The 71,578-nt window shown below is 36.4% G+C and overlaps 6 protein-coding genes, 1 long non-coding RNA gene and 1 pseudogene across 7 annotated transcripts in view; 2 read left to right on the plus strand and 6 right to left on the minus strand.

Annotated features, from left to right (window-relative positions):
* The window catches only part of LOC133746336 (squamosa promoter-binding-like protein 13A), a 3,600-nt gene extending 2,261 nt beyond the window's left edge, over positions 1 to 1,339 (minus strand). The window contains exons 1-3 of the mRNA XM_062174521.1: positions 913 to 1,339; positions 740 to 779; positions 1 to 170 (exon numbers count right to left, since the gene is read on the minus strand). The exon at positions 1 to 170 is cut by the window's left edge and continues 344 nt beyond it. Of these exons, the coding sequence (XP_062030505.1) occupies positions 1 to 84 (84 nt within the window). The 5' untranslated portion in view covers positions 85 to 170; positions 740 to 779; positions 913 to 1,339. The remainder of the gene's footprint in view (positions 171 to 739; positions 780 to 912) is intronic.
* Positions 1,340 to 4,616: 3,277 nt separating this feature from the next.
* On the minus strand, positions 4,617 to 11,524 carry LOC133744972 (uncharacterized). The gene is made up of 4 exons (XM_062172987.1): positions 7,604 to 11,524; positions 7,368 to 7,513; positions 6,595 to 7,259; positions 4,617 to 5,137 (listed from the first exon to the last, which is right to left on the minus strand). The coding sequence occupies exons 1-4, from the start codon at positions 11,522 to 11,524 to the stop codon at positions 4,617 to 4,619; spliced, it is 5,253 nt and encodes a 1,750-aa protein (XP_062028971.1).
* Positions 11,525 to 24,422: 12,898 nt separating this feature from the next.
* On the minus strand, positions 24,423 to 26,751 carry LOC133706533 (uncharacterized). Its single transcript, XR_009844589.1, has 2 exons — positions 26,589 to 26,751; positions 24,423 to 24,588 (listed from the first exon to the last, which is right to left on the minus strand). It is a non-coding gene; the product is annotated as an uncharacterized LOC133706533 (long non-coding RNA).
* A 4,817-nt stretch (positions 26,752 to 31,568) lies between these two features.
* Positions 31,569 to 35,179, plus strand: LOC133745305 (SUMO-activating enzyme subunit 1A-like). Its single transcript, XM_062173367.1, has 11 exons — positions 31,569 to 31,725; positions 31,841 to 31,938; positions 32,013 to 32,064; positions 32,173 to 32,368; positions 32,573 to 32,652; positions 32,761 to 32,877; positions 33,148 to 33,198; positions 33,506 to 33,572; positions 34,242 to 34,345; positions 34,516 to 34,620; positions 34,732 to 35,179. The coding sequence occupies exons 2-11, from the start codon at positions 31,856 to 31,858 to the stop codon at positions 34,843 to 34,845; spliced, it is 969 nt and encodes a 322-aa protein (XP_062029351.1). The 5' UTR covers positions 31,569 to 31,725; positions 31,841 to 31,855; the 3' UTR covers positions 34,846 to 35,179.
* A 366-nt stretch (positions 35,180 to 35,545) lies between these two features.
* LOC133745306 (uncharacterized) lies at positions 35,546 to 36,891 on the plus strand. The gene is made up of 2 exons (XM_062173368.1): positions 35,546 to 36,044; positions 36,157 to 36,891. The coding sequence occupies exon 2, from the start codon at positions 36,166 to 36,168 to the stop codon at positions 36,889 to 36,891; it is 726 nt and encodes a 241-aa protein (XP_062029352.1). The 5' UTR covers positions 35,546 to 36,044; positions 36,157 to 36,165.
* A 297-nt stretch (positions 36,892 to 37,188) lies between these two features.
* Positions 37,189 to 39,199, minus strand: LOC133745307 (probable WRKY transcription factor 43). Its single transcript, XM_062173369.1, has 2 exons — positions 38,838 to 39,199; positions 37,189 to 37,398 (listed from the first exon to the last, which is right to left on the minus strand). The coding sequence occupies exons 1-2, from the start codon at positions 39,149 to 39,151 to the stop codon at positions 37,212 to 37,214; spliced, it is 501 nt and encodes a 166-aa protein (XP_062029353.1). The 5' UTR covers positions 39,152 to 39,199; the 3' UTR covers positions 37,189 to 37,211.
* Positions 39,200 to 39,899: 700 nt separating this feature from the next.
* Positions 39,900 to 41,751, minus strand: LOC133745304 (UDP-arabinopyranose mutase 1-like). Its single transcript, XM_062173364.1, has 4 exons — positions 41,418 to 41,751; positions 41,026 to 41,276; positions 40,637 to 40,805; positions 39,900 to 40,313 (listed from the first exon to the last, which is right to left on the minus strand). The coding sequence occupies exons 1-4, from the start codon at positions 41,724 to 41,726 to the stop codon at positions 39,966 to 39,968; spliced, it is 1,077 nt and encodes a 358-aa protein (XP_062029348.1). The 5' UTR covers positions 41,727 to 41,751; the 3' UTR covers positions 39,900 to 39,965.
* A 17,506-nt stretch (positions 41,752 to 59,257) lies between these two features.
* Positions 59,258 to 66,083, minus strand: LOC133744973 (signal recognition particle 43 kDa protein, chloroplastic-like; annotated as a pseudogene).
* Between the last annotated feature and the right edge of the window lie 5,495 nt (positions 66,084 to 71,578).

Consider the following 71,578-nt stretch of genomic DNA (forward strand, 5'->3'; position numbering starts at 1 on the left):
ATTAACTGTGTCTAAGTTGGAAAAGGTTTCTTGCTCAAGTTCACTTAAATCCCACGAAGATGGTGCTTTCAAGTTCCAGTCCATAAAAACCTCTTTTACTTCTAATTAAAGCTTGTGTTCCCCCCAAACCCCCAACTAAGCTTCTCTCTTGCTGTTTGTAATTGTATCACCTTCAAAGAAGAATGTAGTTCACAAGTTCACCAAAATAAACAGAAGTACATAAGAAAATTTGCAAATTCAGAAATCCAAGCAACTAAGTAATTAATGAGAAACTCAACTCACACAGATTCAAAAGAGTAAAATCCTCTGTCATACAAAACATCAATAAAAAGCCAACAACAGCAATATGCAAATGTAACTACTGTATTAGAAACCCAGAAATCCAATCCAGAACAATTTATGAGGGAGATCATACAGTGAAAAATGAACTAAAAAAATTTCAGTGGCAAAGCAATAAATGAAACTATGGGCTGATTAAAGCACATTGCAATTTTCTAAATCTTCAAAAATGAAAGACAGAACCAGACACACCTAAATTAGAAAGTCAGACTTTTCTAGTAGTTCGGAAACAGGAATATATTAATGATATCTTAAGAAGGTGTTGTTCCAAGAAATTGGGAAGCTTAAGATTGAAACCATTACTATTTTGGACCATAAAACAAAAAAATAAACACAACAAACAATAGGGGAAAAGGAGAGAGGTGAGAGAGAAAGAAAGAAAGAGAGAGTGAGTACTTACAGATAAGTGGTGCTGGCGCAGAAGAACAATGGTTTTCCATCTATTTATTCACTGACATGGATTCCATTAATAACCAATAAAGTGGGTAGTCAAGAAAATAAAATAGAAATCCAAAGCAGAAGACTTTATGAGTTGAGTGTATAGGTTAATTAGTGAAGAATCACTTATTCTACCTGTCAACAAAATGCCATTGGAGGTTTCTGCTGCACATAGAAAGATGGACTTAAAGAAAGAGTGAATAATGTAATGAAAGACTACAACTCTATTAAGAAAATATCAGTGAGAGAGAGAGTGAGGTGAGCTGAAGAGAAACTAGAAGGAAATGAAGGGACCAAGATCACTTCCTTCTCTAACTTTAATAAAAAATTTCTTTTTGTCCATTTAGGGTTTGTTTGAAATTGGTGCAACTGTGAAAGTAGTAGTAGTATAGAAGAGAGAGAGAGAGAGAGAGGGAGATGGGAAGAGAGTGACAGCTTAGCTTGTTTGTAGCTTTCAGACTTTTCTAATGCTAACCAAGAAAATGAAGTACAAAGAGGAAAGGGCAGAGATGGAGGAGGAGAAGAAGATGATGATGATGCTTAGGACAAACCATGTGGCATTGTGTTTCACATTTCATGGCATGTCTTTCTTTTGGGCTTCTTTTAATTGAGACCTCTTGTGTACCCCACGCTCCTCTCCTAGCGAGTGGGAAACAAACAACTACCCTTTTCGAAAAAATAAAAAAAATCTGGGAGCAAATTCCATAACATAGTTTGAATTGAATGGAAGTTTCAGAATTATTAGTCCAAGAATTAATGTAGGGTGTGTGTTTGTGTGTCCCTACCCCTATAATAAGGGACCCCTTAAATATTGTGGATTGATAATTCACAATTGTAGGCCTTGTGAAATAGTTAGATTGGCTGTTGTTGGGTTGTTTGATGCAGCTATGCCTATCCTAATGGGAGCTCACAGAGAGGGAGTCCCATGATACAGGAGTTGCTCAACACACATGGAATTTGATTTGCAAGGTGTTGCTTGTTGCACATGGATTTCGATAACTACATTAGTACTTTCTCTCATATGTCCATTAGTCAAGATCCAGTGTTCAAATTAATTCTTTTGTAATTTCGCATATGCCATATAAATGATATCCGGCTACCGCCACAGTACAAATAATTGAAGTTGGTGAATTGAAAGGTCAAAATGAAACCTTTACTTCTAGGGTTTATCATTAAAAATACTTTATAAATTATTCGACTCGGTTAAGCATCTTTCCAAATTTTTGTGGGAGTTCATAAATGAACAATTAATATTAAAAGATTAAAACCGACAAGTACTTTGTTATTGTCACAAATTTTAAATTTTCATTCAAGTTTTTCTCTATCTTCTCCCATATGACATGCAAATTGGTCATTATAAATGGGTTCCACCAAAAAATCCCCAACAGCAAACGCTCAACCCACGTATTTCATATTCTTGTTAATTTCACTTCATAACATCATATTAGAACTATAATGGTGTTCGCCTTGTTAATATATGATCAATAAAATTATGCTCAATTACCTTTAGATGTAAATCCATCAGTGGAAAATAAAACAATTTAACTAGAAAAAAATATATTCTATTCTACCATTAATTAAGCATAATTTTCTTAGTCAATTACTGATTTGGTGAACATTATTGCAGATTAGTATACACTAAATGTCTTCACATACCTGATGGGTGTGTGAGTAGTGGTTGGTTATTTGAACTAGATAGGTATTAGGATGTGTTTTCTTCATTTTTCCTGTTATTTAATGTAGATAGGCAGCTGTGTTTGGGATGAAATCAGATGTCCCAAATTTCTGTGTCCCAATTCTGTCCCCTCAACATGATTGGTTCACAGAGATTAAAAAATGGAACAAAAGATTAAGAAAATATTTTTTTTAATCTCTGTGGACCAATCATGTTGAGGGGACAGAATTGAGATAGAATAATGGGGATAGCTAATTTCATCCCGCTGTGTTTATGTGAGGATAATACTCTCGAAATTTGGTGTTATAATTGACAAACCGTCTTCTCTTGAACTTTTAATAATGTCATCCAAGTCCAATGAAACGTCACACTAGTTATTCGAGCTAACTAGGATCGAGGTTTTCTGCATGAATGTTAAGTTCCACAGATATCTCTGCCGCCCCTCGTTTCTTCACAAGTATGAGTAACACGACACCTTCAAGGATTCAACTTTAAAAAAAAGTCTGCATTATTCCAAATAGTGCTTTACACGAGTTTCGTATGGATCTTATGCTAAACCATATAAACGTAAACATGCATGATCGTGATTAATGGTGGGTGATCAATACAATTCCAAGTTAGAGGAATTACTAGCTAGCTAATTTAAGGGAATCGATGCACGATTTGAGTTGAACGTGCATGATGCGTATGAAACTAGAGCCCCACGAACTCATTGTTAGAATCATCCTTGCAGATTACATTCTAGTTCTTACTGTGCTCCATTGACCAACAAAACAACTTTAGCAGCCGCATGTTAAAGTTACATCAGACAATGAATGAATGAGAATAAATTCTTAGAAAATTAGGTTTCGATTACCCATCTCTAGCTTACCACGTACCGAATTCTGAGTAAAATTTAGGTAAAGACATAAAGCTAACTCTACGTAAGTATTTGAATCTAAATTTGGCAAGGCCCACGTGGTAGATAAGTGGGTCGGGCCCACAAAGTATTTTTGCTTATATGGTGAAAATACTCGATGGAACAAGTGTTGATGAATCACTTTACTTCTATGAATTTATTTAGAGAAAGTACAATTCACAACACGAGATTTGCTAACGCAGTGTAAACCTCTTCACTGAGGAAACTTCACTGCGTGGCTTTTAACGTAGCCAACACGAATAAACAATCCAATATGAATCAAAGGAGTTTACAATATACAAGTAGTGTTGTTCATAACAAACACTTTCACTTAGCAACAAATGCCAACTTGATTTATAATTGTTCTAACTCCTAACTAACACAATAGACCTTTCTAGACAATCTATCTTCAATCCTTCCCTGCTCTTGATCAAATCACTAATCTTGAGAATGATTTATGAGCATGATTGATTATGCAAATGAACATATGAAACACATAAATGAGAGTTTTCAGAAAACGATTGAAACACGAATACTAATGATTCAATAACCACAATTTTTTCAAATGGAAAATCTCTACATCGAAAATAGTTTTCAAAACCCTTTATAGGGAAGCAAGACTCCCCCTCAATCAAATCTTATCTTAATTACAAAATAAGATAAATATAGAAAGGTTTTTAAAACTGTTTTGAACAAGTAATCGGATATGCATACAAAAAGAGATTTTGAGCATAAGTACAATTAATGCATATCAATTTAGAATCATGCAAATATGATATGAATTAAATACACCTCTATCTCAAGATCAGTGAATCAACCTTTTTGAATCTCTCTTCATGATATGATTCTGCGATCTTCTTTTCTTTGCTTTAGGTCACCGAGCAATTAGGAGAGATAACCTCCTTATTCTTTGCATGTCTGTTTTCCTTGAGATCTTGGGAAAGTCATGTGTTGAGGGGAGTAGTCCAAGTACTTACAATCTCCCCCTTTGGGCAATCCCATTCAACACATGACGATTTTTCATCTTGGTATTCCTGCATGTTATGTTTTAAACAGACATATACATATTGTGAACGAAAGGTGCTAACTTGGAAAAAGGAATCAGTTTCCATCCTTTTCCTATCCAAGTTGACAAGATAAAACTACTTAATACTAATAATAAGAAGCATCCCAAGATTTGTGCTTATGCACTTACAACTTCAAAAGAAAATAACTTTGTCCATAAAAAATTAAAAGTGCAAAAACAGAAACATCAATAAAAAATCTTTACTTCTCCCCCTTTGAATGGGAGGGCACGTCGAACTCCTCAATAAGTTTGGTGACTTGGTCCAGAAACTCTTCTTCATCAATGGAATCCGAGCTCTCCTCTGGGGCGATAGGCTCCTGATATTCCTGCATGGCGTTGGAAGGACGGGGAGCGTCAAACCCGGGAGGGTGGCGTTGCATGTTCCGGATCTCCTGTGTGAGGGTGGTCAGAGCATGACGAGTACGAACCAGAAGAGAATGCATGTCGTCCATGTCCGTAGTAAGGCAGGCAATTCGCCAGTCGGCCACCAAGATCTGGTCACGGAGACTATCCAGAGAGACAGGAGGAAGAGCAGCAGAGGATGCATCAGAGGAGCGAAGATGAGGGCTCCGACTGCGTGCACGATGCATGCCAGGATGGAGAATACCGGCTCTGGCAGCGTCCTGACGGCCTTCCTCTGGAGGAGGCAGGCGGCGATGTCCACCAAGTCGAGTGGTTTGCTTTGTGCGAACCATGGGGAGAAGGCAGTTGGTGAAAGAACCTGCACACAGAGACAACCAAGAGTAAAATCCGAGGGAGACAAGAGAGGCTATATATATTGAACCAGTAGGGTTAGAAAACCAAAAGTTACACCGGTTGGGATAGCGTCTCAATTGGGGAAAGGAATTATGACAATTAGTGTTCCGAGATACACGCATGCAACTTACTTCTCCCCCTCAACTTAGGCTTAATCAATAAGGAATTTAAGTGCAACCAGATGGCAAGCAAAGAAAGGAAAACGAAGAGACAGAAATATTCCCATAATCTGCAATTATATCACATGATCGTTTCCTTGGCTAAGTATCAAGGCAATGAATGCATTGGTCATATTGAAGAGAGAAAATATAGCATAGTTTAATCACAGAAAGCACAAAGCACGTAGTGAAAGGAACATAGTTCAGAGTACGAAGCATGATGTATTCTATCAACAAAAAGAATTGGTACTCATAGTCAGACCTTAGATAATAATGTTGTGAGGAAAGTGAATATAACCAGGATGTGGGGCTTAGAGATAGGTTTAGTGACATGGAGAAGGAGTGAAGTAGGTGAACCAACCATGTAACCAAGCTCATGATATCTAATGAGAAGAAGTAGGGAATATTGTTCCCAAGCACGAATTTTAAGTTGAGTCAGTGACCTCTTTTATTTTGTGACAATTTGAACTCATGTAGCAAGAATCTTCTCAGCAACTCCCAGAACAGATGTTCTTAGGGTACTAAACATATCAAGGATGCTCCATGGAGAGATTCTCGAGTCGTGGTCAGCAATATTGTATTTTACGTGCAAAGATCACTCACCAACTCGTTTCTTGCAAACCTTAGAAAGTTCACCACAACTAAGGCCTGATTACTCGGAGAGATGAGAGATAGTTATCCATTCTCGTTTCTTGCAAACCCTAGAAAGTTCACCACAACTAGGACCTGATTACTTTGAGAAGAGGGAATGAATCATCTGAGCATTTTAAGCAGTTCTTCTACTTCACTGAATCTCTTGTGACAGGAAACACATAATATGCCACCACATAGGCTATGAGTGCATAGTAGGGTTACGTGATCTAGTGACTAAACATGAGTACACAATTGTATTTGTCCAGAATAAGGCATGGCAATAACAGATACATAGTTGAAAATATGTACATTTCACTAGTGACTGTGGTCAAGGGATACTAAGATCACAATTTCCTCAATCAATAGTGGACATTCATTCTTGTGCCTTAATGCTTAGAACATATCCCTAGGGCATTTCTCAACATCTCAAACCTAGCAGTGTCAAGAGGCTTAGTGAACAAATCAGCAAGTTGATTTTCAATGGGCACAAAGCTTAACTCAAGTATGTTTTGTTCAACCAAATCCCTAATAAAATGATATCGAAGATCAATATGCTTTGTGCGAGAGTGTTGAACAGGATTCTTGGTGATGTTGATAGCACTAGTGTTGTCACAGAAGATAGACAACTTACCTTGAGGAATGCCATAATCATGAAGCATTTGTTTCATCCATAGCATTTGTGTGCAACAACTCCCAACTGCAACATACTCAGCCTCTGCAGTAGATAGAGAGATGCAATTTTGTTTCTTGCTATGCCAGGCAACCAGATTGTTGCCAATGAAGAAACATCCCCCTGAAGTACTTTTTCTATCCTTTAAGTTTCCTCCCCAGTCAGCGTCAGAGTATCCTGCAATTTCCACGTTAGTATCGAAGGTATAGAAAATTCCACAGTTAACTGTACCAGATATATAGCGAATGATTCTCTTGACAGCTTCCAAGTGTGATTCTTTAGGATTAGCTTGAAAGCGAGCGCACACTCCTACACTGTAAGATATGTCGGGTCTGCTGGCAGTGAGATAGAGCAGACTGCCTACCATACTACGATACATTGTGAAATCAACTGATTTCCCATCTTGGTCTTCTCTCAGCTTAGTAGTGGTACTCATGGGATTGCTCACTGTCTTATTAGATTCAAGACCAAATTTCTTGATCAGATTTTCAGCGTATTTTGTTTGAGAGAGAAATAAGCCTGTGTCCATCTGAGTTACTTGCAGTCCAAGAAAGAAGGTTAGTTCACCACACATGCTCATTTCAAACTCACTTTCCATGACAGATTGGAACTCTTTGACAAGATATCTAGAAGTGGAACCAAAAACGATGTCATCAACATACACTTGGGCAATGATAATGTCATTTTTAGTTCGTTTTACAAACAATGTTTTATCTATAGACCCTCTGGCATACCCTTTTTCTACAAGATGAGTGGAGAGCCTCTCATACCAGGCTCGGGGAGCCTGCTTTAGCCCATAGAGAGCTTTCTTGAGACGGTAGACATGATCTAAGTTATGTGGATCTTGGAAACCTGGTGGCTGTTCCACATAAACTTCTTCCTAAAGGTTCCCATTTAGAAAAGCAGTTTTGACATCCATTTGAAACAATTTGAACCTAAGATGACATGCTATGGAAAGGAGTAATCTAACTGATTCTAATCTAGCCACAGGAGCAAATGTCTCGTCAAAGTCGAGACCTTCAATTTGAGAGTATCCTTGAGCTACTAGTCTAGCTTTGTTTCTAGTCACATTCCCTCTTTCATCACTTTTGTTTCTGAAAATCCACATGGTTCCTATAACATTGCATTTACTAGGTCGAGGTACCAAGTACCACACATCATTCCTAGTAAACTGATTTAGCTCATCTTGCATGGCACTAATCCAGTTATCATCCAATAAAGCTTCCTTAATATTTTTTGGTTCAACGATAGACACAAAACCAAAATGAGATATAATGTTCATGCTTAGCTGATTTTCAGTAATAAAGCAAAGTAATACATTTCCTTCACTTACCTCAGAAGCACTTACCTGAGTTGTAGCTTTTCTCCTTGTTGTCAGTCCATCTTTCAGATTTCCAATGATATCTTGAAAGGAGTGGTCCTTTTGAACTTGCTTGAATCCTTTCCTTTGGATGGGAGCTGGTTCAAAAATGTTGTCGGGGATCTCCTCTTCCTCTTCATCAGTTGAGGCTTCTGCAATTGGTGGTGGTGTGATAGAGAAGGGTGATGGATCTGCATATGATTCTTCCTGTTTTACACATTGATCATCAATAGAAACATTAATGGATTCCATAACAACTCGGGTTCTTTTATTGTAAACCCTATATGCTCTACTGTTTAGAGAGTATCCCAAGAACACACCATCGTCACTTCTAGCATCAAATTTTCCAAGGTGCTCTCTATCTCGTAAAATGTAGCAAGGGCTACCAAAAATATGAAAGTATCCAACATTTGGCTTTTTACCTTTCCACAGCTCATAAGCTGTTTGATCAGTACCTGGTCTGAAAAATACTCGGTTTATTGTGTAACAAGCAGTGCTGATAGCCTCAGCCCAAAAGTTTGTGCTTAAACCTGCAGCATGTAACATTACTCTAGCCATGTCTAGCAAAACCCTATTTTTCCTTTCCACAATGCCATTTTGCTGTGGAGTGATTGGAGCTGAGAACTCATGAGACACACCAAGCTCATGAAAATAGTTAGAGAAAGAGGCATTTTTAAATTCAGTACCATTATCTGATCTTACTCTCACTATGCTAGTATTTGATGACTTCTTTTCAATGATCAATTTTTGACTCAAGTTTTTAAAAGATTCAAACGTTTCAGTCTTGTCTTTTAAAAAATTTACCCAGGTGTATCTTGAGAAATCATCGACAACTACTAGCATGTAGCTCTTACCTCCAATGCTTTCAGATTGAGCTGGTCCCATGAGATCCATGTGTAAAAGTTCCAAGACTTTTGTGGTTGTTGCAGAATTCACCACCCTGTGAGGAGCCTTGGTTTGCTTTCCAATTTTGCAGTCTCCACATATCTTGTCAGTTTTGCCCTTTAAATTTGGTAATCCTCGGACACATTGCTTGGAAGATAATTTCAGCAAGTCCTGATAGTTTACATGTCCCATATTTTTGTGCCAGAGTTCAAAGGTTTCCTCTGTAGTTTTTACAGACAGACAGGGCTGCGAGCTGGAAGATTCATTAGCTTGAATGTGATAACAGTTATCAAAAGATCTCTTACCTCCCATGACACCTTCTCCTTTCTGATTTAAGACTAAACATCTCTGTTTGTTAAACCATACATCTTCGTAGTCGTCAGCCAAATGGCTTACGCTAATCAGATTTGCAGTTAAGCCTTCAACGAATAGTACATTTTTGAGATTAGGTATACCTGGGGTGTTCACTATACCTCGAGCTAGAATGTTTGCTTTCCTTCCATCTCTAAATGTGACTGATCCTGTTGTGTTCTCATCTTCAAAAGAAGCGAACCAGGATTTGTCTCCAGTCATGTGTCTACAGCATCCACTGTCGACATACCAGAAATCTCGTCTCTTGTCAGCTAATGCAGTTAGGGCTACTAAACAAGATGCCTCAATGTGAGAGCTTTGTTGAGTTTTGCTTGCACAAGCAAAGAGACAAGTATGATCAGTTTTATCAATATGAGACTGAAGATATCTACTTTCATTTTTCTTAGTCCAAACAACTTTTCCTTTTTCAGTTGGAGGGTTTCTCTTTGAAACAATTTCTGTTAATTTGTTTATGAGTTCTTTTTGTTCTTTAAGTTCAAAACTTAGAGATTCAACAGTGCATTTTTCTAGAGAGTGCTGTGGTTTTGAAAATCTTTCATTACATCTAGGTCTGATATGGCATATCTTACCACAGTGATGACATGTAGGAATAAAAGGTCTAGGGTTTGCGTACCTGTTCTGACCGGTGTGAGACTCTTGGTCAAGTTTTACCTGGAAGTTTTGATTTGGTTGACCTTCCTTCACATTTTTGACAGAATCATCAGTGGAGACTTCTTCCTTTTCAGCAGGTGGTCGTGATGCTCTTACGAACTTGGTACATTTGGAATTCTCTCCAGTGTATCCTAACCCACAAGTGTCATGAGGAGCTTTTCCGGATCCGAGTAATTTGGACATGTCAATAGAGCTGACATCGAACTTGGTGAACCTTTCTTGAGTCGATTTTAACTCTTCTTGCAATGTTTCGTTTTTAACCAACAGTTCCAAGTTCAATGCTCGTTGTCCTTTAACATCCAGTTCCAGTAATTTTATCTTGTTGAGATACTCATTCCTTTCAGTCTTCCAAGTCACTATTCCTTGGTCACCTTGTAAATCGGCAGCTTCACCTTGTAAATTTGCTGATTCCAATAATTGCTCCATTTTTTCTTTCTCGGTTCTCAGAAAATCAACTTCTTTTTCCAAACTCAAGTTTTTTAGCAGGGTTGCTTTTGAAGCTTTGTAGAGTCGTCTGCAGCGGATATTTGTTTCATCATCAGAGAAAAACTCGTCACTATCTGAATCAGGTTGATATGATGATACCAGTGCTACGTTTTCAATTTCTTGAGACTCATCATCACTCCAAGTTGACAGTAGAGACTTGTTGTTGCCATTTTCATGCTTCCTATTTCCACATTCGGTAGAGATGTGACCGTAGCCACCACATTCATAGCACTTTGGCTTTCCTGAGTGATTTCCTTTGAAGTATCCTTTTCCACTCTTGTTGGTGTAGTCACTGTGATTGCCACTGCCGGTATAATTATTCTTTCTAGTAGCATTCGAATTTCTAGAGGAGTTCTTGCTTTTGAGAAATCTTTTGAATTCCTTTGTCAGTAGAGCAAGATCTTGTGTTTCCTCTTCCTCTTCTGTTCCTTTCACTGCCTTGAAGGCTACACCCTTGTTTTTCTTCTCAGGTTTTAACCTCATCTCATAGGTTTTAAGATTTCCAATGAGCTCATCAAGTGGGTACTCGTCAATGTCAAACGAGTCCTCTATGCTAGTGACTTTTGAAGGAAATTTTTCTGGCAGGGCCCTGAGTATCTTTTTAACTATCTTATCTTCATCAAAAGGTGCTCCCAGACTACGACACTGACCGGAGATTTTAAGAATTCTACCATGAAAATCATCCACGGCTTCATCATCTCCCATAGTCATGGTTTCAAATTCAAATATCAGTGCTTGCAGTTTCTGTGCACGTACCTTCTTATTTCCTTCATACGTAGTCTGTAGAAGATCACATGCTTGCTTGGCAGTGTCACAGTGACTGATTCTCAATTTTTCTCGTTCAGATAGGGCTGTGAAAATACTGTTCTTAGCCTTGAAATCTGCTTGCAAATCACGAATTTCTTCCTCAGTCCAATCCTTCCTTGGTTTGGGAGTGGCAGTGGAGGAGCTTTCTCCTTTTGCTTTTACCATAGGCAAAGTCCAACCATTTTCTACAATATTCCACACATGTTCATCTTGAGCATAGAGATATGATTTCATGTAGATTTTCCACTGAGTATATTTTTCACATCCACCCTCGAACCATGGAGGACTATTTATAGATCCGCCAGCAGCCCTATCATGTGAATGTTCCATCTTTCCTGGGATCACTAGAAGATTCTAGAACCTGCTCTGATGCCAATTGAAAATACTCGATGGAACAAGTGTTGATGAATCACTTTACTTCTATGAATTTATTTAGAGAAAGTACAATTCACAACACGAGATTTGCTAACGCAGTGTAAACCTCTCCACTGAGGAAACTTCACTGCGTGGCTTTTAACGTAGCCAACACGAATAAACAATCCAATATGAATCAAAGGAGTTTACAATATACAAGTAGTGTTGTTCATAACAAACACTTTCACTTAGCAACAAATGCCAACTTGATTTATAATTGTTCTAACTCCTAACTAACACAATAGACCTTTCTAGACAATCTATCTTCAATCCTTCCCTGCTCTTGATCAAATCACTGATCTTGAGAATGATTTATGAGCATGATTGATTATGCAAATGAACATATGAAACACATAAATGAGAGTTTTCAGAAAACGATTGAAACACGAATACTAATGATTCAATAACCACAATTTTTTCAAATGGAAAATCTCTACATCGAAAATAGTTTTCAAAACCTTTTATAGGGAAGCAAGACTCCCCCTCAATCAAATCTTATCTTAATTATAAAATAAGATAAATATAGAAAGGTTTTTAAAACTGTTTTGAACAAGTAATCGGATATGCATACAAAAAGAGATTTTGAGCATAAGTACAATTAATGCATATCAATTTAGAATCATGCAAATATGATATGAATTAAATACACCTCTATCTCAAGATCAGTGAATCAACCTTTTTGAATCTCTCTTCATGATATGATTCTGCGATCTTCTTTTCTTTGCTTTAGGTCACCGAGCAATTAGGAGAGATAACCTCCTTATTCTTTGCATGTCTGTTTTCCTTGAGATCTTGGGAAAGTCATGTGTTGAGGGGAGTAGTCCAAGTACTTACACATGGCCTAAATTATAGCTATTTATGTGAATTCAATTAATAAAGTGTGTTGGGTCCGCGGTTGAATGGCCGCAGTTGAATAGCCACGACATAATGGATGGCCGCTAGTGAATGCCCGCGGCGTAATGAATGGTGTTAGTCAAGTTCATAAAGGCCATTAGATGCAGGTGTTAAAATGATTCAAGATATTTAAAAGTCGCGGAGATTAAATGCACGGTTATGAGTTTTAATTCCCAAGTTAGCAGTTACTTACTGTATTCAAATGCATGTAACCGCGCATTGATTCTCAACTTTGAATTCATACAATCAATACGGTCTCGACAGTTACAACCAAGATTGTATCTTTTCCTTTATTCAATAATGTATCATCACTATGCCAAAAAATGCTTCAGACGACGGATCATATTTGTCGTCTGATGAAGTAAAAATCTGTTGTCTAAGTGGCTGCCGTCTCTAAGCCACTCAGACGACAGATTTTCCCCGTCGTTGATAATGCACTCAGACAACAGATTCAGTTTAAGGTTCTGTCGTCTGAAGTACCTAATATTGAACAATTGGGGTCTATCTGTCGTCTGAAGCATCTTACTACTACATATTAGTTGATGTTTCTGTTGTCTGATTCAAGGAACAATGACAGTTATATGTTGACTGATTTTGTATGCAACAACATATATACTGTGAGTTATGTCGTTTGAGATTGTTTGGACTACAGATAATTGTGATTGTTGTGGTTAGATTTGATTTCCAACTACAGTTTTAGTTTTTTTTATGTTGTTTGAATCTCACTTGGAGTATAGTCCAGACTCCAATTTCTGTTGTCTGAAGTAGTATTAAGTCTCACTTTTTTGTCGTCTGTTTGGACTTTCAACCATTGTTTTAGTCAAATTCTATTGTGTGAGTGTTAATAGAAATACAGTAACCATCTATTTAAACAATCATCATTCATTTAACAATCATCAAAGCCATAAAATTGGACTTATATCAGCCATCAAAATGAAGCCAAATATTTCATTGCATCAATATCATCCAAAATACAATCCATCAATTCCATAAACCTAACGTTGACATTATGATTGAGAGAACCAAAAAGCACCATCTTATCTTGAGCATATACCTAACTCGCTAAGACAAAAACCTGCAAGGTAGCGGTAGTCATTTCACCATAACCACATGCGCTAATGATCTTGACACTTGCTTTGCCCATTGATGTCCAACCCATCAATGGATTTTCCCACCTATCAAAATGCCAACAAGAAACAGTAATAATTAGCATGCTATTTAACAGTAAATAGAATTACATATTAGCAAATGGAGCTTATGAAATTTCAAGCAAATTTATACTCCTGTTACAAAAGGTACTTGAACACTAACAGAGCATAACTAATTCTATTGTAGCAAATGACTAAATGAGGATAGAACAATTTGAGGCTAATGTCCATGACCTAAATACACAATTCAAGTAAAATCTATAGAAGAACCTTATCCATAAGCTCCTGAAATACCCAAGTGGGGTCAGCTCAGTCTTAGCCATAGATTCATCAAGCTCCTCATATACTACTAAAACCAGAGAGATGAAGCAAGCCCAAGATGTTTACTACTGTAAGGAATAAAACACTTGCAAAGAATATATATCTTGAATGAGGTATTTTATAGTTTTTAATTTTAGTTAACTAGAGTCTTACTATATACAGTACAGGCATGGACCGGCCTTTTTTTCCTGCACTATGCCCCACAACTTTCTCTCAATTTTTTCTAGAAGCGCTAGGTGAGAATTAATAGCTCTGTGTATCAAAATGTGCCAAGGCTTAGTGAATTCTAATAGAGACCATTACCACATGAATATAGCCTCCTAGATATTCGTGTGGTAATGGTCTCTATTAGGAGGCTATATTCATGTTATGCAAGATTGTAACCAATCGGTTGAAAAATGAAACTGGGAAAAGATAAACAAGGTAGCAGCCAAGTGCATATCTAATTACAAAAACTTTCTAAGCATGCATGTTTAGTGAATTTATAATCTTTATAAAATGAAAGAACACCATCAAACTATGCAGCCACCAACATCAAACGATTAACAGACTGAAACAACCATAATCAAAATGAGGGACAGATCAGCATAAGCATAAAACGTTGTACCGGATCAGGTCAACTAGTTTTGACCGTGAAATCTTAAATCCTGCACTAGCTGTAGCATCGATCCTCGCTGATGCTTCTATGGATTTAAATGACTTAGCACTGCAAAGAGAACCATATGTAAGTTACTAACTGATGCTAGATCATCAATACTACACAGATTGAAGAAAGGATAAGAACAAAATAATAATTTGAAACCTTGGTGGTTCGTAATCAATGGAGATCAATGGAATTTTAGTAACAGATACTGGAACATTACCAACCTGCAAGAGAAAAACTTCTTTACGAATATGAAATGTATATGTTAAGTAACTTGCAAACTTCTGCTCCCTCCTCCACGCCTATCACCTCCGTTTTTGTTCCTCCTCTCTTTCCCACCCCAAACTCCACTACCATTGCTTCGGCCTCTTACCAACCGGATGAACTCGAACCAGTTCATATCACCGAAATACACCATTCTATTGCCCTGCTTCAGGAAGAATTCCACCAATTGGTACACTCTATCAATTGAGACCGAAACCAAAATCCAAGTAAACCAACTGAGACCGAAACCAAAATCCAAGTCTAGTTACATCACCTTAGTTTGAAGCATATATAGACAGACACTGCATCACAAACTCAAAAACATTAATCAAGATTTTCACCAACTATACATATATAAGTAGATACATGTACAGATATACGGTATACAAATATATAAGAATAATGAGTATACGAATTTGAAAGGAGAAGAGTGGGTACTGACTCTCTTGGTCCAATTCAATGGCCTTGTACTGGACTCCCAATTTTAGAACGAAGAGCTGCTTCACGCAAACACAGTAAGGACAAAGCTTGTTGCTGCGAAACAAAATCTCATTGTCAAATTTCCAAATTGGTTCAAAACGATCGACAATTCTATATATATAGACACACAGAAGAAGATGAAGAGGTAGAGAGAACCTGAAGATGACTACCGGATTGGACGAGACGAGCTCCTTCACCTTGCCCAACGCCATTTCAAAAACGACGACGCTTTCGATTTCAAAACTCTAAATCCCCAAATCGCTCCCGATTCTGTGATCTCTGTTGGGTGTAGATCCGGACTCGCAGTCGGAAACATGTGGTGCTGACTTTCGATATCGTTGGATGACGCAGCTTGGGTCAACTAATTGGAGGTCGAAGAGTCCATTGGTAGTGGCGATGTCGCCGGATGATGCTCGGAGGTAGAAGATGGAGAATTGAGAAACCAGATCTACTTTCTCTCTCTTCGTACTGTTCTTCTCTCATCTCTACGCTTCAATTTCTATTTCCTTGAAGAACTTGACTTGACCCGGCTTTGGTTGTTGGTTTGTAGACTGATATGAGAGACCAACGAGGGTGGAAGAGCATCGAAGAAGAGGTGCTGCTAGGTTTGGGAGATGGAAAATGAGTTTTTTGATTTTTTTTCACCAAGTGTGGGAAAGCACGGGGCCGGGTCTAGGTCTATTAAAAGATAGATAAGTTTTAGTTCAGCCAAAAAAGGTTTTTGTCCACACAAGAAGAAATAATTTCTTCATTTACTCAGACAACAGAATTCTGTTGTCTGAGTTTTCTAAATTACAACAAACTTGAATTCTGTTGTCTGAGTTTTCTAAATTACAACAAACTTGAAAAAATTGATCTAGTATTGATTTTGATACTATTTAGACAACAGAAATAGTTAAAATTGTCGTCTGAAGACGCTAAAAAAAAATCAGACAACAGAAAAAACCTCTTCTGTCGTCTGAGGGGTATGGTCTAAAGCATTTTTTGGCATAGTGGCATTCACTATAAAAAGGACCCTATGCATCTTTATTAGAGGTCCTCGACCAAACGCTCTATGCGATTACACAAATTTTATCTCAATACATTTCAACAACAGTTATCAATCTTTACGTGTTTATCTTATCGCTTTCTTTACCCGTATTTATTTTTTCTGCACCTTAAATTACTGTCTTTACATTCCAGCAATTTATCTTTTTGCTTGTTATTTTGCTGCACTTTATTTCCCACGGTTTACATTCTTGTTCTTTATCTTCCTGCATTTTATTTGATGCACTTTTACATTCCTGCACTTTCTTTTATGCTATTTATTTACTGTTGTTTACTTTACATCATTTACTTTATACAAATATTAAGAAAATCACAAAAAGAATCATCGTCACTTCACTTTCATATTCACTCACCGAGTTGCATAGCACGAACATTTCGGCTAGGTAAGGGCGATCTGTGCTAAAGTACGTCCTTGCATTCAAGGCAGAGAGAACCCCCGCGGCCAAGATTGATCATTCCTCGACCCACAATCAAGTGATCAGAAGTCAAATTGGCGCAAAATCTACAAACGGAACAAAACCTCGCTTGGCCTCCCGGCCGCGAGTTGGCACGCTCTCCAGAATGACATGTGTAAAGCTAAAGAAACCCTCGCCCCAGTGACATGCAGCCGAGACGATTTTTAAGCGAACAGTAGGGCAAACTAATGTAGTCCCCTCATTTTATATGATTAACAAGGAATAGAGAAATGTACTGTCCTTTTCATACATAATCATTTTCATTATTTGGTGTGTAAGTACAAATATATAAGTGATATTATTCATAAACCAGTTAGCTATATCGATCATCATGATAATTTGACTATTTGTGAGAAATATAGGTTCTTTTATTAGTTTGGTTACAATTTACAAGCTAGTGAATTTATTCTAAAACAAAAAAAAACTAGTGAATCATTAATACATAATGAACAGTTCGAATGCTACACAACTCTACAACAAAAGTCTTCCGCGCATAATTGCTTGAATTAAGAACTTTAAAGATTCCCCCAATAATACGCTAATTCATACATTTAGTGAGTGTCGATCCTCAAAAAAATAGTTGACACAAACTATAATTAGAAGTAAATTTGGATTAGTCCTTGAAATGTACTTCTACATACTACATTGTCCAATACGAAATTACAGAGAGATGTACCAAAAGCATATAGAAAAATAGATAATAGATCCGCTGTCCTATTATGCTCCATATTTATGATGACGACGAGTAGATAGTCGGAAGATTGGAAATTTTTGGTGTTTAAAAGCGCATGAGCTGTGTGTGTAATCATTGTTTATAGTTTTGCTCGTGTATAATTTTATTTTCTTACTAGCGTGCATATCAAATATAAACAAGGTACAAAAACAAATTCACTCTCAACTCTCATATCCGTACTTACATACCATGTTTAAGAATAGATTAATACATGAATCTATCACATACATGTAATTATCACACTTATGAGATTCGTTTATTCAACAAAGATCATATTTGCTTTAACAAAACTTTTTCTTGTATATTACTTTGACTATTCCTGAATTATTGTGCGTGAAAATAAGGGTCACATAAAAACAACATATAATACAAAATGAGAGTCGCTAATTTTTTCTTTCTTTCAATTATGGTCGATGAAGTGTTTTATTAGAATGAAACTTAATTATGCATTGAAATGTCTAAATACCCTAATTTTAGGGAAATTAGTCCCCCTTAGCCCTCTAAACTTTGGATTTCCCCTTACCTATTTTTACTGGTTGCAGAAGGCTTTTCAGCGTTGATTAGACGGGCTGAGCATGATCAGTTAATCCATGGAGTTTCTATTGCTAGAGGTGCACCTTCGGTGTCACATCTTTTCTTCGCGGATGATAGTCTACTATTTTGTGATGCTACTGAGGCTGATTGTTTGGCATTAAGAGATATCTTTTCCAGTTATGAGGAAGCTTCAGGACAAAAGATTAATAGGGATAAATAGGCGGTTTGTTTTAGCCCGAAGACGTCTCCGGTCCTCAAAGAGAGTTGTAGTGCAGTTATGGATATGCATGTGGTACCTTGTCATGAGCGTTATTTGGGTCTCCCAACCATGACTGGAAAAGATAAAAAGAAGTTATTTCAGTCCTTACCGGATAGAGTATGGAAGCGTACGTGTACATGGATGGGAAGGAAAGTTATCGTCAAAGGCAAGGAAGGAGGTATTGATTAAAGCGGTGGCTCAAGCAATCCCTAATTATACAATGAGTGTTTTTCAATTACCGATTGGGACTTGTGATGATATTAATAAGTGCCTTGCGAGGTTTTGGTGGGGAAAGAAAGGTGGTAAGGGTATTCATTGGCGGAGTTGGGATCACCTATGTTGCAACAAGAAAGACGGGGGATTGGGCTTCAGGGAACTATCTTTATTTAACCAAGCTTTGCTTGGGAAACAAGGGTGGAGATTGTTGATGTTTCCTGACTCCCTAGTAGCTCGTATGCTCAAAGCAAAATATTTTCCGGGTTGCGGGTTTATGGACGCTGAACTTGGGACGAGTCCCTCGTATTTATGGAGGTCTTTTTTGTGGGGAAGGGAGATACTCCGTAAAGGTGTTAGATGGAGGATTGGGAATGGCCAGAAGGTACCGGCGTTTGTTGATCCTTGGGTTCCAGGGCTACCTAGTTTTCGACCTATCTTGCTTCCTGGGGTCCCTATGTTCTTGAGAGTCTCGGACCTGCTTACAGATAATGGTGGATGGGATGTTGATTCTCTTGATCAATGGTTTATGGCTGATGAACGGGAGGCTATTTGTAGTATTCCTATTGGTAATTCATGCAGACCTGATCAGTTGCTCTATAATTTTTGCAAGAATGGGAGGTACACTGTAAAGAGTGGGTATTGGTTGGTATGTCAAGAAATTAGAGATGAGGCAGTTGAGACTATTCAAGCTCCTAGAAACTTCTGGAAACATCTATGGAAGCTGAAGTTGCCATCCAAAATTCTTCACTTTTTGTGGAGGTGTGCAATGGGTTCTATTCCTTGTTTAGAAGTGTTATATTGGAAACGGATCACTCCTTCGGCTATCTGCTTCAGGTGCCAACTGAGTCGGGAGTCGCCTGTACACGCAACATGGGGTTGTACTAGTTGTGTTGCGGTGTTCGAAAGGGGCGAGTTTTTACTCAAAGTTGTCATCTGGTCAGTTCCTTTCTTTTATTCAGTTTTTTCATCATGCCCTTACTTGTTTGAGTGAGGAGGAGGTTCAACTCTTGGCAGTACTCTTGTGGTTGAATTGGTATGAAAAGAATAACTGTTATCATAAGGGGTCTGAAGTGCCGGCTGAGATTATATTTGAGAATGGAGTGGAATTTTTGAAGCGAGTCAAGGAAGCTTCAGGTCGTCGTGGTGGGGTGGAGCAGGTTGATGGGGTCAATTTGAATGTGGGGTCGTGTAGAAAGTGGACTCCTCCTGTCAGTGGCGGAGCCAGAATTTGATCTCAAGTGGGGCACTCGGATGTTTTAAAAAAAAAAAAACATTTGAAACATAAACTATATACCAAAATTTTAATAAACATTAAAATATTAGAATAAGATTCCATTAAAATCATTTTTTAAAAATTACATGTTTTATTAATCAAATATTTTTAAATTTTAGAAAACTTTTCATGATGGGATATAAATTATCTTCGACTTTTAAAATTAAACGGAAGTATAGTGTTACAAACAAATAAAAAGTATGAAATAATAAACACAAATGTTCCAAACCAAAAAAAAAACTCAAAACAGTCAATGTTGACAACAGGATTTGAACTTGGGACCAGCCATATAAAATAATCAAGTCTAACCGCTGCGCCATATAAGCTGCTAGTAGAAAAAGGAAACTCTTAGCAACTTATAGGGTTGTTAAGTACCGAAATTTTTTAAAAAAAAATTTCAAAATCCAGTGGGGAACGGGACCCACTGGGCCCCAACGTGGCTCCGCCCCTGCCTCCTGTTCGTGGTTTCTTGAAGGTCAATTGTGATGGTGCAGTGGTTAGTGGGGAAAGATTCTTCGGTAGTGGGGTGGTTATTAGGAATGAGGTTGGGGTGTTGATTGCAGCTGCAGGGGAGAATTACCAGCACCAATGTACTCCATTGGTGACTGAATTACTGGCAATTAAATTGGGACTGGAGGTTGTTGTGGAAAGAAGGTTACGGGATTTGGTGGTGGAATCGGATTATCTCTAGGCAATCCAACTGATTAATTCAATGGAAAGATGTTTAGCTGCGGAAGGTGGAATTATTGAGGACATTCAACGACTTATGGACTGCTATCAATCATGTTCGAAGGGAAGGCAATAAGGCTGCCCATGCAGTCGCAAGTTTTGTAGTCCGAAATCGGGGGTGATTTGTTTGGTTAGAGGATGGGCCTCATTGGCTCATGTCAATTATCGACAGTGATAAGCCTTTAGTCGGTAGTTCTAATAGGGATTTGAGTACTTCTACTTCATCTAGGGAGGTTGCTGGGAGTGCAATTAATCAAACCCATGATTGTATTTCTTTCGTTTAAGGAATAAAGTCTTTCATTCTATAAAAAAAAAAAAAAAAAGATAATTGATTTTGTTACCTAATACCCAATTAATTTTTTTTTTTTGGACTATTTTGCTCTCTCCTCCTTTGTCACTGGAGGTCACCGAAGAGATCGTCGGAGATCTCATAAAAGTATTAGTAGGTTTATTGACCCCCAATAAAAGCTATTATTTATCCATGTGCTTTGTTCTCTAAAACAGTTCAGTCGCTCACCTTTTAAATTAAACATAATGCTATTTGTTCTCTTAATTTCTCATCTAGTAGGTCTAAATTGTCTATTATCCCCCTCATTTCCTCCTTTTTTTTTAATTAATTTTTTCCTCTCTTTTTATTTTTATTTTTTCTGCTCATCTCTTCTTCCTCTTAAGTACGTTGTGACCGCCACATGGCGGCCACTGGAGCTCAGTGATGGGAGAGAGAGAGAGAGAGAGAGAGAGCTCGGTGGTGGAAGAGGAAGAAGATGTAAATAGAAAAAATAAAAAGAGAACAAAATAAATTAAGAAAAAAAAGAAAGTGAAGGGTATAATAGACATTTTAGACCTAATGGGTGAGAAATTGAGATAACAAATAATATTTTGTTTAATTTATAAGGTGACAGACTAAACTGTTTTAAGGAGCAAAGTATTGAGAGTAACTAGTATTTAGTCCAGAGTTTTATTGAGGGTCAGTAATCAATGAAAAATTAAGATGTTCTTGATTTTGAAAGTTTTAGATGGTTTATTGACCTCAATAAAGTTTATTAACACCCAATAGAACTTCTATTGACCCCAATAAATTTTTTATTACCCTTAAAATAGTTTTATTAAAGGTCAATAATCAGTGAAAAATGAATATGTTCTTGATTTTGAAAGTTTTGGGAGGTTTATTGACCCCCAATAAAAGCTTTTATTGCATCCCAATAAAATTTTTATTGCCTACCAATAAGATCATTCTTTCTCCGAACAATTCTTAGGTTCACCCCTAGGGTGAATGAGCATATTCACCCCCGTTGTCGATTAACATATTTTTACTTAATAAATTTACAATCCAACGGTCTATATCTTAAATTATCCTTTAAAGATCATCTCTGTAAAAAATCAATCGAATCAGAAATCGTTTAACTATCTAATTGAATCAAACAAATAGATGGTTCTAACAACACTTACTACTACTATGATGAACCGTCCATATATTTCATAGAAATGAATAACTAAAAAGTCTTCAATTTGATTGATTTTTTACAGAGTTAATCTTTATATTACGTTATACAATATGAATGGTTGGATTAGAAAATTATAAAGTTATTATGCGTTAATCGCAAGAGATAGTGAATTTGCTCATTCACCCTAGGGGTAAACCTAAGAATTGTTCTCTTTCTCCTATTGGTACATGAACCCAAAGTCCAACTACAGAACCATAAATCTCGAGGTTAAGAAATATGTGTGTGTGTGTGTAAGCGAATCTCTACTCACAAATTACAATTTCCTATAAATTAATTACCATCTCTGTCTCCAATTAATTACCTTCATTCACTGGCGGACCCAATATAAGCCTAGCTGCTGCCTACAGTAAAAGAATATATATATAGGCTATTTCATTAATAGAAGCCCTTGTTAATTTGTTGCAATTAAAGGAAGACAATAAAGTTGCGCTCCCCACAGAAACCATCAGTAGCTGTGATTAAGCATTTCATTAGTTTTTAACATACTCCTTTTATGTTATAACTTGTAACATGGAACCTTCTTCTCTTAAGGCTGTGTATTTCTATTCATGAGAATGATAAAAAATACTAGTTTCTCCTGCTCTCATGGTAGAATTTTATCTTTAGATTATGATAAAAAAAAAAAATAGTTTCTCCTGCTCCCAGAGAAGCTCACTTCTGGGTCTGCCACTGCCTTCATTTATAGCCACTACCACTTCCCATAGAGATATTTATACCAGTGCCTTGAACGTCGATTGATAGTAGGATGCTTTCAACTATAGCCATTTAGAGTTGTGAAATCTCATTTGATCGAGAAGTGAATATAGTAGCAATAAACGAGATCCATTTCCCCACCAACAAATTCAATTCCATGACTCTGGTAATATAATATGCTAAATAAGAGATAAAAATCAGTAGATTGAAACACAAAATGAGTGTACAACCTCGAACATAGAAAGGAAGATATTACATAATACAACAAATTAACGCACACAGTGCGCACCTAAATACACGTACATATTACATATATGGTGAGCTAAACGCACCAGGCACTGATTAGTGTACAAACCACACTAGGTGCTAAACACTTGTCTGCAACTATAACACGAAACCGGGTCTCGCGGCTTGTCCTAGAGAGCCTCGACCTTCGCAGCTCGTTCGCGGTGCTAGCTGGGTTGACTTACCTCCAAGCAAGGACTAAAAAATCGAAAAAATTGCCGAAATTTCGGCGAAAATTTCATTTTTTTCATGTCCCGATATATCTTTCACTTACCAATTAATTTCGCGCATTATCGATATTTCGCGAAATTGCACGATATGTACGAGATTTAAGAGAATATTCGTCCACATACCAACAAAACCGGGATTCAAACCCTGCTTGGCTAAGAAACAAAGAGATGACTTAGCCATCCTTGTTACTCCTCCACTTGGTTTATTATTTGCGACTCATCTATATATGATATAAACTATCAACTCTGTTTTTTACGAATTTGTAAACTATAGAAATATTTAATCAATAACCAATTTTCAAACTTTAGATTTATCAGCCGTTCAAAAATTTACAACGACTTTTTAAAATTTTACTCTATATTTGAATATGCATTGTATTATCACTATTATGTACAAAAAAATGTATATAAAGCGTGATTGAGTTTTTCAGCTATAGAAAAAAATAAGATGTTTAAAGTAAATCTTTACTTGTCAGTGATCCTACATATAATATTTCACCTTAAATTATTGTAGCTCACTATATATAATAACACTTATTCAAGATTTTTTTTTTTTGAAATATAGTAGATAATTGATCAAACAAGCATATCTAAAAGTTTCATTTAAAATTTCCATTTTTTTCTTTAAATTTCCATCATTTTTCTTGATTATTTACTGAAATCGATATATCCTCGATATTTCCGTTTCCGGGACCATCGATATTTCCTCGAAACTCGATATTTTGGTCCTTGCCTCCAAGTTCTCAACCTGAAGCAGAAACCGCCTCTCCAGCCCCATTCCCGACCTCTCTAACCTCATGTCCCTCAAGCTCTTCTTCCTCTCCTACAACGACTTCTTTGGCAACTTTCCTGCCTCCATAACGTTTGTTTTTCATCTTTACCGCCTCGATCTGGCTTCCACAACTTCCAAGAGGTGTAAAACTGTCACTGGAGAAGAGCGAAAAGGACGGGAAAAGGGCGAGACTGAGGTGGGTTTGGGAGTGTCACGCCCCCAAATCCAAGGCCAATATTGTACTGAAATATGGCTCGTGAATTTGTGACGTGAGTCAAAACAAATACAATTTTCTTCTTGAATAAATCAACAAGAAGTAAAAGAAAATATATACATGTTTGAATAGTACTTTTATTAGAAAACTAATATCGGTAATATATTTACATAACCAAAGTTAAGCAAAATTCGAATCAGTACAGGTATTCACTAGAAATAGTAGTAGAAAAATATTATTTTATCTAGTAGGTTCATCCCGTTTCCCCAAGCATCTACTCAATACCTGAAAACAAGAAGGTGTAGCATCATGAGCAACACAAGCCCAGTAAGTACACAACTTACATTCTTATATTAATGTATCTTATAAGAAATCAAAACTGAACAACCAAGTTAAAATGTACTAAGAACCATTTAAGTTCATACGAATTCTTAAATATGTATATATATATACACACAATACACACACACATATATACAAATATATTCATTCGTGTGAATGGTTTGGTAATAAATCACATAGTCACATATTCTTATCAAACCAACAAATATTGTAGCATTAGTATGTGAAATAACATTAAAGCAACACATGCTTGATTTTCTTTTTACTAACACCTTCACATATTAAAAATATATCATAGATAGATATTTGATCAAAATAACATAAGTACACTTCTCTTTTTAGTGAATTTTCAGATTAACTGGTAACAAATCACAAATCCACGTGTTAGGGTCCGACGTACTATACCCAAAACACGGGAAAACCAGGTTGACTGGTAACAAATCATAAATCCACGTACTAGGGACCGACGTACTATTCCCAAAGTACGGGTAAGCCGCAGCATACCAAGGACACAACCAAGGCATGTATACTCAAAGTAAGCACCCTTCCTAAGAGTATAATAGTGCACTATCTGAAGGGACTAGGGCCCACAGCTTAACAACCACGAAGCATAACCACGAAGCACCAAAACACATTTACCAGTAATTCACTTAAGCACGGGGTTGTTGTAATCACCCGGCTTCATAATTGTACTTTTCAGACATAATCAAATTCACAACATACAATCTTTATAAATTATAGATCGTAATATATGTATATGTACACACACATATAGATACATATACTTAGGAATAATCTCATATGAGAACATGTATAACATAATTGTATATCACAAATAAGTATCTTAGACATAATCAAATTCACAACATACAATCTTTATAAATTATAGATCGTAATATATGTATATGTACACACACATATAGATACATATACTTAGGAATAATCTCATATGAAAACATGTATAACATAATTGTATATCACAAATAAGTATCTTAGACATAATCAAATTCACAACATACAATCTTTATAAATTATAGATCGTAATATATGTATATGTACACACACATATAGATACATATACTTAGGAATAATCTCATATGAAAACATGTATAACATAATTGTATATCACAAATAAGTAAATTCACTAGCAAACAACATAATTAAAAAGAAGTTTATACATAATTGAAATAAGGTAAAATAGGTAATAATAAAGCACAAGCATTAAATAAGTAACTATAAACAATTTAACAAAATTATATTATAGTTAGTATTTCAGTCCTTATGTCCAAATCCATTGAAGTTCATCAATCATGTTCATGTTTCTCCGATTAGAGTCATCAAACTTCAAGATGTGTTATGTTGTCCATCACAAGTCCGAATTAGTCAAATGAGTACACCATTTCAAAGGGTTTTTCACAAGGAATCTAATGGAATAAGTCATGTAATCCTGTTCGAAGTCACATAGTCCAGAAATGGTGAAGAACCATAACAGTACAGAAACCGATATTTTTGATACTGCCCTTTGATGTTTAAATCTTTACGTTCTGTGTATTTTACCATTAATTCTCAAACTCTCCAGATCACAAGTAGAGGTCTTAAGCTTCAAATTGATATAAAGTTTGTAGAAATCGGATAAGAAATGAGAGAGATATGAATTTTTGAAGTTGTGATGGCTGTATGAGATTTCCAGCGAGTTTAAAAGTTGAAAACTTTGATTAGCCATAACTTCTTCATTTCTTAACCTTTTTGAGTGATTCAAAAGCCTAAATTGAAGAACTTTTGATGAGGAATTTAATAATGTAATTATTTTTGACAAAACATAATTTGTTATATACGAAAATACGGGTTTGCAGCAAAGCAGATCCTTTTCCATTTTATCATTGATTATGCAATTTGATAAATCTTAAAGACAAAAGAATATAGGAATGTAATCATGTACTTACTTAAGGAAATCAGAAGGTGAGGTGAAGATTTTGGTCTTGAAATCAAGCTTGGACTTCTTTCACAAAAGGAAACTTCTTAAGGGAAATAGGATGAAGGATTTGTGTGAGGAACTTTTAGTTGGGTTTTCTCTTCAACTAAGGGAGTTTTTGATCAAATTTTGCATTTGATTGTTAAGCTTGTAGGAAAATATGATAGAGATCATGTGTTTATATAGGCTAGAATTAGGCTTAAAGAAAAATAAAATAAAATGAGTGACTAATAATATAAGGTAAGTGGCTAATCCACTAGATAGGTTAAATGATTAAAAGGAAAAGTAAAAGAAAAAAAAGTAATAAAAGAAAGAAAGCATAAATCAGCTTGCTAATTATATATATATATATAGATATATATATATATATATATATATATATGTATGTATGTATGTATGTATGTACACACACATCCATATGCACATTTACCCAATTAATAAGTAAAGAACTTTAGTGCTTTCTTAAGGTAAAAATAGCAATAATTAGTACTAAAATGACATGCATCACAAAAATAATATAGATAATAGTATTGAGCTCAATGATAAATATCGAGTGTACACAAGAAATACGAACTAAGGTATTTTGATAAGTTTACTAGAAGTCTAGTATTAAAAAATTACATATATTCTCAGTGCGGTATGTGATGATATTGATTTCTAAAAAGAAAAATACTCAAAACAAAGTAAGACTTTTCGAATATAACTAATAATATAGTGTTCTATAGTTGACACTAATTTTCGGGTTATTACAGGGAGTGTAGAAGGCTAGGGTTTTAAGGGTGAGGGAAGAAAGAACCAGCAAAGCCGTAGAGGTAGTCATGGTGGTTTTGTTTTGCTTCAAACCAGTGGCGGAGCCAAAATTTGACTTTAAGTGGGGCACTTACAAAATATCAATACTTCATAAAAAAAACTGAAAAAAAAAAAAAATCAAAGTGATTTGTTGTAAATTGTCTAAAGCAATAAGCTAATAATTATATTAAATTTTTATAACTATATTAATTTTTTAAAAAATTAATTCGAAAGTAGAACTAATAGTGTTAATAACTTAATATCAAGAAAATTAATATGTATTACATATAAAATACAAATATTCAGTCCAAAACAAAAAAGAATACCAAAAAAACTCATAAAATCAAGCAATGAGTTTCAAACCTAGGACCAAATTGTTATCGACTAAAACATTATCCACTGCGCTAGGCCTATTGCACGGTAAATATTCAAACTAGGTATATGTACCTTAGCTAGTTAGCTACATACTTCCGAACTAAAAATAAAAATAAAAAATCAGTGGGCCGGAGCCATTGCTTCAAACAGATAAGGTTGCAAATCAAATAGAGAATAGAGAATTCAAATGTAGAAATGGAAAACTGTCATTTAACGCTGTTGGTGTCGAAAAATTCCGTAGAGGAGTTTGACTCACCAATGAATGCGGACTGGAGCGGGAGCTGACCGGGAACAATCGAGAAGGTTCCCTCGAGCGTTGACTCGAAGTTTGACCGTCGGCCCGAGGAGGAGGGGGGTACTTGCAGAAAACTCTCTGATGCCTAAGTCAGTACGTTTCTTAGTAGTGGAGTACAGTGAATTGGAATTCGATGCCTTACCTCGATATCGAGCAGCCTATTTATAGGTGTATTTCGGCGTGGGCTGCAAGTAAACTTGCACAGCTCGCAGTGACTTGAGCGGCACGCCACCATTAAGGCCGTATTCACTCCTGCAATAACCGTCACTTATTGGCGGTCATGATTGCCATACTGAATGTCGCATTTATCGTTGCATTTACAGCTACATTAACCGTTGCATTTACTGTTGCTATTACTTCCCTTTAACTGCCCTGATTGCATGGTCAAATTAATTGACCACCCCCACAAAAGCTTAAATTAATTGAATGAGTAAGAATTCTAATTTGTTTGTGGGGTGAGTGAGAATTTTTTAAATAAAATTTAGGCATTAGGTCAAGACTTATTTCTATTTAGTTTATTTCGCAATAACATCAGAAGCGGATTTGCTAATACAGTTCAATTTCCAATGCCTATGTCCCTTAAACTTTCACTGATCTTCTATGCAATTACATAAGCTTGACATCGTAGCACGGCTTCTATTGATTGAAATTAAGCTTATAATCAAAATTTATTTATTATAGAAATTTATAATTACATCTATAACGACCATACATCAACAAACTAAAACGACATTTAACATTCGTGTCTAATATTGTGAAAGAAAAATAATAGTCGTGAAAAATGACGAGAGAGAAATAATTCAAGAGGAATTATTGGAGGGTAAAATGGTCATGCTACAGTATCCAGAGACAGTGGACAAGTCCTTCAAATCTGCAACAACCAAAAAGTCAGTATGGCAGCTGTTAATTGCGACTGTCAGTGGGACCCACACCTCTGTCAGTAGGGAAAAAGGTTCGTACTTTATAGGCACCCACGTGTCCTTCTGCCAACCTCTCCTCCTCCTCCCCCCCCCCCCCCCCCACCCCCCCCCCTCTCGATCTCCCTCCGTGAAATCCAGACTCTGATTGAACACCACGATCACCCTCCAATCTGATCCAAGTGTAGTTTTCACTCGTCGGCACCATCAATCCAACGTCGTGTTGATTCTTTTGTCCGGCCATAGCACGCACATCGTTATTCAATAATTGATCTTAATAGTAATCGTGACATGTTCGATTCACTAATTATAATAACAAATCATATAAAAGTGGAATGGATATATCCATGAGACAAAATTTCTTCTCGATGATTACACGTACGTCTTTCAAATCATGATGAATAAATAGGACATTTAATGATCAAATGTCACTAATGCTATCATATCTGTATTATTCTTTGAATTCTTTAGCCCAAACGACCTCGATGCACATTATATAGATAAGCAACAATATATGCCCGCTGGCGGACCTGCACTGTGACAAGTGAAGGCTGTTGTCCTCGATAAAAAAAATTCTCTTTCTTTTCTCTAGTAAAACATATTTTATAATAGTGCGAATGCTCTTTAGGATCTAATGTTTTCACCCCACTTTTTATTTCTATTTACTTCATATAAGCAGTTCACCTCCATATAAATAAAATCCTGAGTCCACCATTATATATATTTATATAGCTTATTGAAAGAACAATAAGAGCCACGTTTATATGATATATCCATCATCCATGGCTAACCTAGCTTACATTGACAACGACTTTGCTTAAGATTGAGGGCCATTCCAAAGTTCCAATCTTGGGGAGATACAGATAGTTCATCAAATGCACACATCAGTGACATCACATTTATTTTCTTTTGGCTTGTATCGGTGGTAATTAATGACCATTGTTCTGTGCGTGTGAGTGATGTCAAACACTGTATCACAACTTTCTGTGCATTTGTGGTGTGTCACAATCCAAATCGCTTGCCACCACATTCCACATATAGCCGGATTCCAGGAGTTCAAGAGGCAATCGTCTGTGAGCCCCTGAATCTCAAGAGTCCACGACTTCAAACAGTTATTGTGCGTACATGCATTTCCAAAACATTATATGATTACACCAAAGGTTAAACCTCTCTTTCTTAATTAAAGTATCCAAACCTATGTTATAATATATATAGTTGACCTCAAGTTTCGACATCACACACACTTAATATTGTCGAAACTCTTCAGCTTTTACCCATCACATATGATGCGGGTGTTTCGATTATTCCGAGTGATGAGGCAGTGATGGAAGAAGTTAGAATCATGCCCATCATTTCCGATCCGACTCTACCGCCGCTTCATCCGCCCTACTCTTTTGACATATAACTTGACTAGAGAGATAAAGAAATTGTGGAGAGAACCACTGCAAGTGGCTTAGTGGTTCTTGCCTAGTTGGGTGTGCTCCCCAATCTAGGTTCGAACCCCGAAGCTGTCAAAGTGGCGAGGCACTGTGCTGCAATGCACAGTTGGAGCATTTCACATGCGCCGAAGGGGTTTATCTTGGGCCTAGGAAGCCTTTGGGTTCCCCTTGACAAAGTCAAAAAAAAAAAAAAAAAGTTCATCCTACTTTTCTTGACATATAAATTACTTGATCTGGGTGGAGCAAAAGCGCGCGCTCATTATGATCAGCACATGGTCTTCTGAATCCGAGTCGCCGTTTTTCTCAAAATAGACATGAATGGACGTGACTACATGTTGGTGATTGTCTTCCATGCTTGCTGATAATATTAGGTCATCTCTGAGCTAAGGGCAGCCATTTATTTGTTTTTGTCAAATTATATATAGGAAATGAAGGTCTTGAACACAGTAATGCTCATAACAAGCCATTAGAACCGAGGAAAAATATCTTGTCAAAGCATCGTTACCGATGACCGATATTAATTTCAATATCGATGGTCTCTCTTATTGGTAAGAGATTAGAAGAGAGAGAACGAAAGGAAAACGAGATTAGAGGTAGATTTGATAACTCATACTGGTAACAAAGACGAATCATAAAGATCAATGATATTAATATTTTGTAGTACTAGTTTTCAACATCTAAGAGTTTATTCGTTGACATGGCTTGATTGTAGCACAATTTTTTTTCTTTCTCAAACACAATAACACATCATCTTAATTAAGAAAGTACGGATATGGTCCTAACAATATGTGTTAGAAGCGTGTCGGACAATATGAGAGTGTCGGTGGCCAATGGTTGGTGTTATTTACTTATTTAGAACATAATCAGTGGCAGACCTACGTGCGGGTCAGACAGGGGCGGACGCACTTAAGGACGAGTGGGGGCTACTGCCCCCAGTGAATTCTTTTCATTTGCTCAGCAGCTTCATATATATGTTATGTTCATCGGTTTTTGCCCCCAGTGGAAGAGGAATATGCTTCTGCTGCCCCATAACTATTGAGTAATCTGCTGCCTCACAAGTCACAAGTCTAAAATTATAATCAATATTCTTACTATCCCTTAGCCCTTACCTCCTAAGCCCAAAGGAAAACTAACGTCTTTTAATATTCAAGCCCAAAAATGTTAAACAAAGCCCAAAGCAGGTTTTGGTCAAATACAGAACCAAAAGTTTCAGAATTTTAGCCTCGAAAATCAAAATTCCTCAATTCCAATTGTGGAGCCTCGTCTCCGTCGTTCAATTTCTCAGCTTTCAGGGTTTGTCTCGCTCCTCCCTTCGGATAGTAATTCACTTTTAGGGTTTCGTCACTACAGTGAAACTTCGCAGCTTCCAAAATGTGATTTTTTTTATTCTTGCTTTCGAAAATTGCAGAGGTTGCGGTTGAAAATGGACGGTGAGGAGTTGACTGAGCAGGAGACTGCTCTTTACGATCGCCAAATTAGGGTTTGGGGCGCTGATGCTCAGAGAAGGTAAAGAATCTACCTTTTTTTTTTTTTGGAATTTTGGGTTGCTTCGTTTGCTTAAAGCTTTGATTTTGTTTTAGACTGAGCAAAGCTCATATACTAGTCTGTGGAATTAATGGGACTACTGCCGAGGTAATTGAACTGTCCTATCTACTCCTTTGGTTTGTGTTTGAATGAAAATGTTATTGAGCAATCTTGTTATACTTTGTCTCCAATTTTTTTTTTTTTGTTTTTGGGTAGTTTTGCAAGAACATTGTACTAGCAGGAGTTGGTAGTTTGACACTGGTCGATGATCGGGTAGCGACCGAAGAAGCCCTTTCTGCTAACTTTTTGATACCTTCTGATGAAAGTGTGTGTGGGGGGAAAACTCTAACCGAGCTTTGTCGCGATTCTCTGAAAGATTTCAATCCGATGGTTCGTGTTTCTGTGGAGAAAGGTCTGGTTTCTAGTGCTACAGAGTTTCCATTGTCTTGATTCAGTATAATTAACTTGTTGCTGAAAAGAATTTTAAGTAAAATGGTTGTTCATATCAAACAAGTGGTGATGGTTAGGAAAATTATGGTACTTAGATTAGTTAATTGGTTCTTTGTAATTTCTGGTAGAAGAACAATTAAGAATATCCCACTATTTGTTCTCACAGGTGACTTGTCAAACTTTGGCGGTGAGTTCTATAGCAAGTTTGATGTTGTGGTTATCAGTTGTTGCCCTCTCTCTACAAAAGTATGATGCCCTTTCTCTTCAGATTTGATTATAACTTTCTGAAATTTGCATTGATCATGAGTTTAAATCCACATTATCTGTTGTCTTTTGTCAATTCTTCTTCTGTAGAAGCTGATCAATGAAAAATGCCGAAAGTTATCAAAGCGGGTAGCATTTTACACAGTTGATTGTAGAGACTCTTGTGGTGAAATTTTTGTTGATCTGCAACTCCATAAATATTCGAAGGTTACCATCTGATTTGGTTTCTCATATGCTCATTTCATTGAAATGGTTCCCAGTTTCTTTTGTTGATTTATGGCTAATGCAATAATAGCCATTATTGCTAGAACTGTAGATCTAATAAGTTTCCAATGAATCACTATTTGTTTGAGCACATATTGGACTGTTATGATGATCAAGCTTATAATGACAAAATACCCTCAAGCATCTTCAGCATAGAGGCTCTAATGACAGAGAAAGTACTTACTTTCTTCTTCTTCTTCTTTTCCTTAACAGCAAAAACTGGAGGAAACAATTGAATGTCAACACAATTATCCAAGTTTTGAGGTATGACTTGGTCTTTCATTGCTCTAGATGTTGAATTTTATTGCATAATTTGCATGCATACTTTCCTCCCACTCCCTAGACATTTTTTCTATTATTGATGCTTAATTTAAGCCACATTCTGCATGTTTTATTAATTTAGGACCTTCATTCATCTAATTAAGACCACAAGGGATAGAAAAAATAAACTATTATTCATAAAATATGCATTTAGATTGTTGTCAGTCCCATACAGTGATAATGGTCACCTTTTGGGCAATAATGCGCATCACATATAGTGTGAACTTACCAATGCATCTGTACATTCCAGGAATCAATTTCAGTACCTTGGAAAGCACTTCCCAGGAAAATGTCAAAGTTGTACTTTGCTATGCGAGGTTCGGTAAATTATCTCATTGCCCTTTTTTTTTTTTTTTTTTTTTTTTGAAAATAAAAATGAAAGGATTACCCATAGGATAAGAGAGGAAGAGAAATTATTCTCAGCTAGATGTGAAAATTTAAAAGCTACCCCTTTTACTTATGGATGTTGGGTATACATTGGAGAGCAATTCTCGGGAAGTGGGAAGTTTTGTCATAAAATAAATAAATAAATTAGCCAAAGAAATAAAAGAGGAAGACGAATAACGTTGACCTTTAACTAAGGGATGAGGGATGCATATATCAATTTATTGCACCTGTTTACTGCTTTCTTTTTAGTCTTGCTGCCATGGTGCAGTCTTACACTTTTTGTGCCATCAATATTCAAGCTTATAGAATGAATATGATCTCTTAAAGAAGAATTCTTTTTTTTTTCCTCAAATTTACTACAAGTCTCGTGTCATGTGTCGACCACAGGGTTGCACTCGTTTACTGTTTTAACTTTAGTCTTGCTGCTATGTTGCGGTCATACTACACTTTTTGTGCCATCAATCCACCAACTTATAGGATGAAAATGATCCCACAAAGAGGATTTTTTGCCCTTAAATTTATCGTAAGTGTTATTTGAATAGTTTCCATTTATCGATGACCAAGATAGATGAATTAAGATTATTGTTACTTGACTGCAGTGATAGAAAGGTTTGAAGATGCTGAGCAACGTAAACCTGGAGAAGTTTCAATTGCAGATCTTCCCGGTGTTCTGAAATTGAAGAATGAGTTCTGTGAAGCACAGGTGTGGTACTTAAAAGTTGTTATTCTTTTTGCCTTTCTTACGCTTGCTAATGTGGTACTTAAAAGTTGTTATCTTTTTGCCTTTCTTACGCTTGCTAATGTGGTACTTAAAAGTTGTTATCTTTTTACCTACTGCATTGACTTACGCTTGCTAATGTAACAACCATGCAGTCGTTGAAGGAATCACATATTCCTGATGCCCTCCTAGAAAGATTGGTGACAGATCCAAGAGAATTTCCTCCAGTTTGTCCCATCATTGGGGGAATTCTTGGGCAGGTGTGCCAACGTCCATCTTATTATATACAAGTAAAAGTGTTTACTTCCCAGCTAAAAATATAATCTAATGTTAATTCCCCAACATTGATAGTTTTGTACTGAACTTCTCAGGAGGTTATCAAAGCAATATCAGGCAAAGGAGAGCCTCTCAAGAATTTCTTCTTCTTTGATGCTATGGATGGAAAGGGCATAATAGAGGACCTATCAAACAACACTGGAAGCTGAGCGGCCTTGTAGAGAGGGAAGTTGTAATTGTTGAAAGGTTGAAAGCAGGACAGTCCTAACTGCCATATAGTGTTGGTAATAGATTTTTCAGGAGGCTTGACCCCTTTTCAGGTAGCTTATAAAAATCCTACCTTTCTGGTTCGGATTCTGATTATTCATCTGTTGCTTGACTGTATTTGCTAGTGAACCTTACGCTACAAAATTTAATGATTGGCGATGTATGGTCACAATCGTAGTTATGCGTCTGAGTGCATTGTTCATCGGTTATCCAAATGTTAAACAAGTTATTATCTTGAAAACATATTGGTGGCTAGACTTGAAGTTTCTTCATTTATATGAACGTAGTAGCCACTATATCTAAATGGAGCGCATTTTGATTCCAAGAGTGGATCCATGTACCAAAATCTCAAGGTCCACCAAGTGACCCTGGTCATGATTCATTTCTTGAGGTTATGCGTAGTGGCTGATGAGCAATCAATTTTGTCTGGGGAAAAAGTTCAGAGGCAAAGGGATGTTCATTATAGCTGCATATACTTTAATCTTTGAGGTCAAGTCCATTGATGTTCATAATTTTATCTTCTATCCAGGTGTTTGCTAATGAGATTATGGAATCATAGATTCTTAAAATTTGTGTGGATGAGTTTTTCTTAACAAAACAAAAATATTATCTTGTTATTGACACTAGTCATTATTGACATTCTCACAAATTTTATTTCCATAGCTATCTTTCATAATGTTAAAATCTGTTGGCCGTTACAGGAGGATTTATGGAAGGAATACTGATACTATCAGATAGATCAAAATCATCGACTAAAGTTTATAACATTTCACAAACCTTTTTTAGGTAAAAGACTACTCAAGAGAATGTACTTACGACCAGGAAAGATTATTTACTTTACGTATATTATCTTCCCTTTTTATACTTTACAGAAAGGTTTCCTTTTACTATATACAGAATTTCCAAATTGGAGAAAAGAAAGAAAATGGTAACAACTAGAGGGAAAAGCAAAAGAATATGGAAAGCACAAAGCAGTAGGGTAGCTGAACAGAGGCTGTAATGATCGACTTTGCCACTATAAAGTATAAATCATGATTAGTGATTCAGTGATCCTGATTAATTCTTCCTCAATGCAAAGAATCACAAAAGAGTGGGATTCAAAAATCAAAATTTCAAAAGAGAAAATGATATTCAGAACGTGGTCAGTTCTTATCCTTCTTGACTGTGTTTGAAAATCAAAATTAAATTACCAAACTCATTATCCAGATAACCCTTTTTCAATTCAAAACATCTACAAATTACATTCCTCACAGGACCCTACCATGGAAAGCCTAAAGGCAAATGACCCTAGTGTTAAAAGTCCTCAAGTGGAGAAGCTACAAGAGCAGTTCATGAATTTGCAACAAGAGTGGAAGTCATACAAACAGTCCTACCCCAAAACCAAGAGGAGATCATATTCTTCATCATCAAGCACCATGGCCAAAACCCGATCAAGGCACCTCATGTCTTCACTTCAGCACAGAATGTTTCCCTCGGAAGGCGATAATTGGAATGTCAGGACTAATGATTTTGCAGTGGAAGAGATCAGAAGAGACCGAAGGGCGGCGATTGAGAGTGGCAAGTTGAAGGGGAGGAGGCTGTTTGAGGATGAGCATGAAGAAACTGAGATTGGTTATGGAGGAGAAGAGAGTGAATGGGGTAGCTGGGATGATTGGGATCAGGAGAGTGAGGTGAGATCACTTCCATTATGTGGTTCTGGTGGTGAAGAAGTTGAATCAGGTAAGAGCAAAGAGATTAAAGTTTGTTTTCAGGATTCCATTTCATCTTTGACCTTTTCCCCATGTGGTGAGAAAATGAAGGAAGAAGAGAAACTGGTGACTGTGGAAGAGAAGGAGGTTGTTGAGAATGAAGGGGGTAATTGGGTAAGGTGCATTGTTGTGATCATGCATGTGCTTGCCATTGCTGCACTTATATTTGCAATTTGCAGTATCATGGGTCTTTATGGATATGGGAATGAACATTATGAGCTAATTCTAGTCCCAACGTGATATTCTCTCACTCTTATTAGTTAAAAGAAATATTATTCGAGTTCAATCACCCTCTGTTATTTTTCTTATTACTCCACGATTTTCATTTGCAGGTCAGATAAACGTTACATTCATAGTGTTTGAGACATATATAAGATTTTTGTTTTCATTTTTTTTTTTACAGAGGCAAATATGCATTATAAGCTAGGTATATCCATAATAAAGAGAGGCAAATATGCATTATCCATAATAAAGAGAGGCAAATATGCATTATAAGCTAGCATATGATCAGTAACTTCCATGTTCGAAATGGATCGGATACATATCATCAAGTGTTTTAGTCATTTTATGCCATCTTTGACTGTCTTCCTCATATGGCTTAAGATATGCTCAAAGGTTTCATCAGAGTTCTCAGTGGGATGGATGTGTATTCCTTCATATGTAGTCACCACAATTTCCTCATCTTTGGAAAGGCGTTGGACTTGCTTTTTCACATTGCACCCTTGATGTGTGCACTTGTAGTAACTTCTGCATAAATAGGCAAACAAGGGATGTTTTCAGGTGTACTGAACTGATATAGAAATCTAATAATGTATTCATTGTATTGATGAGAGTTTTCCGACATTATGGAAATGAAAATTTTCAATATAATTCCCATCACATAATTCGAAGTTTTGAACTAAAAACACCAATGAAGCATTCCTAAATCAATGGTGCATCAGAAAAATCCAACCTTCCATTTCCATTATTGGGCCTTTTCTTTTTCTTGATTCAAGTGTGTTGAACATAATATTATTTTAAAAGCGTAAATGTGTAATGGGTATCATGCATGATGAAGCACAAAGTACCAAGTTTGATAAAGTTCATAAATTGGGGAAGAACTACAACAAGGAATTAAGCACCTTAGTTCCCATAGTAAAAGGACACAGTTACATTTTCATTCACTTATGTCAAACTAAGAAGATTTCCACTCTTGCATGAAAAATAATTTTTCTATTTATCCATTTTAGTCAATGCAAATTTTGTATTTACAAGTGTACGGTAGGGCTTGCCTTATTTGCTTTCTATCGAGTGATGATAAGCTGATACCATATAGGCATATATTGGTACCATTGGTTGAAATAAGAGATGCATATAATGGCTTTGTATTGTTGGGCTTATTGGAAAAACCAGAAAAGTAATGTTCAAACTACTAAATTTCCTTACTATTAGATTTCCTTGAAATATAACACAACAAACAGCATACATAAAACAAGTATGACCAACTATAAAATAATCCCTAGAATTGTTAGTTTCTTTCAATATCTCATACTAGTTTTCTGCTCACATGCTCTGCATGTGTAAAATTTTTATAATTATTTTATTGAGAAAAGAAAAAGTTATTTGATAAAAAAGAAAGTGGGATATTATCTGAATTGTGGGTGGTTATTGCAGTCATGGGTTGTTAACTTTCTGAAAATTAATTAGTTAACTTCTTTTTTATAGGAATTTTAATTTTGCTATTTACTATACTACCACTAAATTATTAAAAATTATTTAAAATTAATATAAGGTCTAAGGATTTTATTGTATTTTCACACCCACTTTGGCTAACAAAGCCTCTTCTCTTAATAATAGTATAGATAAAACCAAAATTTACTCCGTAATTTCTTCACCATTACGAATTGATTCCTATAATCCAGCTTCCTCATCCCTTTAAATAAAACAAGTCATAGGTGTTTCATTGTTGTTTAATGGCATTCTTCATTCTTATCATTGAAAATGGAAGGTAGATAATATATGTATATATGCAATCACACATTTATTGAGAAGAGTTTTTCATGGTGTGATTATTTTACACACATGTCAAACCTATATACAAAAACCTGACCATGTAATCTTGTATCAAAGAGTAAATTCATCTATAACTTGATGATAACAAGAAGAGACTAACCTGCACGTCCAAAAAAAAAAAAACAGAGACTAACCTGGGAAAGTTACTGTTCTTAACAGTTTTTTGCCCATATTTTCGCCACCGATATCCATCATCAAGTACATCAACTTGGCTCCTTGTTTGGAATGCAATTTTGTGCTTCTTGGTCTCCTTGTCACCACAGTCTTTCCTTATCGATTTCAATTTGTTCACTGAACTATAGGAGGTTCCGCATTTGTCCATCGGAACTGCATTGCTACTATGAACATGAGGAAACAATTGAGGAATATTTGAAGCAGTGCTCGATGAGAAATTAGGAGAAGCTAATGATGGTGAGAAACCAAAGAAACGTATTTGGTTGTGCTCCATTTGATAAGAGAGAGAGAAAGAGAGAGAGGAATTGTGATTAGAGCTGACAAGTATTTATTGTGAATTAAGGAATGATAAACGAGGTTAATGCATCTTGTAAAAGTGGACTTTGTAGAAAATTGTGGGCGGCGTTTAGTGGCCAACTTCCATAGTTCACTAACTACAGAGAAAAACTGACATAAGCTTTCTGTACATGAACAAGTCACACTAGTAAAGGAAGGCTAGCTATGTCGGCACGGATCATAGCCTTTTCATTTGAGTAGAAAATCTAGTTCAGTACAGGATCATTGGGAAATAAAAGGTAATGACTTTCTTGTTCTAACTATTATTAGGAAATTGAACGTATTCTTTTCACCAAATCCCTCACTTCACATAGTCATCTTGTGAGACTGAGTTGAAGTTCAAATTTGCGTGAAAATGATGATATGGAAAGCTAAAATTGCATGGTATATGACAATTTTGGGCAAATCAAAAGTGAATGGCATTGCTCCTCGTTAAAAAGTAAGGTAAAGATTTCTTCTTTGATAACAAGTAAGAAAATTTGACATAAACCCACCTTTCGATCATATGCAAGATATAGTCATATTTCAAGTTACCAGATGACGTTTTTCTTGTTCTGATAGTGTCAAGCAGCACTTTCTAAGATTCGGGTAGAAAACCGAGTGCACACTTCTCAATTTGTTCTTCAATGAAGTCCATTAAAGAGTTTATTAATAAGGAAATATGGAAATTCATAACAACTCATAAAGCTTTTTAGGGGTGAACATCTTTGTTGGAAGCAGTAAGGTGAAAGTTCATAATTTACTAGTACTAATTAGTTTTTCTTAACACCATTTGGATGAGCCGGAGCTGCTGTCTGTGGTGGTGGGTTCAGCTCATTCCATGCTTCAATCCAAGTAACCATGGCATCCCCTAGTTTCTGAAAGTAAGGATCAACTGGGCCGAGTTTTTCCTTGACACTCTTGGCAAGCACAATGTAGCATTGTTGAACAGTTTTGCACTCTTTTGGGAGAATGATGGACTGGAAAAATGGGATCATATCTTCCTGCCAGTAAATGCCTTTGTACTCTTTCTTCAGATTCACAAATGGGTTGCTTGCCTTGCTATGCCATATGTATGGCAGTCCTGTCTTAACCCCTAGCCCCAAATGGTCACATATCACCTAAAAGAACACATAGGGGAAGTTGTCATGTAGGCGGACCGCGGATATGCAAAAAAAGAAGACAGATCGTTATTGTATCTATCAATTATATATAACATCTCTCTCACAACATGCACACAAAATTTACGATTATATGATGACACTTACATACATTTTCGAGAACGGTGTTAAATTAATCTATGCAATTGAAAATTTAGGAGTCCAATTGAAAAGTGTCAGGTATGAAAATCCAAATAATTATAGGTATGATATCAAACAAGAGAAAATTAAAGAGAGAAAAAAACAAGGAAATAGGATATCTCATTGTTGTTGAAGCTGATTACCTTGGCACACCAGCCAGCCCACATATCATCATATCTGCCAATGGGCTGGCCATCACCCATGAGCCCAAAGTACATGGCTGGGCCTATCAGCTCCCTGTCAAAAGCCAGATTCATCCCACACATTGGGAAAAGGGTGCCTTTGGGGATTGTCATCACAGCATCAACATACCTACTTGAACTAAAGAAACTCAATCCTAAATTATTTTCACAACAACTAATGCCAACTTCACCATATGTTTGATCAAATTTGTTTATCAAATAATTGGTTTGTAATACCGGCATCTTATTTAAGAATGTGCCGGCTTTGAATCGATGAAATTATACCATATCATGGTGGAACAAGTTGGTATCTATACATATTCCAATATGTAAATGGGAAATGGGTTAACCTGGTGTTGCGCTCACGTGGCTTGACAAGCTGAGTCGGGGCATCGTAGTCAGGAATGTTGAGCCAAAGGCCATGAGAAATAGCGGTGGGCACGCCTTCCCGCAAGCTAAATGGATAGCCGCGAACAAAGTCCGCTCCTTCTGCAAACGGGTCATAGAGTGTGTTGAAGAACAATGGAGTTGATGGTTTAAGCAGGTTTCGGATGTGCTGTGCCAATGCATTTATCTCTTTCCCACTAGGATCCTTTGCCACCTTTAAGGAAAAAAAAGCAATTATCGATGAAATTTGTCCACTAAATAAAGTGTCACTACATATCATGAGTCTATTTACATTAGACATTTGGAAAACAGATTTGATGAGTACATGCTTGACTAATTGAGAAACAAAACTTACAAAGCAGTCGTCATCAATGGTGAAGATGTACTTTTTCTTGGACACCAAGAAACCAAAGCAGCGACAAGCTGAGTCTTTGAAAGAAATGCAGCTAGCCTTAGGACCCAAGACCTTGTTGACATGGTCACGGTTATAGAGCTCGTAGTCGAACCCGTTAGGAACCCGAATAGCATTGGAGGGATCGCCGTCTTGTACGATGATGAGGTGGTAGGGTTGAAAGAAAGGCCTCCATTGCTCCAAGAAATCAAGGTTCCTGATAGTCGGGATCACAATGTCGAGCTCGTCTTTCAGATCAGCTACCACGGCCATCTTGAGAGTTATGCAGAGAGGTTGATGGAGGTGGTAGGTTGGAATCAATTGAGATGATGACCCATATATAGTTTAGCAGATAGAGGAGCGTAGGGTTTGGTTAATTTATGTTAGTAGCGAGGAAAAGGTGAATGCAAAAGAGAAACAAAGAGTGATGAATACTTAAAGGACGAGGTTGCGCAGAATTTATGGCATTGCCCACATGACTTTGCGTGAGTTGGTGAAATCTACATGAACACCATGGCTAGCTATAAACGTTTTCTGGGTTTTCATGGGTTAGCCTAACCTGTGATTCAATGAAAACGTACGTGAAGCCATCTAACCTACCTGGGACCGTTTTAATCAGATTAATGCCGTTTTGGGACTTCAATTTTGAAACATGCATGAATTTTCACGCGACAGTAGCAGAACGGATAGACTTGGATTAAACAGTTGAAAGTTCTGTGTTTTGTGTTTCTAGTTGTTCTAGGTTTGGGCATGTATGTGACCAAAGCCAAGCTTGGTTTCGTTTACATTATGGATTACAATGCAAAAGATTAATGGACATAATCAGATAAAATCTATAAATTCCTGCTTGTTAAATCATTTATGGGTAACGTATGGAGTTAGCTTGACGAAGTGGTGTTAGCTCAGTGGTTAGAGCACCCACTACCTATGTACGAAGTCATGGGTTCGAGTTACCATGGGGCCAGGAGTGAAACCATTTGATCCTTTTTTTTTTTTTTAAAGTATGTAGTTAGCTTCAGTTTCAAGCTAGGGTGCATTTGGGCAGGTTCCTACTTAGGGCTGTCAATTCCGACACGACACGATAACACGACTCGAAACCCGCACGAAATTAAGCGGGTTGAACCCGCACAATTAAAAAGCAGGTCGGCGGTGGGTCAACCCGCCATGACCCATTTAATAAATGGGTCGGCCACGGGTCAACCTGCCAACATGAAGTGAACCCGTCTAACCCGATTGTGCTATGTTTCTTCTTGAAAGTTTGGACGTTCGGAGTATTTGATAATAATATTAGACAATTTGAAATATTTTGCTTTTTAATTATTGGATTTAATTATTTATGAATTATATATAATTATTTATATTCTTCGTTTTGTGGAGTTTTTAGTGAATTTAATTAATTTATGCATTTTTTTAGTTAAATGGGTCTCATTGTTAAAGCTTAAATGGGTCATTTTGTCTAATAAGGCACGACTTATTTATTAAATGGGTTAAGCGGGTTGAAAACGGGTAACCCGTTTAATAAACAGGTTGGGTTTGGGTTTAAATTTTTGACACGATTATTAAATGGGTTGGGTTTGGGTTTATATCTTGCGACACGACAAATACCTTGACCCGACACGAACCCAACCCAACACGACCCATTGACAGCCCTATTCCTACTTCCATGGATCTATGAGGTATCCAATATTCCAATATTAGGTCATTTTATTGATGGGCAATGATATAGGGCTTCAATGAGGCCCAAGATTTGTCACAAATCCGAGGTGTCATGTCATGTAAGCAAATACAAATTTTATTTTCAATTTCAAATAATATATCTTGTCATATCACACCATTGCAAACCAAGTTTACCCTTTTATATTTCCTTTTAGATGTTAGGGGGTGAATCAATTACATTAATGAATTTAATTAGGTGGCGAAAAAAAAAATCAGCTATTAATCTATACTATTATTAAGAGAAGATAGTTTATTAGCCAAGATCAAAAATTTTGACAGACTCTAAAAGATTAAATAACTTTGAGAATTAATTAAATCGCAAAGATAATTATGACATTTATAAAAGATATTTTTTATTAAAAAAAAAACTCATAACCCACTTTTCTCTCCCATTATCTTTTGAGTATCTGCAATAACCGTTTTCTTTTTTATTTTCTAAAAAAGAAAAAAACTACTTGTACATGCAGAGCATGTGTGGAGAAATGCTAGTTATGTACTAATTTAAGAGATTTGTCTACAAACCACTGCAAGTGGCCTAGTGGTTCTTGTCTAGTTGGGTGTGCTCCTCAACATAGGTTCGAACCCCGAAGCTGTCAAAGTGGCCAGACACTGTGCTGCAATGCACAGTTAGAGCATTTCACATGCGCTGAAGGGGTTTATGTTGGGCCTAGGAAGCTTTTGGGTTCCCCTTGACAAGTAAAAAAAAAAAAAAAAAAAAAAAAAAAGAGATTTGTCTACAAATTCTTTGACCAATATTTTTCTTCATTTAATTAAATTATTTCCTATAATTTTTCTTTCCAGATAGCATTAGAATTAGGTGTCAAGAAATAGGCATTAACTTTTCTTTCAAAATATTGATTAAATTCATCCAAAAAAATAGCATTGGTAAATTGAATTTGAAAAATATGTATGTCTAAATTAAGAGGTAAGAAAAATCCATATAATCTAAATATAAGGTAAAAACCAAACAAAAAATGATATACTCAAATATAACGTTTAAGCCCTAGCTACATGAAGAGAGACAAAATGAACAAAAGAATATATATATATAATCATATGAATATGTATTTTTCACATTATATTTTCAAATTTGTAGGAACCCAACAAAGGTTGAATTCATATACATATGTTATGCAAATCTATTGATCGAATGTGTGTGCAAATCTATTGATTGAATTACATGAAATTTTTTCTATCTTGATTGAAGAAAAAAAAATGTGGTGCTATTCGTACACCTATTTTCTCTATTCACAAACCCGGTTAATTTATTTGTTACTTTAATTTAATTGTTTTTTTTTTACAAATTACCCCATCTAACCTCTCTTGCAATTTTGTTTTGTTTTTTTTTTTTTCTTTTTTCTATTTGGCAAGTCAATCATCACCAAATCCTAAACCTTTATTTTCCCGTAGACACAGAGAACTTCAAAACTCTTTATAATTTTCTCTTTTCTTTTCCATCAAAAACTTCTCTAACTTAGTCATTCTATCCTCTAATGTGATGGTTTGAAGTTTAATTATGGCATAACAAGCAACTTGAATAACAAGCTACATTAGACATAAATTAAAGAGTTGAAAAATTAGTCATATCATCACTCTATAAAATGCTTTATGTCACTGGGAATGATATCTTGAATCAACGTTGCTTAATCAGATGTGAGAGGTTTTGGATCCTCTTTAGTTTAGGTGATATGCTTATACATTTCTTCAGTCTTGTATAGCAGTCATGACATACCTAAATCCCCAAACTTAGTTATATCGTGATTTTTCATTTGACCGTAAACTCTGTCACACTAATTGCAGAGCTTTTGACATATTAATTGCCCTTCGTCCTGCCCATCATGTTGTTTTTTTTTCTTTTTTTTTTTTTATCAAATAAACAACTCAAATGCAACAACTAGTCTTTAGTGAGTCGAACTCACAACCTCCCTCTTACGAATGGGAGACCATGCCACTAGACCAAATGGTACTGGGCATCATGTTGTTGTTGTTTTATTTATTTTTTTTCTAATCAGCAATGACATTCATGAGAAAAATGATTTATTACATAATGATGTTTAATTTATGATTGACTTGCCAAATAGAAAAAATAAAAAATAAAAAATAAAAAATAAAAAATAAAAAATAAAAAATAAAAAATAAAAAATAAACAGAAACAAAATTGCAAAGGAGGGTAGTTGGGATAATTTGTAAAAAAAAATTAAATTAAAGTAATAGATAAATAGAGGAAGTGTGTGAATAGAGAAAATGGGTGTGCGAATAGCATCACCCAAAAAAAATTGTTGTTTAAATTCAAGCATGAGTGAGATGACAAAGCTTCACTGCTCCTGCACTTGTTGTCTTTGCCATATAGTTGTAGTGCAAGTTTGGAGTCAGGGCCTTTTTTGGCCCCTTGAGTCAGTCATTTTAGAGTTCCAGTGTGAAGTCTAGTGGCCATTTCTGTAAGGGATGTTGCCTAAAACTCGTTGTAAGCAGTTCATTATTAATGAAGTTCTTCTTGATAAAAAAAAAAAAACAAAAAAATTCAAGCATGAGTGTAATGAAAAGAAAAAATGAAAAAAAAAATAATAGCAAATTATTTTTTTTAGAAGAAAGCCAAAATAACTTAGAGTAATTAGATTTTAGATTGGTAAGATGATATTTTTCTTAAGAATTACATTGCACGAGTTGACAAATAGGTGATGTGTGTAGATGACATGACATTACACCTAAAATTGAGGCCACAAAATTTAGGCTTCATTGAGGCCACAAATCATTTTCCTTTTATTGATATTATAGGTACAGTGATTTTAAACAAATCTAGTTCTTTGCTCGCACACCATAAACGAGACACAAATAACACACTCAGAGCCAAAAAATCTAAATCCGTAGAGGATCAAATCACGTATTGTATATATCTTTTCGTGCATTTGAATGCATGTTATGCATACCTTAATTCGATCACATCAGGTAAGGTTGTTTCATATCTACTAGCAACGCCAAAAAGAAGATAGTAAAGTGTAAAATCATCATGGGATTTGTAGTATTGGATTCTCTTTATCTTATTGTGACATTATGATATAGCTAGCTTTCCCTTTACATCTAAGAATTTGTAAGGACTTTATAGACAATGGACATCGTTATGTATGGGTTGCATATGGGTCACATCTGATCCATTACTAGCTAGCCTTCTGATCGATCAAGTCTTTGAGTACTAGAGGGTACCCTGCATGTGTCTACGGGACTCAAAAAGCTATTGATCATCAAAAATGGATTGGTGCAGCCGTGCAGCATATGCATGTACCATGTTACAAAGTCTTTCATTTCATCGAAGGGGACCCTCCTCAATGCATTGGCTCCATCACTTGGCATCATGGCATATCGAACTCCTACTACCATAATGTTAGGCTTTCCTCGGACACAGTTGCATTCACTATCTTTAGGAATTACAATGCTAGCTGTATTATCCTCTGTCCAACATATAAAGAAATTATACATTAAAAAAAACAGAACTCAATCTCCCACATGAAATTTTTTTTAGTAAGATGGTCGAATAATTAGATGACAATTGTCCAATTAGTTCTCGCCCTATATGCAACTTAATCTTTGCATTGTGGGAGAAAACTAAAACAATGATTAGGGTAATCTTAAGATGAACAATTTCGATGTTCTCTCTAATCACATGTCTAAAAGCAGAGGAATAGAAACCTAGATGAGGCATATGGGCCATGGAGAACTGGGCCACATGGACCAACACTGGAGCCCAATTTCCTTTACCGTAAGCTTAAAAGGCCGTCATGTCGCTTTTCATATTACTTGTGGGTCACCAAGGATTTTCTTGCGAGCCATACATTGGATTAGACTATCGGCTTATACAATATTTTGGTGGGTCAATTATATTTCATGACCTAAGAGAAAAACTCAAATCTCAACTACATGAATCAAACGAGGAGGCTTTTTTTGAGTTAAGGACTTAACTATAACTACTTTCGAAAAATTACTCTAAACAAAAAAAATTAAGAGTTAAATTCATCATCAATCCCTCAACTCTTTGCATCGGTTAGCTTGATGCCTAGACTCATAAATCTACCAATATGATACCTAAAGTCTTATATCACTATCAACGACATACTTCCATTAAATTTTCATGACGGCTCTGTTAAAAACCTGACGTGGCAAGCACGTGGGGAAAAAAAAAAGATGACAAAGGACCAATAACCCTCAACTTCTCCCAACAACTTATTTATTTAATTAAATGATTCTTTATAATTCTCTCTCCTCTTCTTCATCAAAACTGCAATCTCATTCTTCCCATAAAGCAAATTCAGACTAGAAGATCTGAAACCATGGAAGCTCTGAATCACATAAAGTACGACATCCCTCTCATAATGGAAGGACTCAAGAAGCGGAGGAGGACAACGATGACCAAAAGAATCAGAAAATCGAGATGGAGACTTGGACTAGATGTGGCAAACGGGCCGCTATGGGCACGGCACGAGCCCGACAGGTTTAAAAGCGGCCCGGCCCAAGCCTGTTAGCGTCCCAGCACGACTCGAACACTTTATTCTAATAGGTCGGATTGGGCCAAGAAATATGAGCCCATTGGCCTGACCCAAACCCGTTATAGGCCTGGCATGGCCCGAGCAAGACATATTGCGGCCTGCAATCCAACTCGTTTCTATAATATAAACTTTTTCCTTTATAATATAAAGATAATATATATTTATAAACAATATACTTATATTTGAGTGTAAACAATAAACTTACATATAAAGATAATATATATTTGAGTATGAATTCAGATTCCCCTTCAGACATTTTTGTTGAAAGTTTATTACTTTGTAAACAGTGACAAAATCGAATGGTCTGTAAACAATGAGCATCTATCACTTATTTATCTATTTTGTTTACAAAAAAATTATCAATATAATGTAGGAATTAGTTTTGGTTTTTGATTGGATTGTGTACAGTTGAGACTTGAGACTTTGAGAGTAGAACCAGCGATATATGAGTCACAACTTATATATTTATAATATTGGCCTCGACTAATTTTAATTTTCAGACCGTGGGCCCGGCACATTGTGGGATTGGACCGTGGGCCAGGTTGGGCCTAATGTTTGAGTATATGCACCAGCCCGAGCCCAAACTGGTTAAGAAACGGGCCGACTCGGGCCAGCCCGAACATGGCTCGAAGCTCGATTAAGTGGGTCTGGTCAGGCTGGATTGACCCCTTTGCCACCTCTAACTCGGACCGAGTCGACTTATTCGGTTACGTATTCCAACCATATCGCATTTCTTGAGAGTATAGATCTCATATCAAAAAATGGGGACCTTGCCTATAGGTTTATAAGGGTCTGTGTCACTCTATCCATTTCCAATTGGTTTTAGATATGAGCCCCATATTACTTTATCATGGTATTAGAGCGGGTAATCCCACGTGTGCATGCGTCGCGATCACACGGGCTCTACGTTACCCAATATAAGTTGTCCACGTATATGGCTTATATATTCGTCACACGTGCGGGGGGGGGGGGGGGGGGGGGGCGTGTTGAGAGTATAGATCCCACATGGGAAAGTGGGACCTTTCCTATGGATTTATAAGGGTTTGCACCACTTCATCCATTGCTAAATGGTTTTGAATGTAAACGTCATATTACTTTATCAGTATTGCCCCACAATGATGGCGATGGCAACAGTGCCTCAAAAACACTGTCGTTCTCATCCAAGTCGATCTCGCCTTCACTTCTATCTCCTACAAGCTAGTAGCTAAGCTACACTTAAGTTTTGAATTGCCTTATAGAATGGCGCTTCATCCTACTGTTGACAATCTGATTTGTGTGTTTCGTGAAAGCTGCAGTTAGTTTGAATGGGAGAAAAAATTGAGGGATGGAGTTCATAAACTAAGTGTGACACAATCATGATGTGGTAAAAAACTTGTAGAGAAGAATATTTTGAAGAAGACGATGAAGAAATAAACGAAGATAGAAAATGGCGAGAAAAGGTTGTAGAGATTTCAGTCAAGATGAATTCACACAAAGAGTTTGAGATCAGGGCTGAAATCGGTGTCAAAAAACCAGATTTCTATGAACTTTCCTCTGATAAGAACAACATCTGAATCAATTTTCTAAATACCAAAACCATCACCACCAACAACAAACCAATACACTTTCACCATCTCAAATATGGAATTCCTTCTTTTTTCTTACAAAGAACGTACTCATGCTAAAACTCAAAACAAAAGAGAGAGAGAGAAACAAATGTACTCGTTCCATAAATTAAGCAAGAGAAAAAAGAAAAAAATAATAAGAAAAGAAGTATGTGAACAAATATTAATTTTTTTTAAATGTAATTCAATATATTTTATTAACAACTTAAAAAGACGTTTTTGCCCCACATATATGCCACATCATCATAGTTAACAGAGGATTGATGAAACATTGACTAAAGTATGTTGTTGATAACATTGATAGCTCTGTGAGTTTGGGTATCAAACTGGTCGGTGCACAAAAGTTGAGGAACTAATGGTGAATTTAACTCAAACACTAACTATACACAAAAATGATAATACGTAACGAAAAGAAAATTACAAACGATATATAGAGTTCAAGAAACTAAAATTTGTATTGTAATTACGAGCATAATAAACCACTCCGGACGACCCTTGTTTTATGTCATATTATCCTATACCCTTTATCGTGAGAAACTAGCTAGTTCCTCATCACCAAGTATATAAATGAGAAAAATATATATACATAATACATATCTCATTTATCTTTTCTATAAATGACTATTTTCATAGAATTTAATTAACTTTTCATTGCACATTGGAGACAATAAGGTATGATTTTGTCAGATCACCAACAATAAAGAAGAGGGTATTGGTTGTTCTTTGCAAACGCAGTGGAGACCTCTAAAGTCTTCGGAGCGACCTTGTAGTGGTTTTGCACGTTGGCAACGGTGAACGCAGGTTCCCCAGACCAAGCATCGGTGAGGCTCCAGCGTGAGGGTGGCTAGGTGACGATGTGGCTAGGTGGCTAGCTAGAGCTGCAATCGATGACGAAGGCGTGGTTGATCTGTTCGGAGTCGTCTAAGTGCCAAAGCTTGATCTCGCGATTCGGCAGCAGCTTCATAAGACTCTGACGAGGTTTGCAGAGGGGGCTATGTTCCTCTAAGTCAATCGGCGACAACCACGGTCTTTAAGAGCGGGTGAGGTTTTCTCAGTCGGCAGCGGAGGTATCCCGGGCCTCCGTTGATCGTTTGTTTGAAGTAGGCTTCCGGGTCGGACTCTAGGAGGACCCAGCGATGGTGGAAGAGCGATGGAGGCCGCTGAAACGGTGAATGGCAGGGCTGCCTTCCTAGAAGGCTGGCCCAGTACAGCTGGTGTGAGGAAGATGGATCTTGGCAGTGGGCTTGGACCTTTGTCTTGCTGGGTTGTGGGTGCAGCCTAGTGACCTAGGCCTTGTTTTTTGGCCCAGCTCTCCTTTTTCCTTTTCACTTAGTTTGGGCTGGACTGCGCATTTGGGGAGCTAGTCAGTTTCTTCTCTAGCCCTATTTCTGTCTTCTGAATGTTACCGTGTGACTGTGTTGATTTGTTACGCCGTACACCATTTGAGTCTTAGGTGTAAAACTAAAATAAGATTGTACTCAATCTAAGAACACAAAATATAATTAAGATTAACATAAGCTTAATATTAAGATGAACAAAATATAAATCATGTATACCAACTTGAATTAGTCATGATAGATCTTCTCCTCTATCCAATCCTGTATGCAACCTTTTATGGGGCAAAGCTTATGAATAGCGTGGTGATTGATAGAGCAGGGATCTAAGACTTTTATAGGCATCACGGACTAGGTACCTCCCATAAAAGATTCTTAGTCCTAATTGATGTAGGCCTTTGTCAAACTATTTCATGTACATTTAGGATTACTCTATAATTAAGTAATCAACAATATATACCGTATTCAGTACTGATTATAGATAAAGAGGTCATGGACTCAAATAATTCAAGCACTGTCTAATTACTTATTCTGCAAATAAGGTAGCTAATTTGTTGTGGTCCTTATTGAACATTGATAAGTCCACATTAATTCTTACAGTCTCCCACTTGGACTATCAATGCTCAAACAACAAGAATACTACTGCCTCAGATATAGTAATTATGAAGTGTGCACATAGACAAGCCAAAATCATCAAGCCATCCTTAAACTCAGTCATTCTATGACTAATCACATTAAACTGCAGGAAATCAAACACTTAACTAAGCATCAGCACCCTGCAATTATAATGCAACAATTCACAGAACACAGGAGCTATTCTCTGTACATGAAAACCCAGTTTACTCGGAATAAAATCTGCCATGCAAGTAAACAAATGTATGATCCAATCTTAAGGATTCTTAAATATATAGAATCTGTAACTTAAGGCTTCTAAAGAAGCTTCACACAAATTTCATCAGTCATGTTGTAACTTATCTGCAAAGATCGCTATAATACTGAAATAGCTCATTACTCGAGTAAAATAAATGCAGATAAATTCAACAATGCTAATTAAGTCAGAAATTTGCCAAATACTAAATAGGAACTTCAAAAGGTTAATGTTATTACATCATAAAATTTAATTAAAGTAAATCCTTACAGCAACAAGTTCTAAGAATTATCAAAGTAGTTTAAGTATATCAGAGTACTCCCGCTGTCCAAAAGCATGTCAAACTTTTAGGTACTCTAATAGTCTGCGCATGATTTTATAATTATGCAAGTGCAGAATTCTTGGTAAATGAAGGTAACCAAAAGAGGTACCAATCTTACAACCTCACCTTCATTATCTTCCAGTCCTTTTTATAGCATTCCCTGAAAAAGATTCTACTCCCACTGATCTCTTAAGGTATATGTATTCAGTAAAAGAGCAAAATAAGGCAGATGCAATAAAGTCCAACTCTTAAAACTTCGTTTCTTCAACACATATGAAAGACTACGCTGCATGTCCTTTGATAGATTAATGTGAATGAAAATGCAGCTGGATTAAACAGAAAATATTAAACCATATAACTCAGAGTGTCACTCAGAGGTCAGAACAATTCATGAGAAACAAATGAATTTACATTACCCCTGTCAAATATAGATTAGCTGTAGACAACCTATAAAGGTCCTTACTAATTAGTATATGCAATTTCAATTTCAAGATACTGCAATTATCAACTAGATAGAAACGCAGATGAAATGCAAAAATACACAAGGATAGATTTCGCTACAAGCCTGGTATCTATATCTTGTAATGCAAATGAACTTGTAAATCAAGCACAAAAGTATATTGATTATTTCCACAATTATGACTGATCTTTAAACAATTTTTTTTGTTTTTCATATTTGATCAAATGAAAATAATCACTGTCCATGTTAATTTTATAGCTAACCTTCCACCTGGGAGTAGGGCACAGATTAAATTCTTTAACCAAACCGAATCGAGATTGGAAAACAGAGACAAAAATAGAATTACATATACCTATAGTCCAGTCATGTAGATGATTCTTAGTAATCAATGACTACAACACCTATCATGTAATGTCACTGTTTTTCATATAGCATGATATAAGAATGTTTAAGTTATTACTAGAACAAATTGATATGCTATAACTAGTATAAGCAAATAGGTTAATGTAGTAAGTCTGGTATTTGGACCATGTTAACATATTCTCAATAGAAGTCACATATTATGCATGAATTCTACTACAGGGAATGAGCTTTATTTCCCAAGGCATTAATAAAGGAGAATAATATAAAGTGGTATTCAGTTGGCCAAAAAGACACAAGACCACATGTGATATAATGAAAAATAATCATAAGAGAACATCCCTGTAATTAAATCTGGGACCTAGCTGTTCCAATATGCCTCTAAATTTAGTTCCTTTAATATTTTCTAAACAGAAAGAGAAATACCAAAGACAGACTATATGTAACAAAAATAACAGCACATGTCAGATTTTCAGGGCATTAGAGCAACACACAACTTGTGTCCATCCTTAAACAAGTAAATTTAATAAACTTGCCAATAGCAAAACATTGTTTTTATTTCGTTTAAGTATTTACCAAGGGCTTCTCTTAAATCACATTAATATACAGAGAATGATTCATATGACTCCTAATAATGAGGAAAACTATGACTCATTGTTACAATGTGAATAGATACCAAAATATATTTTCTTTCATAAGTAGTATAATAATGTTTATCGAAAGATTATTATTTGTGGCAGGAAAGGCAATATGATAGAAATTTAAAACAAGTCAATGTTTAAAGATGACTGCACTTATGGCAGTGGCAACTTTGAAGTAGATTTTCATGCAGAGAATGGAAAAGTAAATTTAATCTTGAAAAAACCTTTTCTAAAAAATACCACGAAATAATGAATGCTTTATATGAAGATCCGGGAATTTAAAGTAGTCAAAATAATAAATAAAAGACGCCCAAGATATGTATATATAAGCAACTTAAGTTTAACATCAAGAATCAGATATGCGAGAAATATTTTATCATGAACAAGCTTCAAAGCAAAGCAACACTCTGACATTCAACATACAAACAGTATACCATATACATAACTCAATGAATATATAATTATGTAAACCACCACATCTTGGTTATGTAAGGTATTGTCTGATGTATTATAGATTTTATAACATTAACAACCAAGCAAGCAAAAATGAATGGTTCTTTTTAATTAATGCTCCATGAATAAACCAAAATAAAATAATGTCAACCACGATCAAGCAAAAACCAAACATTTAAAGTCAGCACCATAACTATCCAAGACATTCAAAATGATTGATAAACATAGCTACTATTTTAACTAAGACATATGTAGTATATGCAGCAACTTCAGGAGATAATTACATTTATTTTTCCCTTCAAAGAACCATGAAACCAGTACCTATTGATGCATGACAAATCTCTTCCCCCAAGGTAAAAAAAAAAAAAAAAAAAACAGTTATTTTTGAAATCGATGGAATATTCAAACACTGAACTCTTAGTTTCTGCCCCAATTTTACCTCTTGAAAAGAAGATGGAAAAACTTTATGGAATACTTATTGCTGTAACAGATCATTAACAGTTCCTTAAAATTTACCCTAGTTTGAAAATTAAGAACTAGGCATTAAATGGAGAGCCCCAAAGTGCTTCATCGTGTCAGCCTTACCTAGAGTGGCAAAAGGACAATTGACACTACTGAATCACATAACCAAAGACCAAAACTCAACTATAGGTCGGTTAGATGATGTCAACACCTAGGGTGGCAAGAAGAACATCTCTAATGACCTCTGAATGTGAATTTTAATTTTTGTTATGTGCTAATATTGAATTTAAAAGTTGTGAATGTTTAAACCTCCTATGGGGAGCAAAGACACTGGCTTCCAAACTCAATATTACAAGGTATTGGTCCAATACTTATGTTTAATTATAGTCTTCTACATGGGATTGCTATTGACAATACATTATGTAAAAGACTTTAATCAAACCGAACCAAAATTTATGCAGAGTTGTATGTATTTAATTCGAGTTTTATGAAATTGTTCACAAATGATTATTACTGAATTGGGAGAACAAGTAATCAGCTGTTATTAAGCATACAGTGAATCAAACAATGCAAACAGAAGCATCCAGGATCATAAACTCGACAAAATACAAGGATTCAATCAACACAGTTTGTCAAAACCATACATGCCTCACCAAGGTCCTGAAAATTACTTAAAACCAAGACAATTGATCATGTAAAGCATGTAGGAAATCATGATTGAATTACTGCAACTATATAGTTTTGCTTAATTTTGAGATAGGTACGGAAGCGTACCTGGAAGCAAGATTCTCTTGTAACTTGGAAATAGCAACAAAATTAAAGCATACCCACAGCAATAGGCTTCCTCAACCACATTTTCAGCAATAGTTATAGACAAATATAGGCGGAAAAAAAAAATGTAAATCGAAATAATTTGTCAGAATAACCATTGTGAAATCGGGTTGGTCTTAGTAAACTCTGTTCTTTTCAGAAAATTCTTTCTTTCTGAACATAAAAGGATCAATCTTTCGTGCAAACTCATGCATGAAATCAAATCATTAGTTGTACATAAGAGATTTGAATTAAAAAATACTGAGACGTGAGAACTGAGAAGTAACAAATCAATTCAGCATGCACAAAACATTGTAATCCTTTAATCTTGGTTATTTCGGAAAACAACCATTAACAAAATAGACAAAGACAGACTTAAAATCTATTTGGCTACACTTTGCTTCAATTATAAATATCAATTTAGTGGTCCTTTAATTCATACAATTTAGAAAAGGACTCATACTAACACCTTGATGATAAGAAATTTTATACTAATATGAATGGTTGATGATTATGCATTTATGCATACTAGTGAAAAAGACCATGAGGAACAAAACATAAACAATAGAAGGTTAAAGGATGAGATTTTTAAAATTCAGGTCAATCAATCAATTTTCCAATATACTGCAGTATCCTCCATGATTAACATTCAGCATAAAATTGCTCTAAGAGATGAGTTTACTAAAATTGAATATAATGTTTGCATGAAAAACATGTAATTTGATCAATTTAAAGGTCTAAAACGATATGCATAAGTGTCAGTAGTAAAACCATTAAGCCAATTTCAAAAGAAAAGAAAAGAAAATAAAAACTCAGGCATTCAATTATGAAACCACGAAGAAAATAAAACTTTCGAATTTCTCGGAAAAAGGAAAAAGGAGAAACTAGTGATTGGTGGTTAATTAGATGCTGGGAGAACGCATCTTAAGTCAAACCCAATTGACAGAATACATCCATCAAGCTTCAATGAAGAAATATACTGAAGAACTCCAACTTTTCAAGGTTTTGAAAATTTGCCACAAAGATCTCAGACTAAGATTCACAAAACATACCTCAATCGAGTTGCAAAAGTATCTGGAACAAAACCCATAAAACGATTTTGACAAAACAAATCGCAAAACCCTCTGTTCTCTTTTGTACTTCGCGCGCCAGAGAAAGAAAGAACTTTTTTTTTTTTTTTTTTTTTAAGACCAAAGGTTTTTGGGTTTTGATTAAAAAACCTGGTTTGACCCATTAAAGACGGGTCGACCCTCTACACTTTTGTTTTCAAATAATCTGCAGCACTTTTTTTTTTTTTTTTTAAACACATGCTCTTCCCCCTCTTTCAAAAAAAAAAAAAAGTTCAATCGGTCCAAAACATTTTGATTCTTAATTGAGCACAAAAGGCTCTGATACCAAATGTAAAACTAAAATAAGATTGTACTCAATCTAAGAACACAAAATATAATTAAGATTAACATAAGCTTAATATTAAGATGAACAAAATATAAATCATGTATACCAACTTGAATTAGTCATGATAGATCTTCTCCTCTATCCAATCCTGTATGCAACCTTTTATGGGGCAAAGCTTATGAATAGCGTGGTGATTGATAGAGCAGGGATCTAAGACTTTTATAGGCATCACGGACTAGGTACCTCCCATAAAGGATTCTTAGTCCTAATTGATGTAGGCCTTTGTCAAACTATTTCATGTACATTTAGGATTACTCTATAATTAAGTAATCAACAATATATACCGTATTCAGTACTGATTATAGATAAAGAGGTCATGGACTCAAATAATTCAAGCACTGTCTAATTACTTATTCTGCAAATAAGGTAGCTAATTTGTTGTGGTCCTTATTGAACATTGATAAGTCCACATTAATTCTTACATTAGGCGTTAAGATGCTCAAGAAAATGGTTCCATCTTCAGATAGGGTAGGGTTAGGGAAGTTTTTTTTTTTACTTTTCTTTTCTACAGTTCCTTTAGGTTTTAGTTTTGTTAGCTAGTAATAATTGTACTCTGCTTGGACTTTTTAGTATAGGCACATCTGCTTTGTGCAGACTTGATATGTTCTTCGATTTGTATTATGGGGGATTTTCGAATTCCTCTAGTTTGACGCAGTGACGTCGTTGGTTTATTGAATAGAGCTCAACTCCGCTTCTCTTACAAAAAAGAAAAAGAAAAAAAGAGGGTATTGGTTTTGGAATGTTAACCATTTTCCTCTAATCTTCGAGCATAATCAAACAAAAATTAGCTGCAATCTCTAGTGCCTAGTGGGATCTCTAATAGTCTAATGTGAATGTGAAGGCACTAACGTATGCAATATCAATCAAAGTCATTTCGACTTGGTATTATTGCAAGGAAATGCAGACGCATCGATCCCAACTTATCTGGTAAATCTGAGGCAAATGTCTCTTCCAAATTCAATTTCCTATCTGCAATCCCATCGCACCGCCATTTTGTGGAATCCGAGTCGAAATTATTGAACCCCAACATCTCATACATAATGTCATGTAAATTATTTGATCAATATATATTAGTCACGAGTCACCGCTCACTTTATCTATGGATATCATTTTCCAAAGATTTTCAATTCCAAATTCTGATCTCTCTTTCTAATCCTCTGTTTAGAAGCTATTATCTATTACTTGCAAGAGTATTAGTGTTTAGTGATGTGTTACTAGTGCTTAAATAGTCATTTGTTCATATATTAAATGTAACTAAAAGTAGGTAAAGTAACATGATAATATTAATTAATGGGCTCTACATCGATCTTTCAACCTTTAAATTTTCTATCTTCATATATTAATAATTTTGTGGCGCACTATAAGTATTAAATTAAAAATCTAAAGATAATGCATCTAAAGATAATTTCAGTCTTTATATCACATCAAACTATATACTCAGTTATTATTTACCAAATTATCAAGAACTTATATTATATGATTCGATAGTTATAAGCACAAAGCCACAAAGTCTAATCTCTATTATCTATTACCTAATTCTCGTTCTCTTTTTGTTGTTAGATATTACTAATTTGTTTATTCTATTTCCCGTATTAATTAGTATGAAAAGGCATAATTGTCAATTTGTTATTTTAAGTTTCATTAAATTTACTACTTTAGGTTACTCTTGATTTTATTTTAGCTAATTTGCTACCCTTCCGTCAAATTTACTACTCTAGGCTTTCAAGATTAACCAATTTTCTTTCATAAATTTTCAAAATTAGTCATTTGCTGCCCTATATTTTCAAAATTCATCAATATTTGGACAAAGGAATGGACAAATTAATATGATGAGTCATATAACGAAAGGGTAGTAAATTGGCTAATTTTAAAAACATAAAGGTAACAAACTATCAGAAATAATATTCAAGATAGCAAATTGGCGAAAATAAAATCTAGGATAGTAAATTAACACTAATGTGAAACTTAGAGTAGTAAATTGGCTATTAAGCCTTACGAAAGGTTTAGGTTGATACGTTGTTAACTCACGCTGATGAAGCCATTGGCTAATTAAACACATCCTGATAGCTAGGTTTTGGTTTCTGGCCTCAAACTTTGCATTCTCTAAAGTATTGCCATGTGGCTTAACAACCACGCATTCATTTGTTTCAAGCTATCATATTGCCACATGTCTGAATATGGGTCAGTGGCTCGCAGATGTACGTCACACTCATCATATGGGGTAGAGAATTCTTAGGTGCAGCAGTCATGTTATGTGAATATCTGATCCGCTAATGTCAGGAAAGATGAAGAGATGTATAATATGCATTGTAATAGGGCAATTCATATGTTGAAATTCGATAGAAAGATCAAAAATAATAAATTAAATCTGTTACATGTCAAAACAATCTCAACGATCTTTCGCATCATAATAATGCATGATTCTTATTAAAAAAAAAAAATAGTGCATGATTTGAAGCAAGTTAAGCTCCAAATGCAAAGTAGGTATTTGGTGCTGGTGCAACCGAGTTAATCACCCAGTGGACTGAAACTTCACTGGTTTAAGAACTTATCAACACCACTATTATTCAATATCAACCCCAAACTTCCAAACATCTTCCCTATAATTTTCTCTAGCTCTTCCCAGAACGTACAAGTGCAAATTCATAATATACAGAGCTGTTTTCATGCAATCATCAGCAACCGTGTAAAATATGTTATTAATTCATATGTTATAGTTGATTCGCTTATATAAGCTTTCTTCAATACATAACACAGAGATCAGAATTATATATATATTCCTTATCTTTTTGTGATGGTCTGATTCAGCTTCGTCGACACTGCAGAGAATTAATCTTAAAAACTACAAGCAGGCACATGGATCAATGACAAAGAATATTTGTTCATATATATAGACTATAGAGCCAGCAATCAGTTACTGTATATGATATATATAGGATTAAATACTTGTTACTCCTCAAACTTTTGCCTGAAAAACAGTTTAGTCCCTCGCATTTCAAATTAAACTGGATAGTCCTTATTCTCTCTAATTCTCATATAACAAGTCCAAAATGATCCGAAATGACTATTATGCCCCTCATTTTCTATTATTATTATTTTTTTTTATCTATTTTTTTTAATTTTTCTCCCCTTTTTTTATACTCTCTCTCTCTCCCCCTCTCCTTCCCTCCCTCTCTCCCTCTCTCTTGGCCGCACGGTCTCTCTCTCTCTCCCTCGACCTCTCCCTGCCTCAAAGTCCCTCACCAAGTCCTCCCCAATAAACCGCGCGTTGACCCACTCATTATCTCCACCGTCCTTCCACTTGACCAAATATTTGACGGCATCCCCCTTCCCTCTCTTCTCCAACAACTGGTGCACCTCCGCGTACTCGAACACCGCCCCCTCCAGCTCCCTAATCACGCTTTCCAACCCCAACCTCCTCGCAAACTGAACCGGGTTCCCCTTGGGAGTCGTGCTCAGTACCTCTTTGGCCAAATCTAACGGCTTCCGTCCTCTGTCGTCCTCACCTCCAGGTCCGCCCCCAACTCCACCAATAGCTTCACGACACCTGGCCTCACGTACCCGGCCGCCATGTGCAGGGCAGCTAACCCGCCGACGTTGTCCCTGTGATCGAGGTCAGCTCCGGCCTCCGCCAGCAGCCGGACGCACGGCTCGGATCCACACACTGCGTGTCCACTGTCTGATCAAACACTCAGCCAGGATCAGCCTTCCGATCATCGTCGGAGGGCCACGTGTTCACACCAAATCGAGACGCAGCAGCCTTCGCAGATCGCTGGTCGCTGCTCCGTTTTTAGCCAAAAAAACCGGCAACGGAATGGAGCTCGGAGGCGGAGAAGCATAATAAGCCCCCGATCCATCGTAGATCGCATCCATCACCTTGAACTCTGCAACCTTGATCTGCTTTTGCACCGTCTCCGGGTCGGGTCCCAACCGGTCCGTGGACCCCAACACCAGATCTGAATCCGAATCCGGAAGTGGTGGTCTCCGGTGATGGCAGAGGAAGAGAAGAAGAAGAGAGGTCGAGGGAGAGAGAGAGACCGTGCGGCTAGGAGAGAGGGAGAGAGGGAGGGGGGAGGGAGAGAGAGTATAAAAAAGGGGAAAAAAATTAAAAAAATAGAGAAAAAAAAAATAATAATAATAGAAAATTGGGGGTAGAATAGTCATTTTAGACCTGTTTTGGACCTGTTGTGTGAGAATTAGAAAGAATAAGGACTATCCAGTTTAATTTGAAATGCGAGGGACTAAACTGTTTTTCAGGCAAAAGTTTGAGGAGTAACAAGTATTTAATCCATATATATAAATGTCATCCAAAAACCAGTGACTCTGATGTACCAATATATTGATTTCTATTTACAATCCATATTTCAATACAAATATATTTACTTAAAAACTCATTAGCCTAAAAAAGTACGTAGTACTTCTGATTCTTCTGATCGACCATTAGGATATCACCTAATCTAGGGAAATATCGAGATTTTACAGAAGATTCATTTTCTGGTTTGAAATATAAAAAATAGGGCTCTTGACCAAATGTCCAAATTTGGCTTAATAAATGCTCACTTACTCCACTAACAGATTTGTGTGCCCACTTACCCCATTTAATGGTAAAAAGACACTTAAAACTCCAAAAACTCCAAAATTTACCAATTGGACTAAAACTCTCTCTCTCTCTCTCTCTGTCTCAGACTCTCTACCACGATGACTCTGGTCATCTCTCTCTCTCTCTCTAAAGCCCCCTCCTCCCCTCTCTCTGAAAGGTCTCGATGACCGGCGGTGGCGTTGTCATCTTTGCTTCACCGGGAATTACAAGTGAGTTGGTTGAAGGTAGCGGTGGCGGTGGAGGCGGGTTCCGGCGATCTTGGAGCCGCCGATATCTATCTCAAGAGCGGTGATCTCCTGAATTGGTTGATCGAATTTGACGGGTCGAGTCTAGACCTGTAAATGGACCGGATTTGGATCGGATCGACCTAAATCCAAATCCGTGTACTTAAAAAAAAAATTCGATCCAAACCCGCTCCGTTAACCCGGTGGATCATTGATAGCTCAATCCAAATCCGTATCCGCGGAATTAACGGATATCTGATCCGCTAATCCGACCCGTTTATAATTTCAAATATTTTAACATTTTAAATAGTAATATTAAATTTATATCATGATACCTCATAAGATATTAATAAAATAGTAAAACAACATGAAAAATATTACCAAAACTAGAATTACATTATCAAATTTTTTTTTTTTTTTGAATAAAATGGCTGGTGCGGCTGCCCTCAAGCCTCAATTAATGAAACTGTCGAATATAAAGGGGGGACATTGAGCCTATACCCCTGATTACAATAAGCATCTAGAATATTTTCTGAAATAATATCAGAAATCTCTACAGTAGACTTGTATTCTAACAAGCACCAACTAGCAAAGAGTTCACAAATAGCTACTCCATTTGCTTTAACATAGCAGTGACATAGCGGAAAGATAACTCGATATGTTCCCCTTGTACAACACAGCATAATTGCCTGCTTTAGCACAGCTTTCCTCCTATGTTGCCGCCGAAAAGTAAATCCGACGGCACTTAGTCTCACCCTACCACTAGGCGGGAGCGCCCATTTGACGAAGCAAATAACTCGCCGCCGGCCTAGAGCAGACAAGGCACGTAGAGTGCATACACAGGCACATAGCCCACTTAGGCCTACACAGTACATGTAGGATATTATTGCTGGCATAAAGCCCTTGATAACTAAAAATAACAAAAAATAATAAAACAAAATATAAAAGGAGTGTGGGCCCAGAGCCCAAACCCAGGCCCAACACACACTTAGCCCAATCCAAAAGAACAGTAGACAGTTGCCTCCTCGTCCCCGACCCGCAAGCCCAATCCACGCCGTCCAAAAAAACGGGTTAATGGATTCGGATCATTAACGGATCAATGGATCAAAATTTTCGATCCAAACCCGTCCAATAGTCACGGATCTGGAGCGGGTCCGGATCAAAATCCGGTCCATTTACAGGCCTAGTCGAGTCAGGTCTTCATATCCGTTTCATGTTCGAATCTCAAACTTGGAGACCCGCTCCTCTCCTTCCCTCTCGATCTTGATCTACAACAGCAACGACTTCATGTATGTCGGTGTCGACCCAAGGAAGCACCGAAATCCACAGCGTTGTGTGGTGGTGTGATCTGGTGACACATAAATGAAAACAAATTAAGAGCAACTCCAACAGCTTCCCTATAATTTCTGTATTATAGGGAAACAAAAGTCAAAGCTTTAGCCTTTTTTTCTTCTCCAACTCCAATAGATTCCCTATTTTACAGCAATCTCTAAAATCTCCATAATTCTTCTTTAAATTTTAGAGATTGTTGTAAATTTAGAGAATTTGGTTTTCTCTTTCCTCCTTATCTGTAAAATAGGGATAGTTTTAGGGAATCTGTTGGAGCAAAATAAGTTCATTTTTCCCTAAAATAGAGAAAAATCAAAATATGGGGAAGCTGTTGGAGTTGCTCTAAAAGCTCATGATATATATGATGATGATGATGGGAGCAACAAGATAGTAGAGAGAGCACCATGTAATTATTATTCATCAACACATATAATGACCTGACCTGAAGTGAGTACTACTCATTCACTCACTCGCATAAGAATCAGCGCCCAATTCTGCAGAGCAAAAGCACAACATCTTTCTAAAGATGCAGAGACCATTCAAAGCTTTTTTGAGTTGAAAGCCAACTTTACTAGCGCTTGGAAAACAAACTGCTTAACAATTCAAAACTAGCGAGCTAAGTTTCTATGTTGTTAAATTTGGCATATGGAGTATAACATGGGATTTTCATTTTGGTTAAATTTATTTCATTGGGGCAATAATGTTTTTATTGCAGGGCAATAAAAAAATTTATTGGGAGTCAATAAATAAATATTTATTAGGGAGTCAATAGACTTCCCAAAACTTTCAAAATCAAGAAACATTTTCATTTTTTACTAATTATTGACCCTCAATAAACATTTTATTGGGCGGCACTAAATTTCTTATTGGAGGGCAATAAACTTTTTATTGGGTTTTATTCAGGGGCAAAAATATTCTCCGGTGACCTATGAGATTTTTGACGACTTTTTTGGGGACATCCGGCGACCTCCGACTATCAGTGACGGAGTCCGACAGCCGGTGACCGGAGTCCGACTGCCGATGATCGGACTCCGGTAAAGCCTCCGATGACTTCTCTCTCCCTAAGTGACAAAAGGAGGGAGGGTAAAATTGTCTCAAAAGTAAACAAAAAATAATTAAAAAAATATTTAATTGGGTATTAGGGCAAAAAATATGTAATTTATTAGGTAAGTATGTACTCTTATAGTCTTATAAGATGTTTGGATAAGTGGGGTTAGTGTAGCTCAAACTTGGGTAAATGGACATTTTTCCTAAAAAATATTATTAAAAAAGAGTTTTTCTATTGGAACCTCCAAATTTACTCACTTGACATCTATGTTTTCTACACCTCTTATCAAATTTTCAAAGACTAAATTTACTCACTAAACCTCACTAAACTTCCTCAAATAACCTCACTCATATAATTTGCAAACAAATTATTATCTTTATAATAAAAAATTTAGTCATTTCAATGATTTAATCGCTCTATAAATCTTAACTAAATATACATTTCTTAATCAAACTTGAGTTTCAAAAATTAATGTCTAATCAATAAGAAAATGCCATGAACTATTCTGTTTTTTTTTTTTATATTTTTTTTTCTATTTTATCTGTGCAACAAAAAAAAATCATTTGTTTTTTAATGTTTATATTTTTTTCTATATTTTTTTGTACCACATGATTAATTATTAAACTTTTTTTTTTTTTTTTTTTTTTTTGCAAATATAATAGATTGACTATAATTTAGGTCCTAAATTATAAAAGGATTTATTTTGTTTTCCCTCTCACCGATATGCGTTCAACATATATCATACATTTTTATGTCACATGATCTTAATCATATTTTTAATTCTTATTAAATAGATATGAATGCTTTAATGAGTATGTAGTGAAATTGGAAAATGAAAATAGATAATGAAAATAATAAGAAATACAATCTAATATTATTGAATTGGAAAATCTACATAAAATAAATATAATATTTTTTGGTATAATTATTGTCCTTAATAGTCATTTTATAGTAGGTTATATATGTCATTTAATAATTATAATAGAGTGAGGTCAAGTGAACAGATTTGGAGGTCCCAATAGAAACTCTCTTAAAAAAAAATCAATTTTAGACTTATTGCAGTATTTAAATACTTATTTCCATCAAACTCACACAAGTTGTCCCCTAAAATGTCTATTTTGACCTTATTTAATTTTATATGTTGTGTAAATGGGGAATTACATAGTGTAACTTTTTTTAATTTTTTTGTTTGCAAATGAGCAATGAGTTTTTCTATTGGAACCTCCAAATTTACTCACTTGACCTCTATGCTTTTTACACCTCTTATCAAATTTTCAAATACTAAATTTACTCACTAAACCTCACTAAACTTCCTCAAATAACCTCACTCATATAATTTGCAAACAAATTATTATCTTTAAAATAAAAAATTTAGTCATTTCAATGATTTAATCACTCTATAAATCTTAACTAAATATACATTTTTTTTTTAAACCAATCAATCATTTCATTCAACTCAAGCCAGAATGGCACAGATACATACATTCCCTTGCCATACCAAGAACAAGTTTAGGACGTGGTATGCTAGCACCAGGGGCGGAGCCACGTTGGGGCCCAGTGGGTCCCGTGCCCCACTGGATTTTTAATTTTTTTTAAAAAAAAATTCAGTACTTAACAACCCTATAAGTTGCTAAGAGTTTCCTTTTGCTACTAGCAGCCTATATGGCGCAGCGGTTAGACTTGATTATTTTATATGGCTGGTCCCAAGTTCAAATCCTGTTGTCAACATTGACTGTTTTGAGTTTTTTTTTTTTTTTTTTGGTTTGGAACATTTGTGTTTATTATTTCATACTTTTTATTTGTTTGTAACACTATACTTCCGTTTAATTTTAAAAGTCGAAGATAATTTATATCCCATCATGAAAAGTTTTCTAAAATTTAAAAATATTTGATTAATAAAACATGTAATTTTTAAAAAATGATTTTAATGGAATCTTATTCTAATATTTTAATGTTTATTAAAATTTTGGTATATAGTTTATGTTTCAAATGTTTTTTTTTTTTTAAAACATCCGAGTGCCCCACTTGAGATCAAATTCTGGCTCTGCCACTGGCTAGCACCACTCATTAGACAACCAATGCTCACTTATTCAAAAGCGAGCCTAAGAACTATGCAAATAAAACATAGCAATTAGGCAAAGTTTAGAAAGAAAAATAAACTAAAAATTTCTCCTTGCCCTTAACAGTTGGTCTAGGAGGTTTGGAAAGATAAGCAAAACAAGTCTCTTGTGCTTCTGCAACCTTCTTTGACTTCGGGGGATTCTTATTTCTTGATCCCAGAGGCCTTCCTCTCTTCTTCTTTGGTTCAGAGCTTGTTAGCATCCCATCTTTAGGCAGCATAATATTACCCGGAGCTTCAATCATACCCAAAGACCTGGCAGAGAAATTACTTGTGAACATTGGCATTTTCTGCTTCTTTGTTTGAATATCAGGGAGAACCGGTTTGAATAATTCCGGCAGCAGGAACTTGAGCTTCTAGGGAGATTTTCAAACTTGATCAAACTTGAGTTTCAAAAATTAATGTCTAATCAATAAGAAAATGCCATGACCTATTATGTTTTTTTATTTTTATTTTTTCTATTTTAGATGTGAAAAAAAATATATGAAGAAATCATTTGTTTTTTAATGTTTATTTTTTTTCTGTATTTTTTGTACCACATGATTAATTAATTATTTATTTATTTTTATTTTTATTTTTTTTGCAAATATAATGGATTGACTTAGATTTAGGTCATAAATCATAAGAGGATTTATTTTGTTTTCCCTCACCAATATGCGTTCAACATATATATCATACATTTTTATGTCATATGATCTTCATCATATTTTTTATTCTTATTAAATATATATGAATGCTTTAATGAGTGTGTAGTGAAATTGGAAAATGAAAATAGATAAGTAAAATAATAAGGAATACAATCTAATATTATTGAATTGGAAAGTCTACATAAAATAAATATAATATTTTTTTGGTATAATTATTGTTCTTAATAGTCATTTTATAATAGGTTATATATGTCATTTAATAATTCATAATAGAGTGAGGTCAAGTGAGCAAATTTGGACAAAATTGATAAGACCTAGCCGCTCGCGAACTAGGGTTACTTTCTTGGCGAAGAAAGCAAAATTTAGCGTCCATGGATTTGGATGTTCTTAGCTGGAATTGCAGAGGGATCTGCAATGATGCTACAACTAGGGCTCTGAAGGATTTGTGCTCTCAGAATCGCCCACAGATTGTATTCTTATGTGAGACTAAGATTAGCAGAGTTGAGGACTTTGAGAAGTTACGCAGGGCGCTAGGTTTCGCTCATGCTGAGGAGGTTTTAAGTGCAGGGCAGGCTGGGGGTCTGGGACTTTTTTGGACTGATGATGTGAAGATTCAGATTGGCACCAAATCTGCACATCATATCGACACCGTGGTTGTGGGTGAATTTGGGGTTCCGTCATGGAGATTGACGGGTTTTTACGGATATGCTCGAACTGGTGAAAGGGATAGGTCCTGGCAGTTGTTGCGTGACCTTTCCGATAGTGATTCCCTTCCTTGGGTGGTCATAGGAGACTTCAACGAGATTCTTAACAATGGGGAGAAGGTTGCAGGCCCAATCAGATCGGAGAGACAAATGAGAGGCTTCCGGGAGGCATTGGGCTATTGTGATCTTCTGGATTTGGGGTATCAGGGGGCCATGGCTACTTGGTGGAATTCAGAAACTTTGCTGCGGTTGGATCGTGCTGTGTGCACCCCGTCGTGGGTTGATATCTTTAACCACACTAGAGTCAATCATCTGGCACCTTCGGACTCAGATCATGCTCCTATTCTTCTGCGCGCTAGTACAGCCCCTCTACTGGTAAGGCCTAAATATCATCGCTTCAAGTTTGAAGCGTTTTGGTTACAACACCCGGATTGTGATGGGGTAGTGAAGGAGGCGTGGGGAACGGACGTGTCTGGCACACCTATGTTTTGTGCTACCAAGAAGATCATGCACACTAGAATTCAATTGAATAAGTGGCAGAAAGAGGTTTTTAGGGGTAGGCAATTACAGATGTTGGGAATTCGTTCGAGGATGGAGGAATTGTTGAATGTTTTCCCTTCGGTGAGTGTACAATCTGAGAAGAAAGAGTTGTTGGATAAACTCCAGCAGCTATTATTCCAAGAGGAGTTGTTTTGGAGGCAGCGATCAAAGATCACTTGGTTAAAAGAAGGTGATCGTAATACTGGTTTCTTCCATCGGAAAATAGAGAACAGGAAGAGAAAGAACACCTTGCTAGGTTTATTTAATGAAGATGGGTAGTGGCAAGAGGATGATGTGGGTATTGAGACAGTGGTTACTGATTACTTCTCTAAAATGTTTCAAGCTTCCGAAATTGATTATGAGGCTATGAATTTGACTCTTGAGGCTATTACTCCATGTGTCACTCAAGAGATGAATGATCAACTTTGTGCGCCTTATACCATGGCGGAAGTACGTTTTGCTCTTTTTCAGATGTACCCTACTAAATCTCCTGGCCCTGATGGGATGCCTCCTCTCTTTTTTCAACACTATTGGGAACTTATTGGTGGAGACATATTTGACGCAGTTCATAGTTTTCTTCATACTGGTCAATTGCTCAAGCAAATTAATTTTACCCACATTTGCCTTATCCCGAAAGTAAGTAATCCAGAGAACATGTCAGACTTGCGACCAATCGCCCTATGTAATGTTCTCTATAAGATTTGCTCGAAGGTTATTGCTAACAGGCTGAAGGTCATATTACCTGAGGTGATATCCCCTTACCAGAGTGCGTTTGTCCCTGGCAGATTGATTACGGATAATATATTGGTGGCAAATGAACTTGCTCATGTTGTCCATAACAAGCGTGATGGAGATGATGGGTACATAGCTTTGAAATTGGATTTGAGCAAGGCCTATGATAGGATGGAATGGATTTTTCTAGAGAGAGTGATGTGCCTGTTTGGGTTTGCTCGAAACTGGATTTCAATGGTGATGCAATGTGTAAGTACTGTGCGGTATTCTTTTTTGATCAGGGGGAGACCACGGGGATATGTTACTCCTAGCAGAGGGTTGCGACAAGGAGATCCGTTGTCACCTTACCTATTTCTTATTAGTGCTGAAGGCTTTTCAGCTTTGCTGCAACAAAAATAGGCAATGGGTCTTTTACCGGGCATTGCGGTATGTACTAATGCACCCACAGTGAATCATTTATTGTTTGCGGATGATAGTATGCTTTATGCACAAGCCTCTTTGGAGTCCTGTTCTGTTATACAGGAGGTTTTGGAGACTTATGGGAGGGCTTCTGGCCAGGTAGTTAATTTTGCTAAGAGCTCAGTGTTGTTTAGCAAGAATGTGCCGGTTGATTTACAGGATGAGATTTCCAACTTGTTGGGAGTGGAAGTTGTGGAATCTCATGCAAAATGTTTAGGTCTGCCCACTTATGTAGGGAGGAAGAAGACGTCTACCTTCCAGTATATTAAGGAAAGGTTGTCAAAAAAATTATCTTCCTGGCAAGGAAAATTATTGAGTGGTGCCGGTAAAGATATCTTGATCAGGGTGGTGGCCCAGGTTTTGCCTACCTATGCTATGAGTGTTTTTCAACTTACAAAGAGTTTTTGTGATGATCTGGAACAGCAATGTGCAAGATTCTGGTGGGGGAGCACGTTAGATAAGAGGAAGATACACTGGAAGAGTTGGAATGCTCTTTGTAACCCGAAGGAGGAGGGTGGGTTGGGTTTTCGAAGCCTATCCGACTTCAATTCTGCCATGCTAGCCAAGCAAGCATGGAGGATCCTGATGACTCCTTCATCTCTTATTGCTCGCACCTACAAAGCGAGATACTTTCCGGATACTTCGTTTTGGGAAGCTATGCCTCATGCGTCTCCCTCTTTTTCGTGGAGAAGTATTTTCTCTTCTAGAGAATTACTTCAACAAAGTTGTTACTGGTAGGTAGGTAATGGGGCGGATATTGCCATCTACTCGGATAATTGGGTGGTGGCGCTACCTCTTGGGCGGCCTACCACCCCGGGGTTGGCAGCGGTTGAGGTCACACAAGTTAGTGAGCTGATGAGTGATGTGGGAAGGTGGAATGTCCCTCTAATACAGGAGATTTTTTTGGAGGAGGAAGCAGCTGCAATTATAGCAATTCCTTTAAGTAGGAGGGTGGTTAGTGACCGGCTTTGTTGGAAACTTTCGAAGGATGGTAAGTTTTCAGTCAAAACGGCATATCGGTTTGCATTCAACCAGCTACAATCCTTTGCAACTTCCTGTTGGGACCGGGTTTTGGAAAAAGCTCTGGAAGGTGGTTATTCCAAACAAAGCAAAAATACATATCTGGAGAGTCTGCTTAGATATCCTTCCTTCTTTGGGCAGGCTGGCTTCGAAACGTGTGGTTCTGGACTCGTATATGTGTGTTCTCTGTGAGAGTCAAAGTGAAACGACTCTTCACTTATGTAGGGACTGTCTATTCACTAAGGAAGTGATCCAAAAAAATGCCATTCTCCAGCAGGTCTGTTATAGCCCGAGCAATATGCATAGTGATGTTATTGGCTGGTTGAACCAATGTGCTCAAGAGTTGTCATTAACTCTGTTTGGCGAACTTTTATTCTCTCTTTGGGGGATTTGGAAGGAAAGAAACGACCGGATTTGGAATCAGAAGAAGTGTCAGGCTGTGGATGTCAGTGTGGGACTTGTGTCCAGGCTGCAGGAATTTAGATTCCACAGTTTGAAACCGTCCCAGCCTAGAAATAGAGGCAGAGTGGTGTGGAGATCTCCTCCGGTGGGTTGGGTGAAGATCAATGTTGATGGGGCATTCCATCATGTTTCTCGGAAAGGGGGACTGGGTTTTGTCTTCAGGAATGAGGAAGGTACCATGCTGGGAGGTGGTGCTTGTCGGTTGCATGGTTTGATATCCCCAGAACACGCTGAAATATTGGCCTGCAAGGTGGCTTTGGAGTTTGCGGTGGAGCATGGTTTTGGGCCAGTTATGCTGGAGACTGATGCAATGGAAGTTCATAGTCAACTCTCAGCTCATGATTCTGTTAACACATCATTGCTTGGAAGAATATATGAAGATGTTAGGTTGCTGTTGGAGGCTCAGAATGTCTTACATGTGAGTCACATAGGTAGGAAAGGAAATATGGTGGCCCATTTGCTAGCTAGCCATGCTTGTTCTCTCACAGAGAATGAATTTTATTTTTCAGTCCCAGATGTTTTACAAGCTGCAATTGCAGCTGATATTTGTACTTTGTAAACTCTTCTTTTGTTAATAAATAGCTGACCTCCTTGGATTCAAAAAAAAAAAGTGAGCAAATTTGGAGGTCCCAATGGAAACTCTCATTAACAATCTATTAAACAGAGAAAACTACAACAAAACAAAAGCCAAAAGGCCAAGAAAACATTACAGCAGCCCAAAAGCCCAAAACCACAAGACAAACAAAACAGCAACACGGGCCCAAACCAGGGAGACCGAATCAAAGCACCCAAACCCTCATAGTCAGAGAAGTTACTGTGGAAGAGTCACAACAACAAGCAAATTGCAGCAGGATGAATCACAGCAAATCAACCAAATCAAGGTGCTTGGGAGATGAAGAAAGCAAATCCAAGCAAAGAAACACACAAAAAAACTCCTTCCAAAGACAGAACATTAGTCTCCAATTCCATATGCATACCCGTATCGAAGAGTCACCGCAAGAACTGAGTAAAATTGAAGAAAAAAGAAAACCAAACAGATTCACAAAGGGATCACAAAGATAGCAACGAAACGGTTATCAATCTTGTGTTGCACCAATGGGTCGAACCCTGTATGCACTAGCGGGTAGCCGCTTAAAGCAACTCTCCAAGGAGTGAAATCAAAGGTGACGCATGCGTTGTTAACATCAAACAAGCAATAGGAGATGTATAACGCATCAG

Source organism: Rosa rugosa, chromosome 4 (genome assembly GCF_958449725.1).
Source record: "Rosa rugosa chromosome 4, drRosRugo1.1, whole genome shotgun sequence".
NCBI lineage: Eukaryota > Viridiplantae > Streptophyta > Magnoliopsida > Rosales > Rosaceae > Rosa > Rosa rugosa.

Excerpts from the sequence above, each read along its gene's own strand:
- LOC133745305 (XM_062173367.1), top strand. The coding sequence starts at position 31,856 with ATGGACGGTGAGGAGTTGACTGAGCAGGAGACTGCTCTTTACGATCGC. Across the intron at positions 32,065-32,172 it reads TTAATGGGACTACTGCCGAG|TTTTGCAAGAACATTGTACT; the intron begins GTAATTGAACTG and ends GTTTTTGGGTAG. Across the intron at positions 33,573-34,241 it reads GTTGTACTTTGCTATGCGAG|TGATAGAAAGGTTTGAAGAT; the intron begins GTTCGGTAAATT and ends ACTTGACTGCAG.
- LOC133744972 (XM_062172987.1), bottom strand. The coding sequence starts at position 11,524 with ATGGAACATTCACATGATAGGGCTGCTGGCGGATCTATAAATAGTCCT. Across the intron at positions 7,514-7,603 it reads CTGTGGCTAGATTAGAATCA|GAAGAAGTTTATGTGGAACA; the intron begins GTTAGATTACTC and ends GGGAACCTTTAG. Across the intron at positions 5,138-6,594 it reads TGATTATGGCATTCCTCAAG|GTTCTTTCACCAACTGCCTT; the intron begins GTAAGTTGTCTA and ends CTCTGTGTGCAG.
- LOC133745304 (XM_062173364.1), bottom strand. The coding sequence starts at position 41,726 with ATGGCCGTGGTAGCTGATCTGAAAGACGAGCTCGACATTGTGATCCCG. Across the intron at positions 40,806-41,025 it reads CCACGTGAGCGCAACACCAG|GTATGTTGATGCTGTGATGA; the intron begins GTTAACCCATTT and ends TAGTTCAAGTAG. Across the intron at positions 40,314-40,636 it reads GGGCTGGCTGGTGTGCCAAG|GTGATATGTGACCATTTGGG; the intron begins GTAATCAGCTTC and ends GTGTTCTTTTAG.
- LOC133745307 (XM_062173369.1), bottom strand. The coding sequence starts at position 39,151 with ATGGAGCACAACCAAATACGTTTCTTTGGTTTCTCACCATCATTAGCT. Across the intron at positions 37,399-38,837 it reads AAGAACAGTAACTTTCCCAG|AAGTTACTACAAGTGCACAC; the intron begins GTTAGTCTCTGT and ends CTATTTATGCAG.
- LOC133745306 (XM_062173368.1), top strand. The coding sequence starts at position 36,166 with ATGGAAAGCCTAAAGGCAAATGACCCTAGTGTTAAAAGTCCTCAAGTG.